This window comes from Pelecanus crispus, chromosome 1, assembly GCF_030463565.1.
Source record: "Pelecanus crispus isolate bPelCri1 chromosome 1, bPelCri1.pri, whole genome shotgun sequence".
NCBI lineage: Eukaryota > Metazoa > Chordata > Aves > Pelecaniformes > Pelecanidae > Pelecanus > Pelecanus crispus.
In genome coordinates this window covers 159,918,121-159,990,209 of record NC_134643.1, presented here as the reverse complement: position 1 = coordinate 159,990,209, position 72,089 = coordinate 159,918,121, and positions in this window count along the sequence as shown.

Below are 72,089 nucleotides of genomic sequence, written 5' to 3'. Positions count from 1 at the left end.
CCCTTTTTTTTCCCCTGGAAGGTGACGAGACAGTAGTACTTTCAAACAATCTCATCTTGTTCTATTACCTGCCTTGGGCTCTACCCCTTGTGAAAAGCACATCCTGTGCTTTTTTAATTGTTTCTATGTCAATAAGTAGTTTTAAAGCAGTAAGCCTCTTTTGTGCTCTTTCATATTCTTTTGTGCTCCAGGGTGCTCAAATGACCCTTATAATAAATACCCATGTTTGCCTATAACTAGGGGTTTGTGCCTCAGGCTTTCACATAGCAGCCTGGCCAAGGGAAGCCATGTACTCAGGAAATCCATGCTTTGCTATTGCATTTCATCAAATTTCGGCTTGAGTGCAAACACAACTGGAAATTCAATATTAGAAAAAAAAAATATGGCATAAGTGGCTCTGGGGCAGCTGTAGGTAGCAATGAAGCAGGGGAAGACATGCAGCCCTGTGGAGCCATTTGGTACCTCTGCCCATATTAAAATAGCAAGGTGTGGTCTGAGATGCTTTGTTTGAACACGAGGCCTGGTACAACTGCACTGGATCTACAGAAGTTATTTTTGCTTAGGGTACATCATCATCTTATCTCTAGTTCAGAAAGAACTAACTTCCCACTGATTGAAAAATACACTTCAAAGTATCTACCCTGATTATTTGAAGCTGTCCACGGGAACTGCCTAGAGTGGGCTATTCCTCCAGCCATTATCCCAAGACATCCTATTCTCAATACCTTTTAAGTGGGCAGAAGAAGGATGATTAAGCACGGATCACATTTTCATGAGTTGGGACTATGGTACTTCTCTCCCAAACAGTAACAAACATCTCACCACTTCTATCACTGACTGGCAAACTCACTGCTTTCAATGGATTTTGATCCTATTATTTCTGTGAAGAAGGGAATGTACAGATTATGACATTTCTGCTCGTGTATGTTAAAGAAGTGCTGAAATACTACAACAGTAAAACCATGCGTTGTACCTTGACAGGTATCAGTTTGGCTAAATAACAGATTGGAAGAAGGAGGTGATAAATATAAAAGGGGTGAATTTGACATGACTGGAAGAGGGGAGTCAGCAGAAAGTTTCCAAATGGGTGATGGCGTCACAGTTGCAGGCTAAAACCACCATTCTACCAAATGCCAGGAAAGGTAAGAAAGAGAGATTATTAAAGTGCAGTGAGAGACTTGGAAGAGAGCTCTGGAGTGGTGTCCATGACTGAGTTTTTGAATCTAAAATGACATGGGAAACAGAAGACAAGTGGGTGAGTCCAAAATGAAGACCTTCCACATGGCAGAAAGTCTAGTGATACTATGGACAGAGATGAGGTTTGAGATGATTTTGAGTGATAGTTTTGGAGTTAATTTGTTTATTTTGTGCAGTATTTACTGTTTGCACTGTTTTATGAGTTTCTGGCTCATCTTTGTGTGTTTTTCAGTGGTAGAAGTCTTGTTCTGATACTGTGCTGATGTAGCCTACATGCTGGGATAACTAGGACTGTTTGCTGATAACCCAAATTTACCGCCTAAATTCTTCACTGAATCCTAAAAGGACTAATTGAAACTCTTTCCAATTCCACTGTTTAACTGAGAAACAATTATTGTCACCAATAGCAAAGGTCATGTATGCAACTTCTAGCTATTTTCTTGCTAGGGCAGGTGGTCACCCGTTTTCTTTCCCTTAGAGCCGGTCCTGCTATGGTGAAACAGAAAGGGAAAAAGTGACGAGTCTTACTACTACCAAGGAAAGCACATTAAGAGCTAAATTTTCTCTTATCTCTGTCCTTCTGTAGTCTTCTAGAGCTCCACTGCTGGCTCAACTATCTTGTGGCTGTGCATGGTCCCATTACCATCAGAGCAGTACAGGGTCAGGTACAGACAGCCACGTGCTGGTGTACATGAACCAATTTCAAGTTCAAAGTGGTGCAGACATTTTAGTAGCTTTCCCTGGACCAGCATGGCTATGCTGCCTCTGGACTGGTGTGTGATCTTGTCTTGTGGGCACAGAGGAGTTGCATTTTAGTTTGGCTCAGGAGTGCGCATTTGAAACCATCACCCTTTTGACTCCATGTAAAGCACTGTGGTTCCCATCACAGACCAGTCTCCTAGCATGTGAATTTGATTCTTTTTGGATGAAATTAAACTGGAAGATGCATTCTAGGAGGACACCTAATGCACTTTGACCACTAATAGGCATGTTGCCTCTGGGAACAGAGCAGAGCCAGTCTGAAATGAAACCACCTGAAGAGTGCAGACTTCAGGTCCCCTGCACCAGCTGCTTTGCCTTATAAATCTTCACCCACTGGGCCACTGCTTGCTAAATAATCACAGCTTATATGATCAGAAGGGCAAGGGGAAACACATGGGTTACTTCTGTAAAGGTGTCACTCTCACAGTTTATTTAATAAAGTACTACCTTGGCTACACCAATACTGTTGCAGTTCAGCTGCCCATTGTGTTTTTATAGCTGTATTTGGTACACAATAGATGAGCATTTTATGGTTATATGCATGTACATGTATGTGTGTGTATATATGTATACAAACATACACAAACCTACTGTTTGGATGTTTTATAACATAAGGTAATATACTAGATTTTTAATCAGAGCATCCCTTTGTTATAACACAAAACTAATTGTGGTGGTGTGTGTTGGAGGTCAAAGTTGTTATAATAAAACATTCATCCTGGAGCTTTTTAGAGGAACCTGTTTAAAAAGGTTAAAGTGGGTAATTATCACAACCCTAATTTAGAACTACTTGGCAATAAAAGTTGCTTTTCAATGAACCATTTATTCATGATCTGCTGCTTCACACTGCAGGATTATTCTTGACTAGGTTAGAAAATGTAATTAATAAATGATAGGATTATTTATGGTTCACGGTGCCAGATTGGGAAATACAATGATATACAGAATGAGCTAAAAATTATTCTTAGAAGCAGCATCTTGGTTTTTAATCCATGGATTGGATTGTCACATTACTTGATATGGTGTGGTGAACTCCTGATGGTATTCATAGGACATTATTTTGTTTGTCATCCTAGCTCCTCTGTGTGCCAATAAAAATGGACATGCTCCTTTGAGAACAGAGTTAATGAACGCTGACATGTTAATCTTTCTCTAGCTGAGGTAGGGTGGCATTTGTGTTTGTGCTTAGTTTGACTATATTAGTGATTATCTCAAGCCCTCCTGAAAGACGGTTATATTTCACATATTTTTTTCATCACTTCATATATATTTCATCACTTCATAGTGATCTTCTTTGAGAATTTATTCTAGTAATACTAGTTAAGGAAACATGCCTGCTAAATACAGACAGGCTTTCTCAACTTCAAGTTATAAAAAATATGCTAAAATAGGATGATGTCAGCTCTGATGTGTTTATTCATGGACAAAGTGCCTGGTCATGTGTGACTGAAGTTGAAATTTTGCTCTGACCTTCAAAACCTGTGGGATCCAGGCCTAAGAGGAAAAGCATCCTGAGTGATAACATTTTTTATTATTGTTATTTTTAATTATTGTTTGGGTAAGAAGTTTTCACATTGATTTCTACAGTCCTGTAGAAAATCAGAAAAAAATCTAAATCTGAGGCACACTGGCTGTCTTCCGTGCTTTCTACTGATAACATACTGGAGCTAATCAATGAAAATCTAGCCTTTAGCACTAAGTTGAAATGTACTGTGGACCAATTCAGTTTCTAGTTTATTCTCAGCTCACATCCCTTTTAAAATGCTTTCTTATAGTGATTAGGATTTCCAACAGTGATTCTAAAATTTATCTGTGCATGTAGTTGATACTTCCAGAAGTGACCTACTAAGAGAATTAAAACATGCCTTTAAGTTTTGATGATGATATGAATCCCATGGCTTTAGAATTTCAAATGGCGAATAATACTGCACATGAGAATAATGGGTAAAACCCAGGGGATTTACAGCATCACAGAAGGGCTGAGGTTGGAGGGCACCTCTGGAGGTCATCCAGTCCAACCCCCCACTCAAGCAGGGTCAGCTACAACAGGTTGCCCAGGACCATGTCCAGATGGGTTTTGAATATCTCCAAAGATGGATATTCAGCAACCTCTCTGGGCAACCTCTTCCAGTGCAAATTTAATTATTGTAACAACATTTATTTTTAAGTATGAGTAAACTTACGCTGTGTGCATTTGCATACAGATGCATATGTAAAATAATACTGGGATTTGATTTTTGTTCTTAGACTGAGATTAATTTATTGCGGTGTTACTGGGTATAGTTCTAAACACTAATTTAGGATCAGGTACTGTTTCTCTGTTGGAAGCCATGGTGCCTGCGTTCACTCCTAAGTTTCCTCTGATTTTGTTTTAGATTAAACGTACAATTTGAAATGCAAAATGGGTGTTTGATTTTATGCACAAATACATATTAGAAAATGTCAAAAAAGTTGTAAACGTTTCAAAAATGAAGGTGAAATAATGAGACTTGATGAAATGGGGAAAATATCTTGCTTTTTTTCTTCCAGCCCTGAAAATTTTGCAAAATGGAAACACAGGATGCTTTGTTCAGTTTTCTCAGGAGGTTATTCCTCTTTATCTACTGTCTTTTCTATGTACCAAACATACAGATGAATGGGTAAAAATGCTCTAACATCTGCAAATATCACTCTTGAAGTCTGCAGGCTATTTGAACTTTGTCATGGCATGCTCTCCTTTGTCCTAAGGTTCTTGCATTTTTTGTAATCTGGGAGGATATCCACTTCTGCTTCTGTGGTATGGGCTGTTACATGGAGAACCACTTGTTTTCCAGTCTTCTCCAATATCTGCAAGGAATCTGTCTGACTGCAGGCATGGCTCAGGAGGGAAAAAGTGTTACTATGTTCCCCAGCCCACATACTTTTATACTGCCTTTTTCTGTGTGTGTATGAACAAGAATCTTTGAGATGTATAAATCCATTTAATTCAAAGCCCCAGGTAGTGCAAGTGATAAAAAGCCTGTTTATCATATTGCCCTAAACCTATGGCAGCCCTGCTGGTCTGCAGCTTCTATAGCAAGTCGTCTTCTTTATGAGAGGAATATACACATTAAAAGATTCTTGCTGGGGAAAACAAAGAGCTTCACCCTCTAAAACATCAAAAAGGGAACATTTGGCCAACCTGTGAAGAGACATACTAGACTGCTAGCCTTTTTATCACTTTGCTGTTAGTATTTCCTATGGTTTCTTTCCTTGCAAAATTGTAGTATTTGCAACATTCACCAAGACTCTCTCACGTGCTGCTGTTTGAGCTTTTTTGCTGTTTTTGTAATGCTTCAAGCATTCATTGTTATAAGGAAAACTTACATTTTCTTTCTTGCTTGTACCTGTTTTTCTTTTGGTCTTTCTTTTGCATTGACCCAGTTTATGAGAAATAGAGAACTAATCCAAAGGCCTTTGAACTAGCTTTTCTAGATACATACATAGTTCTCATTTTCCTGCTAGAAAGAACTAGAAAGACTATTGTTCTTCTAAACCTGTCTTCCCAGATTGTAAAGAGGAGAGATAAGGAAGATACCAAAGAGGAAAGTTGTGATTATTTCTTCCTTGTAACGATTTGGTATAGGAGAAGCCCCTATATTCCAAAAACTAGAGACAGCATATGAGGGAAAGTGTCTCCTCTACTTTTCCAAACAAAATGAGATTAAATGTTTTTCTGTCTTCAGATATCTTCTATTTCTTCCTACATTTCATAAAGAGGAAGGTGAAGATCCTATAGAAAGTGTGAAGATGTTTGTTACATTTTGCATAGGAATTGTCAAATTAATATTCCTGAGTTGAGCTTTGTTTGAATGTCGTTCAACCAATATCTGGTTTGTGAAGAACAGTGGTATTTTTCCTGTTTGGTTAAATGTATGATTCAATCCAACCTTTTTTTGTACTTTTTTTGCTATTTCTTGGTGATTGACAGTGGGTCAAAAACCGTGGACATTCAACAATTTCTGTCTCAATATTGTGTTCTCTTCTTATGTGTCCTTTTCCTCCAAGGTTTTAAATCATTCTGCTTCATTCACCCATAAAGTAAAATCCCTTTATGTGCAGTTACAGGAGGTCCCTTGCTATCTTTACCTTGCTTCCAGCATTTCTACATAAACACCTGAGGAACCTGTTTCTTTGTGACCTTATTTCTGTCAGGATATTTTTCTTTTTTAGCTCCATTTTCTTATTTCTAATTTAGTTTTCCTCAGCTCAGCTTGCCTAGTCCCCTAGGCTGCATGAGGAAGAGGTAGTCTAATGTTATTTTTAGTGGTGGATGAATAGTCTTCTATTTTTAATCAGACAGTTTTCATGTTCCATTTCAGGAGTGGACTAATGCATCCTCTCATAAATACATGAATTCCTCCTCCCTCAACCCTGTACACACACACCTGCATAAGTGTCAATTTAGGCAAGTCATGTGGCCTAAAATTTCAAAAGACTTTAGATTATTTAAACCCGCCTATTCTTTGGAAATTGCAGGGCATTCGTCCTTTGGTAGATCAGTGCAGTGATCAAAATCACTAGTAACCTCTGAAAATTAGGCCAGAAGATGCCATTTTTGAAGCAGAAGGGAGAACGGAAGTGCCTTGCTCCAGCTTGGGCTCTGGGAGGTGTTGAGGCTGTTGGGCTCAGATTGTTATTTCCACAGTTGCATGCATGTTTATACAGTAAAGGGCCATGAGGGGCCAAGAAGATGAGGGATTGCCAGCACACCTGCCTCCTGTACAGGAGGTGGTTGGAAAGGCACTTTAAATCACTTTCCACCATGCATGCCCAAACACCTGCTAAATTACCCTGGAAGTTACAACGTGTGCAGTGGTGACGCACAACTTTGCCTCCTATGGCTGCCCTGCAGCTGGGAGTAGCATTGCTTACAAGGTGGTGCAAACTTGAGGCATTCATGAGACAGCTCATGATGGGATTTTCAGTCTTCCTGGATGATTAAGCCTTTATTTCTCCTGTCCTCAGTAACCCAGCTCTTCTCTGCTTTCCTTTCCTTGACATTGTGCAGTTCAGATTCTTTTGATCTTGAATATAGTCATTTCTCAAACTATTCTATCAGCTGCTAGCCTTTTATTCTTCCTAGAAGTATGTTGTGGCACATCATCTGCAGAGGGCTCTATTTCTAGAGATACTCTGTAAACCCATTTTGGTATGCATATGCACAATCCCTGCCTGTGAGCAACGTGCCATCTCTTAGCTGCGTGGCACGGCAGATAATAGGACTTCGCTTCACAACCTGCGTGGGTGACAAAAGTTCAGCACAATGAACTGGCTGTGCCTCTTATGAGCAATCTGACCATCCCAAATAGACTTGCAGTACCATGACATCATATATTGTCTCCATCTCTCCCTCTCTTTCTCACCTAATCATCCGTAGAATGAGGATACACAATAGTGTGTTTGTGTATCATTTGGGATCAGCGACCAAGTCACCTGTGAATTGTACAGGTCAACAGAAATGGAGGTTAAGATCTGGTCCATGTGCATTTTTCCTGTGTCATCAGAGATTACAGACAAAACAAACACAGGGATACACCATAGGCATTTATTAAATATTAGAATTGCTTTATTGTGGGGAGAATGAGGAGGGATTATATCTCTGAATGCAAAGCTTATTTACTCTGATCCCAAGTCATCAGAGGGGCCATTTTAATTGACGTAAAATAACCTGTCTCAGTATAAAAATGCCACAGTATAAAACTGTCAGGTCCTGGTACTTTGCAGACATAGGAAATGTTTGGTATCAGTGGAAAAATGACAATTTCTCTTTAGTAATGCTCCTAAAGCTTTAGAGTGGACTTCTGGAGTCTACAAACATGGACACTGATTCTTTTCCGCCTTTGCTTGAAATTTATCCCTTTGCTGTCATTTTCCCCTGCATTTTCTTCTACTCTTCTGAGTAGACCATTAATCTGTAACCTGTGTTCCCCAGTTCCAGTCAGCAGGATCCCTGCTTCCAGGACTCTGTTTACAAGCTGCCAGTATGTTTGGGCATCCGTTTCCCACCAGCCACTTCCCTAGGTGCTGCCCATAGTCTACTTTCTGGAATATTTTCTTTTTTTCTAGGAGACTTCTTTCACTTGATGGTTAAGTTTCCAGCAAGCCATCAGCTATTTTATCATGGGTGGGAACTAAGGAAACACAGGGTTACAGCTTAGCTTAAAGTTTTCTGATTTTGTTCAGCATATAAAATAAGGCAGAAAGTATAGTTGTGGGAAGAAAAGAAATTATGAGTATTGATATGTCAAAATTACCTGAGAAATGGCTTATGGGCTTGGAAACATCTTATTTTTTTTCCCAACTGTGTCAGTTAGGCTAATAAATGATATTACCTTGCCCTACAAACCATGCCATTTGAAGTGCTAATAGATGAGTGAAAGGAGAGTTAGAAACAGGTAAGAAGCACCAAAGATATTATGAAGTAATAAAGGCATCCTGGCTGTAACTGCAACCTGCTGAGACAGATAATTAGTTTGAATGCTGCCAAGATATAAAGCAGCTTTGAAAAAATGTGGTGGTGAGGACAGAGGTAGTGAAGGCAGGGAAAAAAAGAATGTGATCACCCAAACACAACCACTAAGGCTGGAGAAGAGTAAGAACGGAAAAATGCTATTGGATATTTGAAATTGGGGAGGGGAATACGTGGAGTTAACAAATACAGCAAAATATCAATAACAGAAGAAAGTATTAAATTATGTAACTTTGCCACCTATACCCTAATCAAAGCAGAGATCACCTTGGATCTGCTTCTCGTGACATCAAATTCTGCTTTGTTAAGAAAATAAGTGAGGCAGTATGACAGGTTTTTTATTTTATTTTCTCATTTCTGTGATATGCTGAAGAAATTACCCATTGTATCCTGCAACAAATACGCTATTACACGTTTTCACTTCATTGTATTTTATATGATTTCACTATTTACAGTGTACTATGTTTGTTTTCAATGTGCTTGAGCATTTTCAGTACAGTTTTCGGGTGTGAAGAGAATAGACTCCATATAAGGAGCTGGTCTGCCCTTAGCCTTTTAGCTCCAATCTACCATTCTAGACCTGCAAAGATTCTGGAATCCATTTCCTTTATTAAAAGAAAGAAATAAACCAACCAAATCCTCAATTAAATTCTGACACAGACAGACATTGTTCCATTGCAGGAACCATTTACTGAAAGAGTCTCAGGGAAGTTTATTGAAGCCATCACACAGGGGTTTGCAAACTTACCTTTTATTTAGCTCAAAAATCTCTCATTTAAATTTCTACCCAAACACAAGGAAGGAGTCTAACTAGTTTGGAATTAATTTTATATACTACCTTTAACTCTCTTCCCTCTACCCACATCCTTTCAAAACAATTTTTAGACTCTCTTAATACAAACATATTGAGAGATTTGTCATAAATACTGTACTGATTATTATTACTATGAACAATCTGTTCATTGCATTACTGGTATTAGAAATGGAAAGACCAATTAGACCTGTTAACCCATCTTTTTGTCAGTAAGTTGATTGGGAATTACTGAAGCGTAACAATTCTAAGTGCCTTTTCATGTGAATGCCAAGCTAAAATGGATATTCAGAGATGCATTAAGCATTTTTACCTGGCACTGCATTCTTCATTTAAAGATCTACATGTTAATTTGCGGAAGTGCAACATAAACATGGCTTAGGCTTCTGTGCATGCTCTTTCCAATATTTGTACATATGTAAGTGCTGAACAGTAAAATTGTAGGCCAAATGTTGTGAGTAAGGACTAGGAGTACAGTTAACATGGATTACTTGGACATAATACTTAAAGACTGATACATCTGGCAGGTATTGTAAGACTGACTCAAGGATTTAACTGCAACAGTCACAGGCAAAAATTGTTAGAGGCTAATATCTGAATACATTTAATAGAGGGAATTTTTTAAAAGATCAAGACGTTTCTTATGCTGAAGCTTTATTTCAGAAAATGGCTTATTCAAGCAGACAGAAGTTCAGAAAATGGCAGTCAGTGAAAGATAACCACAAGAATTATTCATGGGAATGGTGCTAGAGATGAACAGCAAACAGGATATCTAGAAAACTGTATGTTTCTTTTACTTTATGACATAATCTAGTCAATAGGTAGTTGATACAGTTAGAAATTCTTTGGTAAAGAAACATACAGAGATGGCTGAAAAATTCTCACAGAATACTTCTTTCTTTGGAAGTTGCTATTCTCTTGAGATCAAATCGCTCCTTTGAGATGGCTGGAAACAGAGGGCAGGTTCCTGGAAAGACTGCAGTCGCAGAGCCCTGCCACATCCCCCGCTTGAGCATCCTTCCTGGATGTGAGGCTGGGAGACAACTTGCTAGAAGGTCTGTACCACAGCTTGTGGTATCGATTTACTTTCATTAAGAATCACTAAAGTGTATAATCTTATTCTGAATCAAAATAAAACCACATTTCCCTAACGAAATCTGTCAGTCAATTGGAAATATGTATTCCTGTGAAATTCTAGTTTTGTGGTTCTTTTTAAAATGAAATTATGCTGAAACATAAGTCTACTTGCATAACGTCCTCCAGTAACCCACTGATCATACTTCTCTGTGCCAGCCTGTGTCAGGTAATACGGTGGTACGAGATACACTGGTAGCAGCAGAAGACCAGTCTAGCAGCACATTTACTTGCTACTTTAAGAAAGTTCAGAGACAATTTGCCGTTGTCACTAGTGTGCTTTCCTTCTGTCCCTGAGGCACAAAATACATTCCCTTGAACCTTGAGTTATTCAGAGGTGATTTGCCAAAAGAGATATTCCCCTCTGTCTGAGAAGAGCCAGGTCCCCTTGTTGTAGTAGAGATGAATAAAAAGAACATCACATATTAAGCTAAGTGACTGAACCAGGAGATACAGAAATAAATGAACCTCCTTCTCTTGTACCCCTTAGGCACCTGGCTTTTTTCCTATGTAGGCATACAGAACATCCCAAAGGAAAAAAGTTTCTACACTGACCACTTAGCTATCACTAAGACTTTCTGCAGGTTTCAGGAAAGAATACTGTTTAGGAAAACACATTCTTCTCTTGGCATCATCCCTGGACAAAAGCCCTAGGGACCATTTAGGCTTCCAGGGCACCCTGAATGCTGAAAACCTCAGCCTCCATGAGGGCAACAAGAAAGTTGGGATGTCGGGTCTGAAAGCCTTACAGGGAGTACCTTGCCATGATGTCCAGGGAACCCTGGGGTTGGGCTGTGTTAAGTTAATTGCCTTAGCTGATTTTGGCAGCCTCAGACAGTGAGAAGAAGGGCAGCCTGAAGTTTACCCCAGACCTAGAACATTAAAGGTTTTAGGTTTAACCCTAAGTTAAAATGAAGACATTACGTTCCTCGCAAGTATTAACTGGAAGTTACCTCAGTGAAGTGTATGTGAAAAGGCATAGCTAACTGCTAATGCTTACACCCAAGAGGAAAGGATGTTTACTAATCTCAAAGGCAAAAACATCTTGTCTATCTCTTGACTGCAGTTTCATGTAGGCAAATATGAGTCACTGGGAACACAGTCTAGTGCTTGTGCCTGGGAAGAGCCCGCGAGCCTTTGTGCTCCTCTGCACTGGCATTCTCAGAGTATCTGCTCCTCCTTGCATATTCTGGGAGTGAAACTGGGGGAGACTTTCTAGCAAACTGTGCCGGAGCTGATTGCCGTCTGGGGCCGGGTTTGGTAAGGAGAGGGGTACACAGCTTGGGGCAGCAACCAACTCAGCCTCGTCAGTTAAATCTGCCTGCAGCCCTCAGCTGGACACCCCCAGCTCCTCACCTCTCAGATGAGCATATCTGCATTCCAGTCCGCCTGTGTTTTCTGGCTTTGTCTTCTGTGTGTTTTTTTTTCTTTGTTTTTTTTTTTCTTTTTCCTGACAGGAACATGTTCATAAACAAATTTCCTTTATATTTTTAATTCTTCCAGTTAGCCAGTCAAATTTTAAAAAGTTTTATGTGCAAAATCCTTAACAAAATCTTAGTACTTTTCACACATATGTGAAGATGGCACAAACAGTTTTTTAGATATATTTACATGTCTGTATATAACACAGAGCTATCATGACATGAAATACAATTTTCTGAGGTGGCAAAATCAGTCTGGCCTAGTGGTTCTTACAGAAATCTGTGATTCAGCTAAGTTTCTGAGATACGCCAAAAACAAATTTGCAAAGCACATGTTTGTAAGATACCCTTAAGGTCCGCTCATGAACAGAGAAGTTCTCAGATGTTGTAGGAGAGTTATCTTGGTGAAATTTTAGAGCAGTAGCTTTGCAATAATATACCGAAAGCAACAAATTCAGCCTTAATCTTAGCAGTAACAGACCTGTGCATGAACATATTTTATAATATGTTTCTTCATAAGCTACGCAGATCAGAATTTAGAATGCGACTCCATCTGCAAACTTTAGGAGAGAGAGAAAAATTCCCAAATGCAACAAATAAGGGCACCTAAAATATGTTGTAAATTAAGACTTTGTACTTCACCTAGAACCGAATTCCAACCTTACACTAAGTGCATAAAATATTTCTTTGGATCCAGGCCAACATTTCCATGTCTTTAGTGTAAATAAGACATCTGTATGGCAAGTTTGAAGTCAAATGGCTCTATACGAAATGGCAGCAGCACTAATTAAGCATATACTTTTCTAACCACTTGGGATTCTGTGTCTATTAATCACATGTCAAAATGGTTCCTATTTTGTTGTGGATTCATCAGAGCAGTCTTGTTTCCCACTTTTACTTTGGCTGTAAAGTCAAATATTTAAAAGGCATTAGTGGAGCTGAAGAGGAGCGCAAGAATTCACTGAATAAGATGATAATTTATTACCTGTTATCCGGCCCAGATCTTTGTCTCATCAGGTAAAAGCACAGTGAGTTTAGGTCATTCCTGGCATGTTGAAAATGTAGATGCCGCACTGATTACTTGCCATGACTCACCTGACTTTGGCATGACTTCTGCTCACATGCAAGTTTGCAAGTGTAAGTGTGGAACTGAACATACATTTAAAATAGATGTAGAGCTGCAATACTGATCCTCACTGGGTACAAGGTTGTTTTGCCTAGTCACATAATTTACAAGACTAGCGGCAGTGTTACTTTAATTAAAACACTTTAATTACTGTTGTTTCCCAGCTTGGATTTCCTTTCATGAATATTTGTGACATTTGTTTCTCTGAACATATTTAAAATTACAGTACAGTAATGAATTGTCTACCATTTTTAAACATGTTCTTTTGTAATGGTTAATTTAAAAAATCATGATTATTTCACCTCTTGAAAATTCTGGGTCTCTTCATTTATCATTTATCTGTGATTCTTAGACCTCTCAGCAGCACGTATATTATTTGGACTCAGATTTTGTATGTGGTAAGTTAGCATAAAAGCACTATGGCATATTCAGCCATCTTGGCATTGTCATTGAGGCTTTTTTTAATTAAAAGTCTGCCTTGGAGTATGTCAAGTGCTCCTGTATTTTTGCCATTCTTCTTATCTCTATGGCAACAAAAATATTTCAACATTTACATGGGCATCATATTCTTTGCTAATGTACTATCTGAACTGTTTGTATGCTGAGAAGGGGAACAGCAGAGATTGGCTTCTGCTGGCTGGGATGCAGGAGTTGTCAAGACAACCAAGAGGCCTAAGGATGTCCTTACTAGTAGCATTAAATTGAAGCTTTAAATTAATTCACCCTCATGTGTTTTTGTAGCTTATGCTGTTAATTGAAATAATAGGAATGACCTTCCCTGTACATTCAGAGCACCTGTCCTATTAAAATTGCATGTGCTATTTACTTAAGTACACTCATCTATCAGACAAATCTAGCGTGAAATAGGGGAAAATGGAAGACACTTATATTGTACTGCTATGTATTGACTTGTAGTAATAGGAGAAGCAGCTTTTCTTGTGTCAAGCTTGAGATAGTTGTGATGAACATTTTATTCTGAAACTTCATTTATTTCTGCTTCCCACTCAAGAGCCTTAAGTCTGCATAACTCCAGACACTACAATTTATTCGGCACTGTAGAATCTAATTGAAATGAATAGTTAAATTTTTTTTTTGTGGATGTAATATATTTGAAGAAGCCGAGTATCCTGTTTTTGTGTATGCGAGAGACTGCCTTTTCCTTCTCAGCAGAAAAAAACCCAAAACAGTAGGAACTGTTACTTTTTGGTTCAAATCGTAATCTTGCACTGACTTAATTTGTGAAGTTACTTTTAATCTCTTTTTTAAAATAATTTTATACAGGAGGTAATTGAGCTTTTTGTGCCTGATCTTTTAGATTCACACAGCCAAGTGCATAGCCACATGGGAGGGAAAAGGTTATATGATTATATGTACATTTGCTTTCCTTCTCAAAAGAAAACACAATCTGCCAACAGCTGTTTTGCTGAAATTCATGAGTTTAATTTTGATGCTCATGTATGTCAAATATTCAATCATTTTTAAACTGGGCAACAATGGGCAAGGGTGCACAAGTTCTTAAAGGATTGAAAGGATTTCATCCTTCTCCGCAACAACTTTAAAACACAAGTTTCCACCCTGTATCCTGCTGGAACACTTTTTATCTCATAAAGAAGGAAACACACTTCTAGTTACCATTGCTTTTATGCTTTTAGGTAGCTCATAAAGCTATAGAAAAATTGGGAATATTTTATTTTCCCAGTACTATATGCATTGATGCACAAACCCATGTAATTATACTGATATACACCAGCTGAGAGTCTGACCAGTAAGCTAAGCTAACCCTTGACGCATGTTTGTTGGGCATAAAAGTATTAATCTTTCTTCACAGTTTAGGAAACAGAGAGGAATGATTTATGTGTTACTTCAGGATTGCTAAGAGTGCTGATATTAAAATGGAGATCTGATCTCCCTGTATTTAAGAACACAAGTAAAGTTTATTGGGGACTCCTTGCTGCAATGACTAGAGCATGTCTCTGAGGAACCGTGACTCACCTGGCACAGTCGTACTTCAATGCATGCAGAAACTTGAATGTAAGCCACTAACAAACAGGAATACCACCACAGCATGGACTGGAAATGCTATAAATTTGTCTCTGTCTTTGTGAAGGGATGGATTATTGGGAGAGGGCAGGAGGCAGGCAGGTACCTTCTCTTATTCCCCTGGTTACTGTTAAATCTCTCCATGACTGGTACTACCTCTGTGACATGTGGCAGGGATGCAGCAAGTCTCCACATCAACACTGTGGCTGCAACTAGTAGTTTACTGTGTGCATGTTAATGCTCACTCCCGATGGTATTTGAAACATCTGCGAGTGCTCAGCACATCTGAAAATCAGGCCATTTAATTCTAGGTACTTTAAAAATAGATTAAGGGTCTTAAATTTAGGTATGCAGGTTTGAATGTTTTGGATCAAACCTCTCCATCAGCCTGCAATCAACAGTGCTATATAGAGATGATATTGCAGAATAAGATACAATCAGGTCAGAATTATTTGCAAAAATAAGCCCATAACATAATCTATCAGCATTAAGCTCACTTTAAACTACAGTTCTTAGAGTGTAGCTACATACAACACATTTTACTAAACTTAAACTGGCAAATACATGGCTAATGACAATGGTGTCTACAACTGAAAGAAAAACATTACCCTCTGCTACATACAGATTATTTTACTCGCACTCAGGCTTTGACAGTCTCCCTCTTGGTGTTTTTGCAAGGAGCCAGGAGGCTGCTCCCTTATTGCTGCATCATATACCTATGCTGAACAGGAATGATGCCAAAATAAGATTGTGGAGGATAGTTTGGTCAAACCAAAATCACCCACTTACTTTCTGGACAACCTAGAAAATGAGCAGGGCTCCGCTACACCTGTCTTAGGTGCATGCATATGATACCTGTATCAAAGGGCTGCAGGGATCAGCATGAATGACTCGAACATGTGATGTCACTTTTTGCTCTCTTTGGAAATGTAAAGGGATCTTAAATTAAGATAAAAGTGGGCTTTAAAATTGATGGAAAGGAAGGGCTATGCTACAGTGGCAGAGACAAGTACAAATTGGGCAATTATCACTTTCCTTCTCTGAAAGAAAATGTTAAAGGAATAGAGGCAGAACAGTCTCCATAGCATCTCTAGGGTTGGCATCAGACTGATGAGAGTCCCAGAATTTGTAGGAGCCCATACTTTTAGAGATGGATGCCATCCTACACTCTTCTCAATCTCTGGTTCAAGAGATGGAGACTGACAGCAGGAGAGGCTCACTTGAGGAGGTCCCTAACCACAGCCTTCTTAAAAGTAAAGAATATCTCACTGATTTCCATGAGAAACTATCTCAGTGTCTCTTCTAGGGGCATGAGACTTTCCAGCCATTGCAGTAGTACAGCTGAGACTGACAGGGGCCGAAAGTCAAGCACAGAAGAGAAAATGGTCTGTCATAGTAGGTCAGGTGTGTCAGGTGGCATTTGAATGATAGGATCTGCAAAGTCACGTGAAAGTTCCTTACAGCAAGCAGAAAAATCCACTGGGCTGAATCAAACTCTTCCAAGGCTCTGGGGCATGGGGATTCATTTTCCCATTGTGGACCTATATCCAGATTTCCTGCGGGTGGAACTTGCCTACGCAACAGTCAGCACATGCAAATCAGTATGGATTATAAATCCATATATATGGATCTAAACCAGCATAATCTGACTGTGTCTCAGTCATCTGTTAAAACAAAATATAATACTATTTTCATAATTTAGCCTCAGACATAATATGTCCTTAAAGAGCTCTCTGGCACCTCTTGTAACATCTTAATGACGAGTCTTGAACTGTTGGTTCAGTCCCAGCTCCAGAAAAACAGCTTACAGACCATTACATGATTCCCAAGTATTAATACCTAAATGTTGTAATCAGTATATATAATCTCCCTTTTTCCTCCTTTCTTCCCTCCCCATAGTTTTGCTCCCTCTTTTTAGGGCCTGGATATGGCACGGCAGAGTTCCCTTATTAAAGCAGCTTGCCAATGTTTTCTCTGTCTTCAGCACCGTGGGATATTTCATTGACACTCAGGATCTCCTTCAATATTCTCTCTCTGTCTCTCTTGACATTTTTGCAAGGAGGGAGAAAGAGGCTAGGGGAAGGTGCATATAATGCTTCCACTGCTGAGCAGTATGAATTATATCTGCTGGAGTAATAGTGTGAAGTGGCAGGGATCCATTTTGATGAATCTCATGCTGATTTGTAGCCCCAATTCTAGCTGTAGGTAACACTGAACACCTGTTTGGAGTACTAGAGAGACGGAATAAAGCTCTGTACAGTAAATATGCTGTGTACTGTAGCTGTTTGTTTATTGTCACATGGTAATTAATTTGCAATTATATTTCGAAACATACCAGAAGAGAAGTGCACTATAATTCTTACCACCCAGAAAGAGGCTCAGCAGTGACACTTGTTAGACTCCGTGCTGGCTGATTCTCTCTTTTCTCATCACTGATTGCTTTTTCCTTTTGTCTCAGCACAAAACAGAAGGTTAAAAAAGAGAATTCCGTAAAGATTTGTGCCTGGATACTAATGGGTCTGCGCTACTCTAGAACAGTACGTCTTAAAAACACACACACACACATATGAAGGCGGTGGTGTGAAGATCTTTATGATTTTATCTCCGACATCCCTTGCCGTACCACATCATTCATAGCGTTCCACCACAGAAGGAAAGTTTGTGAACCCCATTCTTCATCTCCCACCCATTAAATCCTTGTCTTTTCATCCAGACACCTCCTTTGCTTCTGTGTAGCCCATTCAGAAATGTCTGCTAAGAGATTTTTTTATCATTCTTCATTCTACCTGCCTCTGACTCTGATGATATCTCCTATGAAGACCAAGCTCCTGCCACCAGTCTTTAAAATCCTCATAAGCCCAACATTGTTTTAAAATTACTCTTACATTTTATTGCACCACTTTGTAATGACCTTAGCTCTCAATTAATTATTCCTTTCAGCAACCTCCCCATACTTTCTTCCAATATGTCTCATGTACCTGAAAGTCTGGCTTTTCAAAAGTAGACCCCAAAATTAGGTTTCTGCTAGCACATTTCAAATGGACAGAGGAGCCAGAAGCCCCTGTTTGCCTGCAGTGCCATGTTGATATTGCAAGACAACAGATGTTGCTATGTTAGATACTGCAGCAAGTGTTTTCAATGCAATTTTACAACTTGATGTTTGGGTCCTCTGATAGCTTTTAGAAATAGCTTCCAGCTAGACTGACAGCAAGTTGATTGTTTCTTCCTTGCCTTTTCCTAAGAGTGATCTGTTCTCAGGTCCATGCTTGATACCAATACAGCCAGAACCCTAGGATCTGTCTTTATTTCTTTCCTCCCATGTTTTCCAATTAGGCTTGCAATTTGTATCTTTCTTTTCTCTCACCAGTTTATTAGTGCATCCAGTTTTGATGAGTTGGTCTCAAAATACTTTAAAGAGATGTATATATTGCTAAATTCAAAATCTAAATTTGAAAATAGATCCTTATTATTTCACTAAAGCTTAAAGCTTAAATGTATGATCCCATTATTCTCTTTCTGTTGTGTCTGTCCCATGGTTGCACAAAAATAAGTGTTTTCCACTGGGCACATTGAGGTTTACTTTGTAGCTGAGAATATGGATCTTAAACCAGTAGGGACTGACTTGTTTTATGCAAATTTATGATCAACTGCAAATATGTAGAGTATATGAACAAAAATCCTTTGACAGTAAAATAAGAAATAAATCAATATGCCTCAAAGAGAGTGCTAACTTGATTTGTAATTATGTCAAGTAAGGAAGAAAAAGAGAAAAATATTTGCTTCCTGTGAAAATCTTCCCAAATACGACATTTCTTTGACATTTTCACATGTGCTGAAAAGTTACTCCAGAGGAATTCATTTCCATTGCTCTCACTTGGTGTCCAACAGTGACTCATATAAATATTTTATTAGGCAAACCTGCAGGTTTCTGAAGATTATATGTCTTATCAAGTTGACCCTTATAATTATGTTGTCTTCTGTAACTGTGGGATCTCTTTTAATTTTGCAGTCTTTTTGTAAATATTGAACCATAAAAAAATATACAATCACAAGCAAAAGCTGACTGTGAGTAAGAAAAGGTGTAAACAGGTCTCTCCTGCTTGCTCAGAAAGATTCCCATTCTGCTTGTTGCTGCAGAGATGATGCCTTAATTATAAGTTAGTAACTGGTCACAGTGCAGTGTGTCCTTAACCTATTAAAAATCTGTTTTCCCAGACTGTTTTCCTTTGTTTGTTTCTCTTTTAAAGTAATCACTGTGGATGCTTTCCCCTGCCCCCCGCCCCCCCCCCCCCCCCCCCCTTCTGTGCTGGAACATTGGATTTAATGGGGAGATGTTTCAGTTGCTCAGTTTTATGCACAGTGAGCTCAATGAGGGTTTGCAGTTCAGTCAGGCTGAGATGGAGGTTGTATGTGGAGAAGAAAACATTTGTGAGTTTTTGTTTGATACAGGAATCTTTTACATAGGTTTTTTGCAGAGATTAGCTTTCATTTATGTAATTCTGTGACCTTCTGCTGCAGTTATGAAACCATTGCCGCTGTTACTCTCTGCCTCTGTTTTCTGCAATTATTTACTTAGGGAAGACTTTGACTGTTCTTTTCTGGGCAGCAGCAGAAACCATGCAGACCTTCTAAGAAAGAAGAGGCTGGGAGGCCCTGTACAGATACATACATGCCTTTGTACCATTAATTTGATGTCTCAGTGTGTCCCAGTGCATCAGTTTATAAAAAAGGAGATGAGCTAAAATATTGGCCCAGCTACTTAATGCAGATGGGGGTTTTGGCCCACATTCATCCCATTTAAATTTAGTACTTAGCTGACATACCTTATTGAGGGCAATGTTCCTTCTTAGGCAGTGGAGATAAATGTGCAATTCCAGAAAGTGTTTCAGATCTTAAATGAACTGAATCATCCTCTTAAAGCATCTTTTTTAATTTCCATAGACTATAGGAACAACTACAGCCCTAATTAAGACACCTTGACTCGATGTCTACATTTAGTGGGATAGACCTCTAACCCATGTATCAGTGGGTGTTGTGTGGTGGCTGCCATGTTGTGGTGGGTCTTGTGCCAGGCAATGCAAGAGGAAGCAGAATATTTCTAGACTGCTGCCTTTTCTGCTCTTGCAGGCTGTCTCCTGTTTGCTCAGAGTTCTCTGGCAAGGTGGGATCTACTATTCCAGAAATAACCACTAGGATAGAGGGCATCTATTTCTAAGTTATTTCTTGCTTGTTTTTAAATATAAAACAAGAGGAAGTCTGATTACATGACAGAGAAGATAGTCCCAGGACTTAAAATTAATGATATGAGCTACAAAATTACTACAACTCCCTCTTTTTATTTAAGACTTATTTAAGAATTTTGAGAGGATGTTTTATAAGAATTATTGATGAAATAGCAATGGGTAAAAGATTAATAAGTCTTGGATGGAAGGTAATGAAATAGGGGCTCAAAAGAAAGGGATGCTACTGCTACATCTCTAGGTCTCTCTAGAGAAGAACTGAGATGCCTTTTGGATTCCTCCTTCGATGACCTGCAAATGGTAGAAAGACATGTGGCAGCAGAACTGGCTCCAGTTGCTAGGCAGACTTGGAAATACTTGCACAAATGTGTTACGATCATGCACTGACAGAAAATCCCACTGGCTTGTGTGAAGTCTATGAGTGAACTATCTTCATAAACACCTGGGGCTTCTCACATTTCTTCTTGTGCATTACTTCTGGTTTTGCAGTGCAACACATACAGTGCAATAAAAAGCAGTGGCCTGCTCAGTTTCTTCTGTTAGCAGCTCAACATCTTCACTGTCTGATGCAACTACTCAGTTGGTCTCTTCATTACACTCTAGTACTCAGGTACTCCAAAATCCTCAGCATTTGGGAACCCCTGTTTTTCTTTTGTCCCTTCTAATACTTCTAGATATTCTGTAATCCACAAAAAGAACTAGATGAATGAGACGTGCTTTTATGCTGGTGGTTTTTTTCAGCTCGAAATATCTGAAATGCTGTGGGTTCAGTGTGACCGCCAAATTGTTCTTGCAGTATGAAACATGGTGCATGCTTTTTATGCCCTGGGATATGAGGTGGGGTGAGGGAGCTAAAATAATATTGGGGGATAGAACAGACTGATAGAAGCCAAATCTAGTGCACTTTTATTGGCAGTAGTTTCTAGAGTAAATTAACCCCAGAGCACATTCAGATTTGTCTTGGCAAAAATTTACTGAAATGGTTCAAAAAAAGAGACTATGGTGTGAGCTAACAATTGAGCGGTGAAGAAAACTAGGGTTCTGTTTCTGAGCTGGCTCTTTGCTCTTCTTTTATTTAATTGTAAGCATCCGTAAGGAACTGTGTACTAGCTGGAATTTCTTATTGACTCCCACCCAGCAGCTTTTCTATTTTGACCTTATGCAATGGCATATGATTCCCTCTGCACAGCCCTCTACAATTAAATATCTTTGCTGGAGACCAGGGTTTCCAAATGTCAGTGCAGGTAAGTGCAGCACTGCCAGAAGAACCAAAGGCAGCCTGAGAAGCCAAGAGATTCCCTTGCAAATCTATGCTGTGGCCAAGTGCGGTGGTTTGACTCTGGCTCAATGCCAAGTGCCCACCAAAGCTGCTCCATTACTTCTGAACTGGACAGGCAAGAGAAAATGTAACAAAAAAGCTCATGGGTTGAGATAAGGACAGGGAGATCACTCAGCAATTACCGTCACAGGCAAAACAGACTCGACTTGGGGAAAATCAGTTTAATTTATTACCAATTGAAACTGAGTAGGAGAGAGGAGTGAGAACATGTGTAGGGTAATGAGAAATAAAACCAAATCTTAAAACACCTTCCCCTCACCCCTCCCTTCTTCCCAGGCTCAACTTCACTCCCGATTTTCTCTACCTTCTCCCCCCGAGCAGTGCGGGGGAACAGGGAATGAGGGTTGCAGTCAGTTCATCACACGTTGCCTTTGCTGCTCCTTCCTCCTCAGGGGAGGACTCCTCACACTCTTCCCCTGCTCCAGCGTGGGGTCCCTCCCACAGCAGACAGTCCTCCGCGAACTTCTCCAACATGGGTCCTTCCCATGAGCTACAGTTCTTCATGAACTGCTCCAGCGAGGGTCCCTTCCATGGGGTGCAGTCCTTCAGGAGCAGACTGCTCCAGCGTGGGTCCCCTGCAGGGTCACAAGCCCTGCCAGCAAACCTGCTCCAGCGTGGGCTCCTCTCTCTCCAAGGGTCCACAGGTCCTGCCAGGAGCCTGCTTCAGCATGGGCTTCCCACAGGGTCACAGCCTCCTTCGGGCGCATCCCCCTGCTCCGGCATGGGGTCCTCCCCGGGCTGCAGGTGGATATCTGCTCCACCATGGACCTTCCTGGGCTGCAGGGGCACAGCTGCCTCACCATGGGCTTCACCACAGGCTGCAGGGGAATCTCTGCTCCGGTGCCTGGAGCACCTCCTGCCCTCCTTCTGCACTGACCTTGGTGTCTGCAGGGTTGTTCCTCTCACATATTCTCACTCCTCACTCCAGCTGCAGTTTGTGTCCCAGTGTTTTGTTTGGGTTTGTTTTTTTTTTTCCTTCTTAACCTTATCCCAGAGGTGCTACCACTGTTGCTGATGGGCTCATCCATCTTGGAGCCAGCTGGCATTGGCTCTATTGGGCATAGGGGAAGCTTCTAGCAGCTTCTCACAGAAGCCACCCCTGTAGCCCCTCCGCTACCAAAACCTCACCACGCAAAACCAGTACACCAAGAGTCAGGAGATACTGACACTTTTGCTAGTAATGGTACCTCTGTACTTTTATATTCAAACAAGATCTGTTCACTTCAGTAAGATTATATGAGCTACTATAATTTAATTTCTACAGAGCTTTGATTGCTAGTGGCAAGTTGTAAGGTGATAAAACAGTATTATATTTAGTGTTCTGAGAAGTGTCAGTTATACACTTGAAACTGATTTAAAAACAACAAATACTGAAGTGGTTCATTTCAATAAAGGCCTCTAAAAGTTCTTGAAAAGAGAGAGCCGCCTGCCTGCATACAATGCAGTGAGAGTGTGGAAGCAGGGAGTGTGCACCGCATGTCTTACTGACAAGAGGAACTCCTAAGAAATCGAGGGAATAAGGCAGAAACGAGGGATAAAGACACAGACAGGAGCTGCTGCTTTATGGGTTCAGTTTGTCACTCTCCCTGCGATCCTAAAATTGCAACAGCATCAATGAAAGAGCTGCTCTGAGGCACCTTTTGAAAGATTGTGACCCTTAACTTCCTAAGCATCCTCACTACATAGCTCATTGCACAGGCTAGGAGGACTTGCTAATAAGCATTATAACTTGTGTTGATGGAAAGAGGTTTAGTAGCATGAATGTGGTAAAACTTGACAGTACCAATTGAAATCTGTGGTGCTTTTTCCAAATACTGTAAAGCTCTCTCACTTTCTAGAAGACCCCATGAAGTTGTGTGCATAAGAACTGACAAGCTGTTTCTGTGATAGCAGTGGCTGTGATTACAGTGGGCTTTGTAGTTTCTTGAGGTTACAGAAAACTGTCCTCTTTTTTAACTTGGATAGCACTTTCTTGTAATATCCTGTAAGACACAATGGAGAAAAACCCTACCAAAATTTATAATCTTATACAGCAAACTAAATCTATACCATCAAAAAATGACCTAAGCAAATGCTCTGTTTTCACTGTTCTCATTTTGTGTACTGAAAAAGATGGGGATCATGTAGGCTGTATCCTAATGCTGCCCATGTTACAGTGAAAAGAGGCCCATTTTAAATAAACACTGAATCCAATTTCAGTCAGCTCTATATCTCTCAATTGCAATTTATTTTTCTTTAAATATGCAGAATGAGACTCAGGGCTTTTCATTTCTTAAGAGATGAACAACTAGAGCACTATGACACATTTATATAATGCTTAATTTCAGAAGCAAGGAAATTAGACAAATGGATATATTGAGCCCAGAATTTAGATCAGGGTTCAGCTTCTGAGCTTAATGCAGTATATTAGCCTTTTAAATGATGTTCCTTTTTTTGATGCAGTCTCTATCACCATTACACTCCCTTCCTATTGATGATGTTCATCATTTCTCTGTTACAAGTTCTTACTTAGCTGTGGGGGGAGGGTGAAACTAATTAGAATGATGTTGATGATACATACCCGTCACAACTTTTTTCTGTGTGCCTGTGAAAAGGCAGATTGGTAACTTAACTCCCTTTCCTCATGGGAAAACTCCCAAAAGGTAAATGTTAGTTGCAGGAATCCATAGTGTGGTGAAGACAGGAAGAAATGGGAAAACTAGAGCCCCATGTTACCAACCTTCCATTGAGGTGTGGTAAGGAGTATTATAGAGTATTCTGTGACATTGAACAAGATTCATATGGTTACACAGAGCCAAAATTTGCACTGCAGTGTATAAAGAGGTTTTTTTGTAACTTCTCCCTCAACTCCTAAAAATGTCCTTTTTCTCCCAGATTTTTTTGTGTGTACAGAACCATTTCATTTTGATAGTTGCCAAACCTGAATTTTATGAGACTTAAAAACTTTAAAAGTTAAATGTTTTACTTCAAGTTCAACACAATACTTTCTTCAGGCTGATTTCTTTTTTCTTTTTTTCTTCCTTTAATTAAGCAGAACTAAAGTGAACTATGAGTTATTACTATGTCATTATTCTTTTTCCATTATGACATGTTCTAACTGTACGTGAATAGCTTTCCACCAACTCTTCTGTGTCTTTACAAAGAGTCTAGAACAGCTCTTGATCCCAGTGCAGGCCAGTTTCATCCACAAAGGTCTCAGGAAAGTCCCTAAGCAGGTAATTAACTTCAAACAGAGGAGCAGACCCTTAGAGGAGAGCAGACATCCACATCACCTAGTCTGAATCACCTAATTAAGGTGGGATTCGGAATTGTTGCTTTTAGGAACCTAAGTTCCCTTAGATGCTAGAAAGAGCCAGGAGTCTTCAGAGGGTAATCAGAGCAGCTGCACTGACTGCTTAAAGTGAAAATATGTGCATGTCTCAGGGAAGAAAGCAGGTCTGTATGCTGAAAGGTGAATAAAAGTTTGCATGTGTTGCTGACACAAGGGCACATAGCTCAGTATCCTGCAGCATCAAACAGCTCTTTGTGGTCAGGAAGACATACAACACCCTTTTGCTAGAGGTATTTTGTCCTTGCAGTATATTGCAGTAATGAAATCTAGATACACTTACAGTGACATATTTTCTTTTTGCAGTCTTTTATGAGTTGAAAAATACTAAGTTTATAAAAGCTGATTTGGTATGCAACAAAATCTATCTATTCCTCCAAGAAATTTCTGTTTCTTCATCAGCTGTGCTTTCATAAGAGTTTCTCCTACTGGCTAATGTTTGCAAAGTGCTTTGAAGATGAAAGCATTAAGTGCCTGGTGTTATTACTACTATTATAGAGCATACTGTAGGTATGCAGAATGAAAGTATTCATGGAAAGTAGTTATTTCACATACTCACACTGAAATAACCTGGGCCATGTTTATCCCTGGTGTAAATTCAATGAGGCCCGTAGAAATCTGTCAGGGTTGAACCCGGTCCTTTTTGGTTTTATTTGTAACACAATTTGTATCAAATCAAGTTAAGGTCACACTAGGACGTATTTCCATAAAAACATGTTTTTCTGCAAAACCACTGAAACACCCTAAGAGTCAGTTTTCGATGTCATCCATATCCCCCCAAGTGCTTTCATCATTCAAAAGCTTACCATTAAAGAAAACCTCCTTTATTTTCAATTTGTTGCATTGGAGGAAATGTTTGAAAGCTGTCATCTCCCATGGAAAGGCACTACAACGTTGACTTTCAAAGAGCATAAGTCATTTTTAAAAGTGGGCCTTAGACTTGTAAGTTACTTAACTGCTCTTGAAGATTGTATCCTTTCCAGTAATATGAAATAGCTGTGCACCTTTGGATATCATAATGAAAGCTTTATACATCACTACCTGGTAGTTTACTTGAAGGGTGAATAAAATGATGAAATAAGAGATTAGGGAAAGCAAGAAGGAAGGCTAGAGGAGCAGAAAAAATATGGATTTTTATACAGATTTCACCACTTGACATAGAATCATAGAATAATTTAAGTTGGAAGTCATCTGGTTCAACCTGCCACGCAAAGCAGGGCAGACAGAATATGGTGCATTCCTTTTTAAACAAAAATTATATCCTAAAGCTCTAGGAATATTAATTGTGCAAAACCAGCTAGGTTTCTTGCCCAAACTCCAACAGCACCACCACCCCACACCCCCCCACACACCCATGCCCTCATGGGGCTTAAGAAATTAATCAGGTAAAATATCTTGCTTGTAGTTGTGCAGAACACTGGTGGGTACTTTGTACTGGGAAAAGATTCTGTGCTTCAGGATGCTGCCTGCACCTCACTAATATATTAGAAGTTTGTATTTTCTAGTAAGACCACAACCAAAATCCCACCTGAGTGTGAGGCAGACACAGTGCTCAGAATGAGTCAAATCTTTAAAAATCTTCTGAGCTTTTAGGAAGGGTGAGGAATTAATTCGCAACTCAATGACACTAGCAATTCCAGTTACTTGTACACCAAAGATAAGGGAAAGTCTGCATCCATTTCCCTGTGTTAAATCTTGTTCAACAAAGCCTTCCAAGCACAATAACAAGTAGCATAAAAAAAAAAAAAAAAAAAAAAAAAGCCTAGTTCTGGGCTTTTGAAGTTGTACTTTTCTTAGCCAGGAGTGCTTAAAAATGGGTACCAGCCTCATCCATAGTGTGATGCATATTACTACTTATGTTTGTTCTACAGGCCTGAAACTTTCTCATGTTTACAGCTAAGCTATCACGAGGTTTCCCAGCTTTCAGGCAAAATTACATTTTGCCACCTTGAGGATGATACTCCACCTTCCCCTGAGCAGGAGCAGCCATCCCTACATCCTTAAAACTGCAGCATGTGTCATCCAGTGCTGGTGATATTAAAGAGTTAAACAGACCCACCGATTGCCAGAATTAACAGAGAGCTGGAGTTACTCTCTGGCACCATGCCAGAGAAGATTAAAATAATGGTATACATTTAAAACAAAACCTTGCTTAGACTCAAAGAAGAATTAGAAACTTAGACACAAATGACCTGGAGGCATCTAAACGAGTTTCTAGAGTGTTTGCTAAAGCAGTGAGTTGCACGTAGAAAGTTTGCAAAATTTGGAGGTGAAGGGGTTAAAGTGAGTGATCTAATCTAATTATGAAAAAAATTGGCCCATTTAAAACAATAGCTTTGCAGTTACTGAATTCATGGTAATTAAATCACAGGGTTGCTTCCTTAGGCTTTAAGGATTGGCAATGGAGTTCTTGTAATCCTCTCCTGATCTTCTCAGGGCATCAGGACTGTGGTTTATTGACATGTAATTAGATCAGGATGTCACTACATCAATGTCAGTGTAAACATCACTAAGTAAGTAGCTGATCCTTACAAGATCAGCAACCTAATCTCCTCTGGGATGCCAAAAGGCTTTGTTAACACTTAGGCTTAGGATTGTATCTGTTCTTTTAATGCCAGACTCCCAACAACTGTGGGAGCTTAGACATCCTGAGTCAACCAGCATGTGAAGTTAAACTAGTTGTATTGATGTTCTGGCAATTGCAATACCTTGTCTGCTAATAGATTTTATTGATTAGAAAACAAACAAATAATGAAATCTTGCTGGCAACACTTTTTGCTGGGTGGGAAGGGACAGGGTTGGACTTTCTTGTTTATGTTTTTAAGCTGACTGTGAGTCAGCCGCTGCATAGGTGACTGAAATTACTAGCTTTTAATGACACTTGTATAGTAGCTGATTTCTTACAGACCTTATTCACAGCTTTAAAAATCTGCAACTGCAGTTGAAAGAAATCTTATAAATAACATGTTAAAAGATTAATCGTAAATTGTATTTTAAATTGCCAGCAATACAATCAAAGGACATTGTTTCACGGGGTGGAGGTTTGAAATAACGGTTCCATTTCTAAAAAAAATTCTTAACGGAGAAAAGTATCTTTACATATATTTTATTTTGAGGGACCAGAAAAGATATCTTAATTGGGATCACTTCAGCTCATCTGATTTGTCCGCAAACAGTAAATCTAGTTCTACAGTCAAAAGATTGTCAACCTTTCTTTGACTGAGGACCTCATAATACTTTTCAGCAGACCCATGTACAATTAATTTCTATGGTAATAGTTTGGCTTTTCTTAGTTAGCTTTCAGACACTCTTCAGAAATACAGTGTAGACCACTGGCTTTCAGGGGTACAGTTTGACTGTACTTACATTGAATGTACTTCCATTGACTTTAATGGAAGTTAAGAAGTCAGGTTTTTCTAAAAGGTTACAGTGTAGCTGTGAAGCAAAGGAATAAAGGTGTTGATGTTAAAGTCTAAACCCCTGCCTATATTGAATCCTGAACAAAACTCCTGTTAGCTTCCACAGGTAAATTGTCAGGCTTATGGGACTATTTTCTTAGCGGGGATGTGTCGTGCCAAACATTGTAATTGTGTGAAATTCACAACCCTAAACATGTGTAGGTGCTTAAACACAATTATATAAAATGAGGAAGAGCATAAGCATCTAAAGAACAGTAACTACAAAAAAATCAGTGTGCTGAACTGATATCCATTTTAGGTAGCCAATAGGAAAGCTGATTTGGTTTTAGGTGCTTACCTGGAAGGTTAACGAACGGATACTTCCAAAGCTTTAGGAATATTTAGGGCTTATAAATAACCCAGAAAGATACAAGCAGTATTTGGAAACTAAACAAATTTTAGCACTTGCCTGTGGATTTATTTGTTACGTCTGAGCACCTGGTAGTTTGTGAGCAATGAATATGAATGGGCCCTGTTATGTCATTTCTCCAAGCTAGCACACACCTTTAAAAAAGAGAAAAAAGAAAAGGGAAAAAAAAAAAAAAAAAAAAAAGCCCAAACCTTGCAAGCTTTTGTGCTGGGATGTATGCCCCTGTAGGGAACTGAAGTGCTGAGAATCACCAGTCTACTGCTATTATGCCTGCAAGGGTTGAAGCTGGCCAGCTGCTCTTTGTGTCCTTTGTGCTCAAGGGCTTGGACTGGTAGTTTTTCATGGGTTTGTTTACTCTGACCTGCATACATATCAGGAAAACTTAGAAAAAGAAAGTTACCTAAAATAAATCCAGGAGATGTGCATGGTAGAATGCTCATTGATGAATCCAGTCAAAATGACTTGAGAATTTCATGCATAAAGACTATTTTTAAACTCTTTTCCCTGGGGGCTAAAAGGTTTAATAGATTAAAAAAAAATATTTCCCACTTTTTAAACCAGACATCTGAATTAAAATTGATATAAATTTGTTTTAAGCTAACAAAGCTGTTAAGCGTTTAAAAGCTGCCATCACTGGGAATCAGGAAAAAAAAAAAAAAACCAACCTGAATACAAAGTTAGAAATAATTGTCTTTTCCTGCCTTTGGTCTGAGTCAGATTGAATCTTTCTTGCAAGCTGGGATGTAGGGAAGTGTGAATGGTCTTGATGAAAGGTGAAAAGTTGATACTCTGTAAGACCTGCAAGGATATACTAATGTAGAACGTAGGGGCCTTCTCTAACTGCCTAAAAGAGGAATTCCAGGGTAATTTATTCATGCTTGCTCTCTGCACCTGAGTGATTGACATATAAACAGACCAGTAATCATGTTAAAAAACAGATTGATAGACAAGGGAAACCCATTTCAGACATGTAAAGAACATGTATTTCAAGCATGACTTTTAAATTTTATCCAGGTTTAGAAATTATTTATTGACATGAGTCAAATACACTGTTTAACCTCTGTTTAAGTGCATGTTTAAAAAACTGTTTCCTTTTGCAGGTAACACTCAAGTTTAATGGGGTCTTTCAGAGAGAGACCATATTGTATTGGAGGTTAGGTGGAGGTTTGGGTCGTTTGGTGGAACAAAGCGAAGGTTTTCATGGTTTCCACAGCTGCTAATCCTTTAAACATTACTTCAGAAAAAAAAAGTTCATTAAAAAATGTAGAAATGAACACAATACTGCAGACATATCAGTCCCTTTTCTATTTGTCTAAGTAAACCAGCTTATGTGAATAAGGGAAACTGAACAAGATCTCTTCCAAAAACACTCCACCAGTCAAAGCTGGAAAGGTCAAATTGTTTGAAAATGACTAATGATTAGTTTATAGTTCCTTTAATACACAGGTTCCATAACAATGGAATTAATCTTTAGAGGAAAAACATTAGAAGGTAGTTTACTCCCAAGGGAGACATGCTGGGGTTTTGTGCTAATAGTTATGATGAGCACTCATCAGGACAGACAGCAAAACCCCAGGACGTCTCATTGTTTAATCAGTTCGGGTAATATCAAGTTGATTAATCAGCTGCGCTTCCTTCTGACAGAAGCTGTTCGTGTTTGCAGCAGTGGTAGCACTCCTCACTCTGCACATCACTGATCGCAATGAACTCTCGGGAACGCCGGCCTCCGGCACTGGGTGGAAAGAGTGATGCTTCATTAAGCTTTTCCTATCTTATCCTTCTTTTTGAGGTTTTGGGGAATTTTTTTCTTGTTTTTTTTGGTTTTGTTTTGGGGTGTGTTTCTTTTGAACAGGAAAATGCTTCGAAGTGAAATCCTAGAAGGATTTTGTCTGTCTTTTGTGACTAATGCTAGTGTCTTGAACATGGATTGGGTGATTTCGTGATCTCAGGAGAGCCGGATCTTCCCTTTGACTTCCTCAGGAACAAGATTTCACTCTTTAAGTGAAGTCTGTCTTAGTTTCTCTGACAAAGATATTTATTGAATAATACTATAGGTGTGAGCTAAAATTAAGAAGGACATGCCAGCCTGCTGCATTTCGCAGCCACAGCAATTCCTGCTGAGCCAACACAGGGCCGTCTGGGTGCACACCAAACAAGGGGTCTGTACTGCTTTCACTCATGGATGGTAATCACAGCAGATTCCCATCTCCATGGTTCTCCTCCTTTCTGAGGGTAAGCCTTGTTGGCACCCCGAAGCACATGTTTGCACATGCACAAACGATGCAGTGTACTTAGATTTATGTGCTTTTTTATTACGACTTACTTAAGGACAGGCATATATGAATGAGAGGTAGGTACACAGGCCGCCATGCGGTTTAGTCATTGTGAATGTGAGAACCTGTTCCAAAACTGCACTTCAAGGGCTGAACTCAGTGCAAAGGAAAGGTGTTCTATGAAATGTATTTTTCAAGCATTACAATGGTTGTGCTTCAGTCATAAGAAAAGTGTTTTACATGAGTATCATTTGAAGCCTATACAGTTCATGAATGCGTAAGTTAGAGATGGAGATGGAACCTGGTGGGCTGTGACAAATTCCTACATGGTACAACCATCCACAAGGCAAATTCCTGAGCTTACTAGCATGCAATGAGCCTGAAACTGTGAAGAAGAGAATTCCATTTTTAATTTGCAGTGAGCTAAATTCAATAAAATACAAGAAGATATGCTGTGGTTACATATAGCTGGAGTGTTGCAGTGGATCAAAACAATACTTTTTTTTAAGTGAAAACTATTTAAAACTATTTTATCAATTTTTATTTATACCATTTGTTCTGAGAGCATGAAAATGCCTATTTATCCATTTTGCAAACAGTAAAGAAAATTATTAAATGGCAATAATGATCCGTGAGATTCTATACAGCCATTTACTATTGCTATCCAATAATGCACTCTAATGTCTAAAGTGTCCTTTGGTGACAGCTCTGAAGCAGATCACTGGTGCTTGCTAGCATTAAAGTGCTTCCTTTTAAAAATAATTTATTGTACATTTTACATGGCTATACTAGGACATCATGCTTTCTTTTTTGCTGGTTATCTGGTGAAAGGTTTAAGGAGGGGGCAAATGAGCAATATAAGTACTGCCAGATTTTAGGCATTTGTTTTTGGAGTTCTTTGAGAGGGTGAATTTGAGAAATATGAAAACTATAAATGGAACTTTGTGTAATCTAGAAAAAAGAAGCTTATATTATTGGGTGTCATCATCTTCTGTCCTCTCCATTTTCCTGTCTCTATATGTGTCTTCTTTTGTCTAATTGCACAATAATCATAAAGCGATAATGTTTGCAACTTGCAATTCTTGTGAAATTGTGACTAAAAGAACAAATGCATGTGCATTAGTATGTGCTATTATCCCATTAGGGGTGGGAAGAGAAACATACCTTTGAATTTCAAAGACCTTCAACATCAATGTATTAAATTGGAATCAGTCATTTAATGGACAGAGATGGGAGAAGAAAGGATATCTCTTTTTTGTGTGTTCTCTTCTTTTTCTTTCTTTAAAAATTACTGAAATAGAATACTGTGAGAAAAGTCAAATCATCAGTAAGCGTTTAAGACCATCTCTGGGCAAAACTTGAAAGCATCAGTTGTTGCAGAGGTGGAATTTCCACAGACTTCACATTCTGGCTCCTTGTTAAATTTCCCAGATAATTAACTAGTTTAGCTAGCTACTTCAAGTCCTGAAAAACATGAAGACCATTTAATCCTTCTGAGAAAGACAAATTAATTTATTTGCTTCGTGTGCTTGTTTCAAGTGATCGATAAATACTGAAGCTACAGTAGGCAGAACTTAAGGGTAGATGGGGGAGTTTCACTTTTCCCAGGGTTACTTTGGGTCAATTTTCTCTTGCTTTGCTCTTTTTTGCCAACTGATATTTGGTTTCTATCTTCTGTCAGATTTTCATAGATAAGCCTTTAGTGTGCAGTCATTTCTGCATAGATTCAGATGCGGTGAGGACAAGAATGTGCACTGAAACCAGCTGGGCCTTCCAGTCTCATGAGATCATCATTTTGCCTCCAGAGCTGTGGATGCAATTGCACAACTGGGACTTCAGCTTACAAAATGCTCTGAAATCCTCCAGATAAGATGTATGTGGGAAGTACCTGTGAAACAGAAGGATGAGAAGAAACTGAGGCTTACATACAAATTGCATTTGCGTTCGCATCCAGTCTGATTCATCCTCTTCTGATCAAAAAAGCAAAATAGGTAACTTTGGACTTCAGCCTACCATTTTCCAGTTTATCCTGCCAGAGGACATTTAAACTGGATGTTTTACTTCAGATACATCTCTATTATAACCCTACACTTCTTTTGCTATTGAGAAACAAGTATTAGGCCCTGTTGTTGTATTCACATTGTATGAACCGGTGGGGAATGACTGTGTATTATTCAGATATGCTTAAAAACCCACCTTCAGCATAGCTGTTTATTTCCACCCAGAATAATGGGAGGTCCTATACATAAAGCTTGCCCCGTGGAGACATAGTATGTGTAAAGTAAGACAAATGCAAAAAAGTAGTGATGATGCAGAGAGTTGTTATTTATTTATGTTCCATAAGCAATACGCACATCCCCTGCAAGGGGAAAATTCATAAAGAGAAAATGCTACCAATTGAGCTGTACAAATCTTGAATAGCCAATTCATAACAAGTTCTCCCTGTGCTTTAGAGGGATTTGATATAAACATTTTTACTTCCCCTCTGTGTATGAAGATGTACCCTGACAACCCCAGAGGCATGGTACAAAGGCCATCCAGGTCAATGTATGCCTTTGCACTGGCTTCAGTAGGCTTTCAGTTGGGCAACACTGCAAGTTGTTCAAGGGATCAACATTTTTTCAGAAATGCATTTCCATTAAAAATTTCATTTTTGAAGAGTCATTAGTCAGATGGTTTTGCTCAGATGGAGCTGTGACTTGTTATCTGTGTTCTTAATATAGATGCAATTTTAAAGCATATTTTTAGGTAGGTTTCTGGGAACTGAGCCGACATACAGCATTACAAAAGGGAGGCAGGTAATGTACATTTGAAAGCCAACAAATGGGTATGTTAAGTAGTCACTTTGTCTTAATATTTAATAATAAACCTATGTTCTACAGAACCCTTTTAGGACCTTGATCTTATATGTGGTTAATTCTGGTGTTTTCAAACTTTTAAACTGCAGTTTTCCATTCCTGGGCTGAACTAAATCTTTTTGAGTTTTATTGATTAAAATTTGAAGACTGGCCTGCTATGCTATCTGAATTATGGGAAAGAAAACATAGGTTAGAAATACTGAATATGCACTGGAATGACTAATTATGCACATCCAGTCAGCATGGGGGTAAAAATGGAAAAAGCTGCAAAAAGCTGCATATTTCTCACACCTAACAGACGAAAACATTTCCATTACTGTGTATAGGCATGTTTCTAATTTTACTTCCCAATAATGCAAACCCAGAACAAGGACAATCAGAAATTTTGCACATTAATAATAATTCCTAAGGAACAGTACTTTTGCAAGAGTTGGAGGCTAGAAACAAACTTCTGGGAACATGAAACAGTCTCAGGAAAGATTTTAGGGCAGCCTGAGGAAGCCTGTCCTGTCTCAGGCTCTGTACTTTGCTGGACTGGTCTTGGCACTCAGATTAAATCACGCTACTAATCAAGATACTAAAACCAATAATGAACAAATCCCAAGTTTTTGTTTTGTGATTTGACATATTTTGCACCATTGAGGGAAATGTGAGTTAAGTTTTAAACTCTGCTTTGCATTCAAGACTATGTTATTACTTTTTTTTCTTTTTTAAACTAAGCTGAGATAGTCATACAATCACTTCAGATGGGAGCTTTAAGAAAGAAAACAGCACTAAACATCACAAGATTCAGAGTGAGATCATGAAAGTGGACAACATTGCAATTTACGTGAGAGATCATATGTCTCATTGAAGGACATGTATTACACAATCTTCTATAAATACCATTTCCTCTCCTAACTTCTTCTGTTGCTGCTGCTGTCAGTTTTTGCTTTTTAGATATTCTCCTGCTGTACTATTCTGCCTTTGAAGGACAGGGTGGAGAATTGTCCTCATGTAAGTCACACATGGCTGGAGTGATCCCATATTTCAGACTTAGGGAAGCTAGGTACCTGAAGTGCAAAACTGGGATAGCTCTTCCACCTTGCTGGAGAGGACTAAGTAACCAGTGTAATGGAGCGCGGGGAAGAGAGACAACTCTTTCTTTTCTTTCCTTTGCTTCATCGTTTTAGTATTCTCCTGTCCAGTTACCCATTAGACATACTGCTTTCCAGATTCACTAACAGCTAACCCTAGAAGATTGCTGGCGTATCACTGGTAACTGTGACAGGCATTAGGCAGGTCAACAGTAAAGAAGCACAAACAAGTCTGTACAGCTACATCCAGACCAGCAAATGAAACATGCTGGGACAGTCCTTTGGTGTAGAGGCCATGAGCTGCAGAGCCCACCCACGTCCATGGCGTTAGGTCCAAGTCAGGGTGGCCATGTGCAAACCAGCACTTGGAACTGGTGCCGGGCCCAAGCCGCTACTGGGAATGGTCCCCAGGCATGGCTGGGAGCAAACCAGGTGGAAAGCATGGGCCAACGCCATGCCAGAAACCTGTCACACCACCCAGCAGTGCAGAGAGTCGAGCTCCACTGCCCATTCACTGGTACAGAGGCAGCCCACACCATCAGCCTGGCTAATTGCTTGTCAGCTCTAACTTGTCTATAGGCACATCTTCTCGTTGCTTCCCTCAATCCATCTAGCAGACAGACAGAAATGAAAAGTGATGAGAGAAGGGGCATATATCTTCTCTGCCCCTGAAGACTGCATGCTGCATGTCTCCCACCCAGGCCTAGAGAGAATATTGCCTTTTTCAGCTGTCCCTTATGCCTGGATACCGGCTTTGCTTTTAAAGCATTTGCTTTATTTCATTAATTGTGCATGTAATTAATATATGTGCATTGATTTGAGGAATGGATTTAATGACAAGGAAGGGGAGCTCTGCGTTCCTTTTAGGCAGAGAAATGTTTGATGTGCTGGATATGTCAGGCCAGAGAAGTGTGCATTTACCACGGGGGGTTATTGATTCTCCTGGGGTGCTCCTGCCTGACAATGGTGTCTTTAAAAGATGAAAATGATTTGGGTTTAAGATGGGACATAAGCCAGGAAAAAAGATTCATGCAAGGCATTTTCAAAGAAGCAGAAACGTAAGGTGAGTAATTTTCTCATATAGAACATGTACCACATAGCAGAAGCAAGCCAGTTCACCTTAAACTTCTCATGCATGTGTGCGTTCCTGCCAGAGAAGGGGTGATGGCATGTTACCCTAGGTCACATGGCAAGAGGAATCCTTACAACATAGGCTAGTGAGTGAGTCAGCAACCAGGGAAGAAGACCCATAGTGTTTTGGGTGAATCTTAATCATGTCTTGATTTGAGTATCCTGATTTCCATTTTTTCATGAACTCCCACAAAGGATAGCCCCTTTCTGGGGCAAAGTAAAATGAGGGACTGCTAAAGAATTTAATTGGATGGAGAAATCATTTTCTTTATAAGAAATAATGATTGATTTTAACAGGCATGGCAGGAGTGTGTGTGTGTGGCTATGTGCATGTACAAGTGCATATACGTGTATGTGTGTCTGTGTATGTATGTAGGTATATGTAAATGTAAGTGCATATATAAGTATAGATGTATATATAGACAGATGAGTGTACTTGTAAGTGCATATATGTGTGTGTGTGCACGCGCACTTCTTGGATCATTGAAGAAGGGAACAGAAATAACACGATATGGTTTAGGTATTCATCTATATAGCTTAACCGGATAAATGTCCAAAAAAGTGCTGGTAAGAATATCCTACAACCTCCAATAACCATAAAATGCTAATTAACAAGGAATCTAATTTACATTAATTAAAGTGGAATAAATAACACACTGGCATTTTTCATCACAAACTTAGCAAACTATTTGTAAAGTTGTAAATTTGCAATGAAGTCCGTTTATGGTTTGTACCAAATCATATGGAAACAAAAAGACAGGCTTAACTAACCAGCTCCAGAACAGGTCCTAAAATGAATGTTTATGTGTCAAAAAGCATAATCAGGAATGATTTAGCCAAAAAACAGAGAAATGTAATTAAAGATGAGAAAATATGAAAGAGTCCACTTAATTTTACTGAAGTAATTATGAACTTTTGGCCCTTGACATGTCACCATCCTAACTTCATAAATTTGCCTCAACTATGAGATTATCTTTGGATCAAGACTTTTCTAAGACGTTCAGAATTTGTGAGGATAAATTGCCTGCATTTCCCATTCAGTATGACAATAATTGTGAAGAAAATTTCAAGCCTGAATGCTGATTTAATATCTGATATCATAAATTATAAAATATTTCTGAAAATAATTATGATACTTTATCTCTACACTATCTTTGGATCTCTCCATATTAGTGACATCATTTAGAATATTCACTCTGAAAAATGTACATTTATTCCAAGCAAATGTACCACATTTGCTATATTATGCATGGTGTTCCACTTCACCACTCTAAATAACCTCTGGAAGTGACATCTTTGCTGGAAAAGCCTTTCTCTGTGATGTACAAAACTGCATCAGTTTGTGCTTGGTCTGTGCAAGGGAGATGAAGCCATATTTTTAGTTTTCTTGAATAATTTTACTGCTTGCCGGATCCTAGACTTTCAGAAAGAGTTTTTTATTGTCCCTGTCTGGTAGAATACTGAAGGAGATGCTATACCTTTAGGCTAGATTCTGTAAAACTGCAGAAAAATACCTTCTTTTTGCGTTTTGGGGATATGAATCATAAAAAGCCCATTTTATAGATAAAAACGTTACGCTTGCATCTCTAGTTGGTTTCAGGAATCATGGCAGGAATGGACTTTAAGGCTGTGTAATGATCATGACTGCATTTCAGTGCTTCCCAAGGAATTTTTTTTTTCCTTCTACATGTTTTGGATTTTCAGTATTAATTTTCACTAGTCTACTTGTATGAGTTCTTCCCCTTAGTTACAGGTCCATATTAGACTTCTAGCTGATGAATAGATTTTGCTTTCTTGTGGAATGGTAGAGAGCGAAATATGCTGCAACTTTCCCAGTTGCCTTATTTTACACCCAAGTTGAATTCAATATTAGTCAGCAGTTAGCATCATTAGAAGCAATTGGCTGAGGTAGTGCTCTCACTCTGCCCAAGAAAAAAAAAAGAAGAAAAAAACCTCCTTTATTTTGTCAATAACATGCCATACTTGGCCTTCTTGAAAAAGAAGCTACAGTTTCAAATAGCTGGAAATTGAAGTGCCATTTCAGTAAAGGCTGGTGTAAGTAGACAACTTCATTTTGTAGACCTGTCACTCAGATTGCTTCTAGCAAGAGTAAACTGGCTCTAACGAAACACCTGCTAGCACAGCAGTATTTTAACTACAAATTTAATACAGTGAGGCTTCTTCCTTAGTCCTGAGGCAGGAGTGCCACAGTGTGCCATGTTGTTCTGGAAAAGGTCCGTGGCTCATGTCTAGGTTCCTCCCCCTCAAAGGTTAGGTTGAGGAGCTAATGCTCAAAAGGTGCTTGTCCCAGGGTCCACGACTGCCCATGGAGAGAAAGGTTCACCTTCAGAAGATGACTCAGATTGCTGTCAGGCAGAAGGCTTTCTTCCCCCCTGACTATGGAGGGAGATGAGTTTGGCAAGCTCCTAAGTCAGCTCTTCAACTAGGTGTCTTAGGTTGGAATTATCAGAAGGCAGCTAAACCTTTTGCACTTTAGCTGGTTGATACAGGAATTTTGCTGTTGATGTAACCCAGCATATGATCCTTTAATGCTCCTGATATTGCTCTGAAGTCATACTGTAGAAAAGCAGCTAAACATCTTTCCACTTCTCCTCAAGTCCTCAGCAGAGCACAGCTCAGATCACAGAAATTTGTCACCCTGGCTTTGCATTGAGACTATGCCCACTGAGCTGCACGGCAACACCAGAAAGTAAAATGTATTGAACTTGGCAAAGTGCTAATGATGTAACATCAAGGAAAAAATTACAGTGTGCTATATTGAAGTGATCCTCACATCTTTAAGTGAAAATATAGTAAAGTTATGCTGACTGAAGTCCATTTTATCCTATGCCTGTGAAGACTGACAATTACATCCCTTCCTTTCTTTACTGAAATAACCCCTGATCCCAAATTGACCTCTTCTGAATTCAAAGGTTTCTATGCAAGGATAATAAACAGCAAGGTAAAGCAGCAGGTTTTACCCTCTTGTTCAAAAGTATTTCATTAAATTCCCTGAAAAACAAAAATGGTCTGTGAATTTGCCTTAAGCAAAGAAAAAGTGTGAAATAAATCTGGGGGGGGGGGGGGGGGAAGTTTATGTGATATAAGGATTTAAATGTTGTTCCTGGCAGGAACTAAGGACATATTTGAAAAAGCATACTAGAAACACATGTTCATAGCCCAAAAGCCAACTCTATATGAGGACTACCATATTTCATTACACAGCAATGACAGGTACCACATAAGTAAGACAGAGCTGCTAAGTTACAAAAATGATTGTGAAATTCCAGGGACTCTGAACCTTAGAGTAGTTTTATCTCCTGTGTAAATGTCCATCCTCTGTAACTAGTTTGTATTTGGCCATGATAGAAAAAAAAAGTTTCAGTTTTGCATCAAATTTCTACAGTTCTTATTTAGCAAAATGCTTAATTTTAAGATGCTTAAGTCTCTGTAAAATAATAATAAAAATCCCATGGGTATAAAATTATTTTTCTCATTCTTACTCTCTGTTTCTTACAAATCACTTACAGTGTATTTTCAGTCATTGTTTTTGAGACTAAAATGCATATAAATAATGACCGCATCCTAAAAAAAAAAAAAAAAAGGAAGCTTATTTAAAAAGTGTTCCTTACCCTATTCACTGAACACAGAATTGGTCCCTTATTGTAACATTACCCTTCTAGGGCTATAGGGTATAAATACAGCAAGCATACCAGACCTTATTTTGCAGGCTGAGAAATGCAATGGATTTCTCATCTGAAACAGAAGCAGGTGAAATGTTTAAGTTATTTTCTATCTTTCTTTTTCTCTTGAACTGATAAAGGAAAAAGCTCACATCAGGTACGTCAGCTTTTACTGAAAAATATGAAATACATTGTTCTACCTATAAAATAAAATCTCCAAAGAAATTATCTGTATCTCTGCTTGTAGCAACCCATAAATAGCTGAATGGCAGGTTGGTAATAACCCTGACCAGACTGGCCAAAATTCTGCTGGCCCATTTCAATCTGATTGCTAGTCCTCTCTGTTTTCCTAAAAGTGTATTTAACATCTGAATGAACAGCTCCCTCACAAGTCTCTACTAACTCTTTCTCCATTGTTCTCAAGGGTCACAACTAATAATAATTACTTCTGGAGAAGAAGTTTTTCCTGTGATGAGTTAAACCTAAAAACAAAACCCAAAGAGTAGTACAATCCCCTCAGGACAGCATTATTCAGTTTTAAATTGCTCCCACTAGAAGACTTAGAATTTTACACATATCCAGAATTGCTTTTATAATAAAAAATAAATGTTCTATAAGTGACAGTGTCATGGGAATATCAACAGCACTGACATAAGTCTAGTCAATTCTGCGAGAGAAGCCGGCATTCCTTGAGCTCCTCTTTCTTCCTTTTTCTTTTCACGCAGCTTCTTGAGCCACCACCAGTTCTCAGCTTGGCTTTATTTTTCAACATCCATTGTTTGATAGATGCTATTTTAATTGCATTCAGCTTCTTTACATGTTTGTTCATTTGGAATATGAGTTCACCTCTCCTGACGTGCCACTGCCCATATCAAGCACATTCATTGCATTTAATCTGGAGTATTCTCAAAGTCTGTACTCACTCAGACCTGTATGCTTTCAAAAGGCGATTTCCATTTTTCCTTTTGACATTTATGACCTGTTCTATTTTTCTATCAATATTCGATGCATCTATGAGGTGTTCCATTGCTAAGTACAAATTAAGTATCACTATAAAGATGACATTCTTTCCTAGAAAATGTACTGCTGCCTGAAGGACATGGAGTACAGCTATTCCACACAGTATTATTTGCTATCTATTGTACAAAATGAAGAAGCAATACTGTAGAACAAACCGAATGGGAGTGGTACATTGTAGGTGAGAAACATGGGCTGTAAACAGCTAAAAAGCCGCTTCTCTTACCTCGAAGAGTCTGTATTTTGTTTATGTATATGGTATGTGTACTATCATAACTGCAGCTCTTGATGCAACTATGGCACGTCTATTGGTACCCATTCTCTTACGTTAAACTGCAGACAAAACCTGTAAAGGCTAAAATCAGTACCACGGCAATCTTGTCCCAATCCTTTCTGTTGCTGTTTTTGAACAAAGAGAAACGTAAAAATGAGAGTAAAGCCTTAAATGGCAAAAAGGCATAAAAACAAGCACAGAAGGAATGAATCAGGTGCATTTGTTTATTCCCAGAAACCACCTTCTTTAGTCAGGCAAACGTGAATAAAAATATTCGTTAATCTCAGGGTAAAAATTTAGCTTTTTTAAAATATCCTAGGGACATGGGGGAAAAATACACGTAAGGCTGCTACGTGGGGGAAAGTAGTGTAAAGCATTCTCCTGGACAAAGCTGGTGGCACAGCATCTTTATGAGATTTTAAAGACTGTACCTATTGTAATAGGGAAGTTGGCTTCGAGTTATTTACACAAGCTTCCTCAGATGTAGACCTGGAAAATTACATGTGGATTTTGTCTTCGCTACAGTTAAAGTTACAATTCTCGCCGCCTTATCTGCGGCCAGGAGTGCTGACTGTGCAGGTTCGTACGTTGCAAAGGCGCACTTGCTCAGAAACGCGCGGGGCACTTTGCTCGTTCCCTTTCTTTAATTTCTTTACTTCGCGTTGTTGAGAGGGTTCGAGCAGATTTTTGGTTCACATAAAAGTGTAGAGTGTTAACTAGGTGACATATGGGTGGATGAAACATTACTGATTGTCCACTGCAGCCAGGGAGGCCGAGTTTCCATAGAGATAAGAAGGAAAAGTGCTCCACGCAACCTAATTGGTATGCATCTCCAGATCAGGTTCATTGTGCTTTTGCTAATGACAGGGTTGTCTCAGTAATAAGGATGGTGCACTGGAGAAATTTGCTGCCTTGGTATATTTTTCCCTGGCAGAAAACTACTTAGAGACTGTAGTCAGTAAGAAGAGTGACTGGCAGGCTGAAGGGGCTGCTTAGCAGCATATGGGGGAAGGCTGGCGCTCTGTGCCACATGCATATGGCTGCCATTAAACTCCAGCTTTGCGCTTTGTGTATTTCTGGTCCCATGCCAGTAAGCCCACCTGCTGCAAGAATACTTGTAAAGCACAACTCAAAAGTGATTGAAAAGCTACTAGAATAAACTGTAATAACACAGTGCTTCACAGATGGGACATAATTGCAAGCTAAAGTGTACAGCCTCTGCAGTAATGAAAACACGAGCCATTAAATTAAAATCATAAGGGAAAAAACTATAAAAGTCTGTTGAATTTTTTTTTTTTTAGTTTTATTGCAAAACTTCAATTTTCTTGCCCTCATTAATCAAACACCATAAAACTACAGTGCTACTTTGTCTGAGTGAAGATTCAGGCAATTAAAATTATGAATGTAGATTAAAATGATGTAACTTTTGTTATTTACTTGCTAGGATAACTTGAGCTTTGGGCAGTGTTAGGAATGGAAAGCTGACATGAATCTATCAATTTGCAGATTAAGGTACGGTTGGGACTTTGCGCTTAGAATTCACTTGTAAAAAAGTTGGTTTGCAGGAGAAAAGTGCCACTATGGATTTTGCTTCCTTAATATGTTATTTTCACCCTTTGAATAATAGTAATTTGATTTTTCTAAAAAAAAAAAAATTTCAAAAAAACAGACTTTAAAACTGTGTAAACACACAAAACTACTTGAGCAATATCAAAGTAGTTTTAATTAGTGGTAGTGTGGTAATAATGAAATCACTAATCTGACATGTAATTAGTTGTACGGTGTGTATGAGTGTTATGTGAAGCTGAATGGGCTCAGCAGGGCCCTAATACATTCTGGCCTCTCAAGGCGTTCTCTAGTGGAGAGAGGCCTGACAGAGCCATCTTTGTTCTGTTCCCTTTCTGTGGGTGGGCGATGCAAGGAGAAAGAAACATTTGTTTCACAGTAGTCACCGAAGTAAACAGGCTCTAAAAGCCTTTTTCATTTTTAATTATGCATTTCTCCAGCGCCCATCATAGCAAGGTCCATTGGACAGGTTTTAAGCAAGCCGAATAATGCCTGACTGGTTCAAAACATATAAAAATGTCTATTGAAGGGAATATTTACAAATCTAACAGTTTAGTTCATCTTTACAAGAGGGTCTTTCCTCCCTTTAAAAGGATGAGCGCTTTCCGAAATGTGGCGTTTATACACAATTTATGCAGGAGTTGCATTAGATCTGGCAAAGACTTTGGCAAACACTAGAGGTGCTAATGAGCTACCCGTAAACGTTTGATCCCATCTCTTTTCTCCTCTGGAACTGGCCTCAAAAAAAAAAAGAAAAAGAACCAACCTTCTGAAAAGATAGCATCCATTCATTAGCTGCCTGAGAACTCATAGCAATATCAGATGACTGGCATTTCTTAATATACTACTGTTCAAAAGAAATTTATTTTTCTAAGAGACTTGCCAAGAGTAAGGTATATTAGCAGCCTCTACACTGTAGATTACTACCAGGCTTCCTAAAAGTGTAGTAAAGTATACCTGTACCCCAGAGAATGTGGACAATAAGTCAAGTTAAGTACAATATGGACAACTAAAAGAAAATAGCCAGCTTTATTTGCTTTTGCAGAGTTGATTATTTTCCTTAGTCAGGCAAGGCAACCAGGCATCTTTTCTCTGAATGAGATCAGTTCGTTCTTGAGTAAACAGAACATAGCGTGTTTTGCTCACACTTGGTAAATTTAAAGCTTGCTTGAGTGATTAGAGTCCAATTATTGCCAAGCAGCAATATCCAGGTGCAGACAAATAAACACTGAAGGCAAAGTGCTTATAATCAGTTGCTGGTTATTATTACTACAAGTCAGGCTCTAATGCTAGTGTTTATTACACAATACAGGTATCTTCTCTGAATCAGATAATTTAATCATTACTCTCCCACTGGTGCTCCAATGCTTGTATTTTATCAATATTTTTAGTAATAAATATTCTTATTAACCTTTTATTATGGTTATAAGACCACCTAGGTCCTTTCTCTTCACTTAGGACTGCTCCTCTGATGTGGTGTCTGCACATCATGACAGAGAGCTATGCCAGGTAGTGAGAAATTATTTGGAAAACTTGTCAAACTGCACTGTCTCCGAGTTATTTATTCATTTACTGCAAGCACCACATGAGATCATCAGAGGCATTTGAATGGGTAGTTTTCTATATAGACTTTTTTTTTTCTATATAGACTAAATTTTCTATATTTCTTTTATCTTCTTTAGTGAAGCTCATTACCAATGGAATTGCACGATGTCTAACGTTATATTGTTACTTCTGCAAACTCCATCCATTTTTCAAGCATTGGCCCCAATATTGTGGGCTGGGAGTCAATAGGGATATCTACTGATAAATCTCTACATTTTCAAAAACGGGGTCATGCTCCCTCCTTTTTATGCTTGTCCTCATTCATGCCAGGTTTTACTTGTATATAGGAGGGAGCAGCAGTAGCAGCCTCTGGGTTGCAAAAAGGCTAGCTGGTTTTGCTTTTCTGCCTCAAATTAAAGCCAGGTAAAGTGGAATGACACCAACATAGTGCATCGATAGTGCTGGCCCTGGGTAGCTGCCACATTGAAGCAGAAAAAAGCCAAAATCTGAATAATTGTGTTGTCCATTGAAGATATGAAGGTATTAATTAAATTTTTCATGTGATAAATGTGACCTTCTCATTTTAGGCTTTAGTTGTTGAGCTGTTGAATACCTACTCGTGTTTTGAAGTCAGTGAAACACAGGTGGGCTCAACATTTTTCAGACCTTTTCAAACACAGTTACTTTAGCACCTCAGAAAGCTGAGTCCCACATCTTTGCTACAAAATGTTCTGTCTGGACAGTGAAAAGCACTCACCACCAGGTGTTACACAGCCTTTTTTGTTGAGATCATGCCAATCCTGGCATGGCACGCTGTTCGGTATGGCTAAGGCTAACAGAATCTGGCACTTTGTAAGGTCTTGTATCTGAAAAAGATTGTAAAGAGCAGGGCTGGTGGAAAATAACAGCTTCTTTACAATGAAACGGTGAGCAAATACATAGGAACCAGCAAGTTCTACTATAAATAATGTGATATAATGTCCATAAGACTTTGTTCAGCTTTTATTGAATGAACCTGGAGGGTAATGCTTAAACCTCGTAGGATGTTTAAGATGTGCTTTCTACCCTGAATGGAATGGGAAGTGAGAAGATCCAATAGCACTTCACAGTGTAGCAATCAGCAGTTACTAGACCAAGCTCATAATGTCTAATTTCTGAGGACCCAGTTAGGCAGGGGAGATGTCCAAGACACAAGTCCTTGGTTATTGGCCCTGTATCCCCATACTGACAAACAGCTTGGTTGGCTTAGGGAAGTTAATGGGATGCCTCCCCACTAAAAAATTACTATTCCCAGTCAGCAAGGAAAAGACATATTTCTGCTCTTCATCTATTTTTGTATGAGCTGACAGAGCTGGACAAAAATAATTTTTCCATCCTATGAAAATTTTCAAAACTAAAAAAAAAAAAAAAAAAATCTGATTCCTTGATTCCTTTCTCAACTTAAAACAGTTGAGCTTTCAGTTTTGACTGAAAGACATTATTTTGTCATCAAGACATTATTTTTAATTCAGTGAATTAAAAGTTTTGGCTGCAATAATTTCATAAAGTTTGACCTCCATCTTTTGGTCTTGTTATCTTTTAATACATGTATATTAAAAACAAGATATAATTGTGTCATATAGTACTGTACATATGCTACATATTAAATTGCATACACTACTAGATATTTTGCATGGTGACATTTCAAGCAGGAAACTAATTTCCTCCTTGGAAAATATCAAAAATTTTGTCTGGCAATTTCAAAATATTTTTCATACTTTTCTTGAATTGGATAATGCTTCTGAATTTATCTGTTTTGTCAAAACAAAGACAGTTTTGACTTTTCTGGAGAATTCCCAACTACCTCTAGCATGCATGTGGAAGGGACTCTCTGGTACAGGGGTGTACAGTCTGAGCATGATAATCTGGGAGAAGAAAAAGCACAGAATGATGAATTGACTTGACCCTAGTCTCAACAGCAAGATTTTAGCAGAGCTCAGCATACTATTGAGGGAAGTAACACAAACTTTAATCAAGCCCCTGAGAGTTTTGGCTCTGAAATCCATGGGATCACGATTTTCTCACTACTCCTGGAATCTTTGCCACAGACCCTGATAAAACAATCAAACTGTAAAGGAATCAGATACACAATTTAAAAGAGCTTGGACCCTAAAAGAGCTTAAAAGGTGAAACTACAATGAATGTATTTTAAAATTAAGAAATAAGACAGATAAAATGCACAACGGGGTTTGGCTAATGTAAGACTGACTTTATGACCATACATAATATGGTAAGCCAGTGGAAGGCAACCCTTATCTCTTGTGAGTCCCCTGAACGCACAGGTTCAAAGGAATCCTTCACCCAGTCAGTGCACCCCTGCCAGCTATGTCACACTCTCTCCCTGTGTGGATGCTCCCGTCTTTCTGTCTTATTTGGAATTTTTAAGTAGCTCCCCGCCTAGAAAGTTTAGGCACTGTGGTGCTAAAGGCCGAGGAGGGGTTGTGCTTTGTACTAGAACATGGCTCATGTGTTACTTGATCCAGAGTACAGTAGTATCTCTTCTTAATGCTGGTTAAAATATTTGTTAATTCTTGAACAAATTTAGCACATTTGTGCCTATCAGTTCCAAACTGCAGGTTTTGCCCAACCCTTGTTGACTGTAGGTCTGTAAACAATAGCGTACTGCTAGAACATGGAGTTCAAGCTGACTCGAGGACTGAATTGATTCAATGTCAGCACCCATTCCTGTCCAACTTTATCTCTGCACGTGCCTCACGTGCCTCCATGGGTCTCAGTAGCAGGCTTTCAAAAATAAACTTTTAGGGCCTGAGCTTGAAAGATAAAGAGCTGGAATGAATGTTCATTGCCATAAGCAAGGACCACTGTGAAAGCAGAGGAAGGAATTTGTTAGGATTTCACAGAGAACAAATTTTGTCAAAATTCTGCAAATTGCAGAAATACACTTTGAAGCATTTAAATTGTGTCTTTTAACATATTTGCAAGTTTTCATTAATTTGGAGAATTTTTATGATTGGAGATAGCTATATTTTCTATTTGCGTTTTTTCTGTTTGTGCTTTGCAAAAACAGTATTCATGGGAAAAATAAATAAGGAAGTAAAAATATGCTTTTTGCATTTGACAAATGTGGGAGCTACAAATTACTGGTGGAAAATGAATATTTCCATCTTTGTGTGAACTTGGGGAAAAGCCAACATCTTCCACACAGCTGCAGAGGTGCAGGGCCAAATTAATTCATGGTGCAATTCAATGGACTTCTATGAAATGACAACAGTAAGAGTTTAGTCCCCTTGCAATAAAAAACAGTATATAAAATGCTTATAGTGGTAAGTAGTTTATTAAGTATGGTATGAATAGAAACTGATATAACACTATTTCATTGGAGTTGAAAGGGTACAGAAGCAGGTAAAGAAACCAATAAGCTTGTTTTACTTACAGCTCTTTAATTGCTGGTAGTCCTTCTGTAATGGTGCATACTTGCTCTTCTATCCCCTCCATGCATAGCTAAGTCTTCATTTCCCTATTTTCTTATATAGATAGCAAAACTAAGATGATGTACTACTGCAGAGTTTGTCTGAAGACTTGTAACTGCGGTGTTTTAGACTGTAAAGGGCCTACCAACTCATTCCCTGGTCCATTGCGTCTCATCTTCATTCACCAACCAGCCAGTGGGTGTTTGTAACCCTTGAGCCCAGAAGTACCACAGGTGATCAGAGATGCACCTGGAGTTACATGGAAGAGGCTGCTGTCACACCCCATCTGGGACATATAACCATGCTTCCCCTTTGAAGGAACATGTGGGAGAGGAGACTAGCACATGCCTATGTCAGGTCTCACTCTGTTATAGGGGTCTTTACAAACTGGCAAAGCATTGTTGGATTTACCTTTAATTCTGTTCTAATTTAAGATTGTATGGTTCTTTACTATCTCTAGAGTGTAGAAGTGATAAATAAAGCAGTTAAAATCCATCACTTCGGCTTTCCAGGCTAGGTAAGAACAAGGGGAAGAGCTCTATGGTACACAAGTAAGGCATGATGGAACTGAGGGAACTGGGCTTGTTTAGTCTGTAAAAAAGGAGGCTGAGGGGAGACCTTATCACTCTCTACAACTACCTGAAAGGAGGTTGTAGTGAGGTGGGTGTCAGTCCCTTTTCCCAAGTGTCCTGGTTTCGGCTGAGATAGAGTTAATTTTCTTCCTAGTAGCAGGCATAGTGCTGTGTTTTGGATTTAGAATCAGAAGAATGTTGATAACACGCTGATGTTAGTTGTTGCTGAGTACTGCTTATGCTAGTCAAGGATTTTCAGCTTCCCATGCTCTGTCAGGTGCACAAGAAACTGGGAGGGGGCACATCCAGAATAGTTGATCCAAACTGACCAAAGGGCTATTCCATACCATATGATGTCATGCTCAGTGTATAAACTGGGGGGGGTGGGGTTGGCTGAGGAGCTGCAATCGCTGCTTGGGAACTGTCTGGGTATCGGTCGGCAGGTGGTGAGCAATTGCATTGTGCATCACTAGCTTTGTATATTATTATTATTGTTATCATTACTATTTTACTTTATTTCAATTATTAAACTGTTCTTATCTCAACCCAGGAGTGTTTCTCACTCTTACTCCTCCAATTCCCTCCCCCATCCCATCGGGGCAGGGGGAGTGAGCGAGCGGCTGCGTGGTGCTTAGCTGCTGGCTGGGGCTAAACCACGACACCAAGTAACAAGTGATAGGATGGGAGGAAATGGCCTCAAGTTGCACCAGGGGAGGTTTAGATTGGATATTAGGAAAGATTTCTTCACTGAAAGGGTTATCAAGCATTGGAACAGCCTGCCCATGGAAGTAGTCGAGTGCCCATCCCTGGGGATATTGAAAAGACATATAGATGTGGTGCTTAGGGACATGGTTTAGTGGTGGACCTGGCAGTATTAGGTTTACAGTTGGACTCAATGATCTTAAAGGTCTTTTCCAACCTAAACAATTCTATGATTCTGTGATTCCATCAGCATGCATTTACCCTTTTGCAGACCCTGTAGGACAACCTGCAAGTGTTTATGGGAATCGATCACAGCTGGATCCTACTGAGATGCTGCAATTGCCTCTGAACAAGAGGCACATCTATTGGCATACTAGGCATGTATGAATTCATAAGCCACAGTGTTCCCAGGAATGTTTTGAAGTGGAGCTGGTAGCAAGTGTTTCATTTATACAACCCCCACCTTTTTCTGTGCTCAGCTTTTGCCTAGCCATATTATATTATCACTTCTAAGAAAGTGGCATATAATGGTGTGCATCTTTCTTATGTAGATGCTACCCCACCAGGTTTCAGCAAGCTAGTGTGGTCCATGCAGAATCATAGTGTTTGTTTTATCTCAGCCAGTCTATTTGGAGTAAGTTAGTTTTACTCTATCTTGTGGAGTTTATAAGACATGGTAAAGGCAACTGCCAAGAACAACCAACTCTCCTGTCTCACAGTTCTCAGGATTTCTCTCTGGTCTTTTATGTTTTCTTCCATACAATACAGGATAACTGAAATCAAGACTTCCACTTCATATATACCCTTCCAAAAATACCACATTTCTTGAACTCCAGACTTTGTTCTCTTTGAGAGTTCCAGTGTTTCTAATTAGAACTGAGTTTATTACTCTAATAGCTTTTATTCATATTAGAATACCAGTAAGACACAGAAAATTAGTTTTACAGTTTTTCTTTTTCAGCATACTTGGAGACTGTGGATCCACTTTAGGCAGCACTATGGATTTAATTAAATTCCAACATTAACTCACAAAGGCTTTTTAGAGCTTTACTTTGTCCCTTGGAAGTGAGTTTACGTGTGGAAAATTCATTTCACAAGTAACAATTTTTAAACCAAACCAAAAAGTATTAATAATTATGGTTATTTTATATTGGACCTTAGTGATATGGCACAGATGGCTTTGATGTTTAATCAGTAGCTGTGCTTCACAGCTTATTTTCATTAGTGATTAACCTTGACTTATATAACAGAAGAACATAAGACAGAGTCTGAGAGACAGTTGCCTTTGCTATAGCTGTGTTTGCTGTGAAATTAGGCCTCATTTTCAAAGAAATGTATATCCACAGCTGATCACTTCTTATGAATGTTCACACATGGATTTTCATTCACTATACCAGTTCATAAATAAAAATGTGACATTTGTGTATCCAAATTAGGTGCTGCTGAGGCGTCAGCCAGTGCGTATTTAAAACATTTAATGGGAATACATTTTATTTTAGAATGGTAAAGTCTTGTCATTTTTTTTTTTAATAGCATAGAGATTCATTCTTTTTTGAAAAAACACTAGCATGCTAAACTGTGCAAGTTAACAAGGCCTGTGCTATATCTAGTATCTAATTACAACAGTAGACACCTGTCAATGGACTTTTTTCTCTGCAGCTGTGGGATTACCTGTGAGAGAAAGTCAGGGCAAAAATACTTAAAGAATGAAGAGCAGAAGTCAGAGAAAAAAAGAGATAAAGATACATTTTTCAGACTAATATTAAATGTGGTGGAAGAAAAGGCAAACCTGTCTAGCAAGTATGATATGCCTCAGAGTGTAAAATGTTTGTTTAACTCAGAATTCAAAGCTTTAGCCCTGAAACTGCATTTCCTGTGTTTCAAGGACTGTTTTTTCTCAATATCGTTGTCCTATTCAAGATGGACTCCTGGATCACGAGGTAGAACTGTCTGATTTCAGTATCAGAAGATGTAATACCTTTTCTTCTAAAAGTTTAGTGTACTGTTCCCCCTCATCCCCCAGTAGCAGAATGATGCCATGAAAGAAATTGCTACCTGTGACCAAAGCAGTTTCTACATCCAAAAGTAAAAGTAGAGACACCTAGAATAGGCTATATAGCCACCATAATTCTCAAAAGCCATTACAGTAACTCAAGCTATAGGGCTTTTAAGATACCACCTAGTCTGACATCACTTTTCTCAGTAATGTGGTTGAAGACCAACATAAACGTAATTTATAGTCATTTGCCAGCTGTCAGTAACATCAATGAAACTTAAATCCAAGACATGGTACAGAAACCTCACATCCATCCTTATTCTTTACAGATAAGGGCAACCATAACCTTTCACTTTCTTTGGCAACTGAATAAAAGCATCCCAGTCCCCAGGTGGCACAAGAGGTTGGACAAAAGTATCTTGTCTTCCTTGTTTTCATAAAAAAACAGGTGGGTTGATTTGCTCCCATATTTATTCACATCCACTGATTAACATAAAATTCCTAATTCTCCCAGAGTGTTCAAAATCCACATAGTGATGACAAACATATAAGAAAAACATAGGTCAAGACAAAAGCAATAGGCATCTATCTCTCCATGACCCTCTTCTGAGGTCTATTTTGTATCTTGCTTAACAAAGGCATCTTGCAGTTCCTCACTGCATAGCCAAAACTGGTACTAAGATTAAAACCAGAAAGTTACAGATTAATTCAGGAATAGCTTTCACAAGAAATTGCTTACTTCAGTATTTCCCCCTCTGTCCAGAGTATCTTCCTTCAGGTTCCTAAATTGCTTCCCCATTTAGTAGGTTCTTTTGGACTTTTAGAGGCTGCTCAAAGTACTAACACCTTGACCAACAAACATTTCTGACCTTCCATCTGCATTTTTCCTTCGTGTGACTGAACTTAGGTTTGGCCCTACTGACTTACATAGCTCTGACTTCAAGGCTCGATTGTTTCGGTTCAGTATATTTGGAATGAAACAAAAAGCCTTGGAAAGAGCTTCAACTAATCAAAGAAGCAGCAGACTGCCTGCTTGACAATGCAGGTCAATTGTGAACACATCTTAGTGTTTCTTCACTTTTTCGCCCCATTGAATTCTGATCCCCAGTTCAAGGTCTCTTTCTGACTTTTACGGTTCTCCATGAGATTGATTCTACTTCTTTCAGCAATTATATTTTCCTCTGCAGACATGACCTTCATGACAGATCTGGTCTACTAGAATCAAAAGAACTGTAACAGGAATGGAAAGTAACAAAAATGAGAGCTTGAACTAGACAATGTAAATATTTATCATGAAATATAAAAAACCATAGGCTTGAACATCTTGAGAATAAAATGCAAAACTCTAATTTTTCTGATTGGCTTGCATTTAGTTTGCCATCAACATATGTAGTCAATGCCTTTTTTTTTCCCCCTTAGTCTTCTTTATATACTTGATCTTTCGTGTGTGAGGTCATCATTCCCCAAGATGTGACTGGGAGAGTTTCAAACAGAAAACTGAGAAGACTGGTAAATGTTCTAGCTTTAGAAGGAGTTTAGATTAGATGTGAGTAAATACTTCAATCTGTGCTCGTACACTGTCTCTCTATACTCTGTAATTACCTAGACAATCCATCATTTATCTGCAGAACTCATACAGGTGAGGCAGCCTTGAAAGAAGAGTATCTTTACTTGATTTGATTATGAAGCCAAACACTCAATCCAGGCACAGTAACACAATCTTACAATATAGCCATTTAAATGTTTGGGCTAAATAAGATTGGATTTCAAGCCCTAGGTGCTTCAAAAATTCAAATGTTAAAGACAAGTTGCCACATCCTACAGTGTCACTGTTTTCCTAATGCACTGAATACTGTCATAAATATGTAACCTTTCCTGGTGAAGATGTTACTTTCCCACCCAAAAACCTTCCAGCAATGGTGTGTAGCAATTCTGCCGTTTCATTTCAGATCTATTTTTCATTGTAAAGAGAGCGGCATTTTTTATTAGGATGCAATCTTACATCTAAAGAGACAATCATAAGTTAAAACAAGTGAAACACACATATGGACTAACCATATGGATGACAGTACCAATTAGTAGAGATTTTGTATTTATTTTTTATATTTTGAGCACAGGGTGAGACCTGCCTTTTTCCAGCAAGTGGCAAATTTGAATGTGAAATGTCATTAGTGCTGTTTTTCACTAATACAATTTCTTTTCTGAATAACAAAAAACACATCAGTGTTATTTTTAATAAAAAACCCACCCTTTAATTTACATACATTTAGGGTGAAGTAAATGAAAATGCATTATGTTACCACTGTGCTATTGAATAATGAGCCTATAGGGTTCTAAATGGGAAGGAAAGTTGTTTTTCAAGCCCTGTACCCACTGTTCCCTTTACAAAGGCGCCATTGTGATCAGGATACATGAACTGGGTTTCTAACAGTAAAGATCCACCTTCTGGCAGAGAGACTGGGAAATAAAGCACCCCAGTAAGCCACCACTTCAGCAGGAGAAGCTGAGCTAACGAAGGAAGGACAGGTGGAACTGGTCCCTTGGCCTTTTAGTGACATTTACAGCCTCTGTGCAAGGACATGCTCTTTTCTTTCTGTTTCTATTTTCTCCAGTTAATCAGGTGACTTGAAAAGAAGCTAGATAAGGGTATTGTTTGCACTGACAACATCCTGATGATACTGTCAGAGGAGATCACAGGGAAATGTTCCCTTTTTGAACCAATAGAGTCATTAGGGAGAGTACTCATCACTTGAGTGCATCTAGGTTAATTACCACAGAAAATCTGGAACTGGCAGCTATAATTTTTCTGAAGAAAGTACTGCTATTTTTACTCCTGATGTTACAGAATGTCTCTTAAAGTACCTCACAGGACCCCATTTTACAGTTCAATGGTAAAATAATTTTAGAAATGTAGCTTTCTGGCTGAAATTAGTGGGACGCTATCCATGGAAATTTAATGAAAGTACGAACTGTGAGTTACGCACTGTATGAATGAAATTCATCTCTGTTTGCCAGGACTGATTACTCTCCCTCCCATAAATGAGCAAGCATATTTCTCTATTGCAGTGTCACTTTGGAAAAGAGAGAAGTGTCAGGTTGAGATGAATGACTTATCCCTGCACAGATGTAGCAAACTGTCACATGCCTGATTCTGTTTGCTATGGTACATTATGGCATAGAGTAGCCAAAAACCCTCCAGCATGAGACAAACACAGAATGCTGTTTTTGGATCAGCATCAAAGCACATGCAGTGGATGCCTTTTTAGGAAAACAGAGACATGGTGTAGTTTTAACCCACCCAGTATTCAATGAGTGCTTACAAATCCTACCAGTGTTCATGATTTTTAAAAAGCCTCAAACAATAAAAGGAAGTCGCTTGAGTGTGCTGAATACTTATTCAACTAATAATTTTTAGAGTACTTCTACTGTGGTGCCTGTTCTCTAAGGATCTGTGAAAAAGAAGGACTAAGTGCATTTTTCAGCCTAATTATCTTTTTTCCAAAATTATCTGAGGCCAGGAATGCTTTGTGGTGTTTGCCTATCCCTGATGCAATAGGCATTCTATCACATCTATCATGTCTAACGGGTACCATCAAGCCAGAGCAGTCAGTGGAACTTGGAAAGTTGCTCACATCCAGTAGCATAAACAGCATCCAAATGGAAAATAGTTATCATGGGTTCAGAGTGTGGATAGAGTTAAATGGTTAATGCAATGACTCTCATTTACTACTCTCCCCTTCCAAATTCACCTTTTTGCCGTGGTAAAATTGTAAAAATAATCACTGTAAAATATTCTTGAGAACTGTTTTGATTCCATGACAGGTACTTGGGAACTTGGTTACAGATTTCCAGTTTGATGTTAGTCATATCCTATAGAAATGTCGATCATTTGACTGCACTGTCTTCTGTAAGCAGTTCCCACATAAAAATTATGAAAGCTTTGACCCCTTCCACTTAAGTCTGACTGAGGAGCTGAAGTCTCCAACAGATGAAATTCTGTCAAGTTTCTTGAAAATGACAGCCACGTTAAGGAGATATATGCTATAAAGCCAGCTAAACCATACTATGAGACATTATAGAGTCTCCATCAGACAGACAAAGATGAATCTAGGCTTTGCAACACACACACACAGAGTCATGAAACAACTTATTTTATAGAAGATTTTGGTTTAGACCCATTTCTAAATCCATGAGAGAATGAGGTGCCAATAACTGTTTCAGCGGGGAAAAAATATTTCTGGTTTCCAAAGCAAACATTTTAGTAATTGCCCCTCATTTATTTGTATTTTCTAATTTGCTTTACATACTACAGGGAATCCTGCAATTACCCATAGAATGTACTGTCTGTACCTTCCTGATTGAACTGCCACCTCCCCTACACTTTGTTAGAGCTGCCATTCAATGCAGCTCTGATTCAGACTCAAGGGAATAGCCTTGACACAATGCACTGAAGGCAATATTTGCAGAGAAAAGGGATAATCGCTGAACAGCAGCCTAGCTCCACGTTTCCATGTCCCATGACCTCTTTTCTCTCCAGCCTTGGCATTAGAACTTAGTATAAGTCCCTAGGACTCTGCTGTCCCCTTTCATGATCCCTTACCCTCAGGTGCAGTTTGGAGGTACTTCTGACAGGTTAATAAACTTCACGTGATGAGAGAAGTGAAATATCACAGTCTGTTTCCACTAAGGTTTCAGAGAAAGCTAAAGCAACGTCTTTATCTGCTGATATTTGCCAAGATCATCACCTCTAACTGCGCACAATTTACAAAAACTGTACCCAGTAAAACAGGCTTAAAAAATGAAGCTCGATACCTCTTTTTTTTCTTTTTCACTCCATTCGGGATTATTATTCATTCCTAAAGATATTTCTTTCATCTTAGGCTATGTTAGGTTTCCTAAAATCCCAGTTTCACATCATTTTAGGAAAAATCTTTAATACAAACCTAGCCTTAGACTGAACTGTCCTTAAAAAATCAGTTTCCTTTGTGATGTCCAGCTGCAGCATCTTTCTTCAATTAGACACCAGTATGCAAGAAAAAAAAAAAAATTGTCAAAGCACTGATATGAAAACATAAATTGCATAGAATACTGGTGAGAGAATACCAAAGTCACAACTTGACATCTACAATCTGGGGTTTTTTTAGCATTATGCTAATAGGACTGTGTTTTATTTATGCAGTACTATAGATTTGCATGATGTTTTATAAAGAAAATATCTGACAAGTTCCTGCTAGTGCAGTATCTTACATCAGGCTTAGTATAGCACTGCACAAGGGAATGTGGATGAGAAGGGGAACACTTTAACAGAAAAAACTATATACTCCCAAATCCCTACCTAAAACCTGGTATTTTCATTTAACGTGTTTAAAATGTCTGGAATGCAGCTTGGCCACATCTCTATCTAGTGAATTTGCTGTGTGTTATCCTGATTTTCAGGAGGATGAGACTCCATCTTTCAGCCTCCTCACTACCTCTACTCTTAGTGGGAATAATGAATTAGCAGAAGTGTGTGTGCACTTTTGCGTACTCCTCAGCACGGAATGTCCAGCCTGGGAGGGGGAATTCATCTGGTTTCCAAAGAGTCATTATTTGTAAGTGATCACTACAGCCACTTCTGCTTGACATGTGCTTGACATGTCTTCTAACTTTCAGAAAATTTTAGCTGATGTGTACCTGTTGTTACAGCCATGTCATGGTAAGGATGCAACAAAATTGGAGGTTCATGAAGTTGTTATGTTTATAACATAATTACCTACAAGTCAACTCAACATATCTTGTGTGTCAGCTCTTTGCTGGTGCTCTGCTTGTATATATGCACTAGACATGTGTCCCTTTCCCTGTGTCAAGACTGTAACTAAGCTAAAGGAGTACCTGAAGGCAAACTTTGCAGAGTTTTGCTTACTGTGCATTGTTCATGCTGTGAAACTACATATTCAAATCTTACCTACTTTGTGCTTCTACACTTTGTCAAAAGATAAAAAAAGCAAGTCTCATAAGTAGAATTTGCTGAGAAATCTGTCAGCGTATGAGAGAACTTTAGGGGAGCGGGAGAAGGGAAGCATTATTATTGTCTTGTTTTTTTCCTTAAAAAGAAAAAAAAGAGGCTGGATAGAAAAAAGAAGTAAACTAAAAAACAGCCAAAAACAAACCCCAGAAAATTTCTGGCTAAACCTCAGAAATTCACAGTGGAAATTCTTCAGAATGCTGCAGCTGGGCTTCTTGGACAGGCAATATATCTCCCAAGATGCGCAGCAGCCTCCTCAGTCAGAGAATCGCTCCTGTGCGTCACAGGAAGCCACTGACCATAGCGCATCAAGGACCAGTGCATCAACAGCCCATCTGGTGAGACCCGTCTACAGAGATGGTGCATCTTGCACGCCATAACTTCCATAAAGCATCGCACAGGTGTATTTTAATGCTAAATACAGCAATATTATGTTATATAAATGTAAATACAAATACAAATGTAAATGTAAATATAAGTATATTGTGTGTGTTTTCTTGTGGATTTTTAGAAAAATTTAGTTCAGGTTAGGTGCCATACATTGGTCAAAAGTTGGTCACACTTAAAAAACTTTTCCTGGCCAACATTACATTCCTTTTATTTCCAAAATAACTTGCGCAAAGTACAAATTTGTTTTGACAATGCACTATTTCTTTCTGTGTATCCTCCAGCCTGCCAGAAATCAGCATTGCAAAGAGAGGTGAGACAGATCAAAAAGCTTATCATATCTAGTAACATAAATGTTCCCCTGAACAAGGAATCTAACAAGCCTATGGGCCATTGTTGCAACTTCTGTTCTAACGGCTGTCATGGGACTGCTGTACACAATACAATTTGTTTATTTTACTTACTTTTAGGTATTTCAGTAAAAGTAGCAATTAGTTTTCCCTGTCTTTGCAGCACAGATATCTCATTTTCATAATTTTTAGAAAAATGGCAGTCATTAAAGCATTTTAATTTTTTAATTATTTCTTATGAACATCTAGGTCCTTTTTAAGGAAGTGAAAAATACAACAGATTTGAGGCAATCACTACCCTATTGCCCCATCCCCCTGCCTTCATTTAATATGCTAATGGTTAGACAATAACATGCTTCTGGACTTCCGAAAAACCTTCTGAGAATGATCCAATAAATCTCTGATATGATGTAATATTGCTCTCAACTACTTCCTCACTTTAAATTTATGTATTTATTTATGGTGTTAGGAGATGCTAAAAATAAATGCTTATAAATATATAGTTAAGTCTATGTATGTGTTTTATTTTAAGATGTTTTTATAATACGACTTATTTGTGGCCTTGCTGACATTTGGCACATGAAAGCCAGGCCCTACAATACTGCTTCTAATATTTTTTTCAGCTGAAGTTATTGGAAATTTTTGCCACTGAAGCCCGGTCAGAGCCCTTATAATTGGATAACTGAAAGAGGCGTACATGTCCTACATACCAGCATGTTACCTAGGAGAGATGGTAGCAAAACATAATAATTATACCTATCAGATACTGAGTTATGTTATTGAGAGTCATTGGTAGAAACAATATGTACAGGATATTCCTAATTATCTCTTCAGTTTGGTAGCCTACTTAATGCACTGGCAGAAATCTGCACTTCCCTCTCTTTACTCTCTCTGTCAGAGCCAACCTCAGCCAACACGTTCTTGATTAGTACTGCTATAATTCAGTGTATTTGGCCCATGGTGTTCTTATGCCTTCTAAGGTGACTAGGGATGTTTTCTGTTTAACAGTAGCTGAGAATATATTGGTTTTTTCTTCTAAAATTTTATAACAGATTGAATTGTTACATGTTTTCAAGTTAATGAGACAATCAGCATTTTCATTCTGTCCTGAAAGTATGGACACTTCAAAGCAAAGGTAACATTTATTATGCCTGCTTCATTGCTTGATTGTGTTGAAAAGTAGGAACTCACCTCTAACAAAGGCTAATTTGCTGTAAAGTTCATGCTTTCTCTGATATGCATCTTCTGGGTACTTCAGATAAAACTCTTTCCTACAATAAGATCTGAGAGGACTATTCTCTACATCACCACCAGTACTGTTGACTGGAGGGCAATTCCCTTTGACTTGTACTGAGGTTGGTTGTATGTTGTCTGTTATTCTCTATTTCTCTTTGAGTTGTCAGAAATTATTGCATAATCGATTTTCCAGTTGCTCAAGAGACCTTGAAACAGCTTTTCTCGAGCTTTTCTATTTCAAAGTTCTCAGAAACAAAAAAGTGAAAAAGAAAATGTATAGTAGAGATTATTTTCCTAAAACCTCTTCAACAGGTGGAGCTGTATGCTGCAAAATAGAGTTCAGAAATGAAATCCGTATGATGAGATGTTTGTTGAATCGTTTTCAAAGTTATAGAGAATACTATACCTGTACCAAACACAGTTTTTTTCAGTTTTTAGGAAGAATCCTTCTGCAGTTGTCCTAGATTGGGATAAGAAAAATAAGTCTCAAAAAGGGCTGTTGTGATTGTCAGTGTTTTGTTAGTAGGCAGAAGTCCAGTAAGCTTTGCTCTGCTCTTCCTTAGAAACTTAAGAAGTAATAAATGGAGCTGGGAGATGTTGGATGTCACACAGCTGGTGTTCAGCACTGTATTACTGGTAAAGCGTAATGCTGCATCAAATATTTATTAATCAGCACTCCTTATGACATTTCTTCTTGCTATTAGTGAAAGAAGTTTGGGTGACAGAAAACTCACAAAAGACAGTTTAATGAAAGAAATTGATAGATATAGAATGTATTATAAAGCATCCTTCTGTCTCTGTCTCTCTCTCCTTCATTGCCAGTTTTGACCAGTGCCCCTTTGAGGGAGAAGAGCAAGATTTCTGACTGTTCACCTGTAGGTGCCAATCTCTTCTTCCCCTCCCCAGAAAAGAGGACTATTTGCCTGAATTTTCTGATTCCTTTAAAATACACTGAAAATACAGCTTTGGAAAATGAATGAGCTGTATTAATATCACTCATTAATTCATATCTACTATTACTGGTACATCAGGTGTTTGATTTGCTCATGTCAGAGGACAGAGTATGTTTAATCTACTGCAGTCCTCAGTTTCTACCCCACTTTTACAGAAATAAAGGTATTATTTCAGTAACAGTAGGTAACATATTATATGCACCTACTGTGACATATAAATGTACCTAGAAAGGAAAAGGGAGGAGATGATATTCACAGCTGACATGTCAGTTATTTATTACCCGACCTTTCACAGTGTTGTACCAGTTTCATACTACATCTGTTTACAAAAATACACATAAGCATTATCAAGCAGTAAAATGGTGGTCACTAGAGGAGTATTTTTTTCACAACAGGAATAATTTTTTCTCAAGAGTTGGTTGTCATTCTCTAATCTTTTAGGAGTTTTTCTTCACCTCATCAGTAATTTTTTCCCTTCCTTAGTGTCGACTGTGCCAGATTTGCTCACCTTTCCTCAGGCTAATGGAACTTGTGAGATTTCTTGGAAATATATCCTACTCAATGTGACGAAGGCACAGAACCGTGTCTTATCATTTAATCCTCTTAATTACCTACCTTTATTAGATTAGGTACTTACCTAATCTTCAGAACTGTATTAATTGAACATGCCACAGTTGGAAGGCTTTAGTCACGCTGGGCAAGGAAAGAATATTTCAAGCTTTTCCGTTGTATTAAGATGACCAGCGCTCCTCTTTCCCCAATAAGTTTGGATTTTTAGACTCGCACAGTTTTGGGGTTTTACGTTCTTTTCGAGTTTTATATTATGATGCCAAACAATACTACCTATGAGAAGGTCCTCTGTAAGAGCTGCATAACCAAAAGAGCATGCAGAAACCAAAAGTCCACTTGTAAATCACCCAAGGCTCAGGCAGGCAGTGACAATGACCAGATAGCCGGACGGAGCGCTGCAGTTGAGTAACAAGAGTTCTTGCAGGCATGAGGGTGGTTTTTTGCACTAGAGAGGAACAGTTTCTAGATGTTTCCTTTGAGCTTGCTAAGAAAAGTATTGCTATGGGCTCCATTAACCTGTAACAACTGCCAAGAGTGAGCATTTAGCAACCAGTCTGCCTTTAAGCTGAACATAAACCAGGACAAAACCACATGTCCCTGTCCAACAGACCATTTGAATATTTGAATATAGGGCTTCATGAAATATCATTTGAATAGGTGTGAAGAGGCGGGAGAGAGAGAAGTAGAAGACATGGCATAAACCAGGAAGGGAAATCCTAGACATAAGACAGGTAGACCTAGAGAAACATTGAGGGAAGTCTTTTTAGTCTGGGAAGTCATTAAAATGGTACTGAGTCTGGGAGAGAGAAAGCTGCCTTCAAATCTCCCACCTCTCCTGACTTGGGGAAAGCAGATTTAGAGCAGTCTGTGTGCCAAGTAAAAGGCTGCATCAAAGAAATGCTTGAATCACTCTAATGCACTTAATTTCTGAAGCTGTTATAATAAGTTGTTGCACTCGTAAGAAAGCTGCCCTCCGCTCCCATGGAATGACACATCATGACAGTGTTGTCCAACATTAGAGGGGAGTAACTGTGTTGTCCAGCAATGAAATGAGCCACTCCTCTGATTCACAGATGTCTTCCTACTCAATTGGGATATCTGCTAATGCGATTTCTCATCATGAATACATGTTTAAACTGGTTACCACTGGGTAAAATAGCTGTATGTCTTTGCTAGCAAGTCACTACTGAAGTTTGGTTCACTTTTTGGCTTTGATTAAAATAATAAGCTTCCAGGACATTATTTTAAGTTGATGAGAATGACTAAGGATGCTAAGTTATAGTTAAAAGGAGATTAATCTCAACTGTAGAGAATCAGTAATATTCCTTTTTTGTCTTCTTTTTCTTTGTCAGGTTTTTGCCCAATTTTTCCTTCAAAATAAAGGTCCTTGGAAGTGTACTTCTCTTTTGACCAACAATTTCATATAGTTACCTGGAGCAAAACTGTAGAATTTACTCAGCTGATTTTTTTCTCATTTTTCCTGGGTAATTTATAAGTAAATTACATTTGCTATCATGATGTCTGGCCTTTGCTTTCTATGATTCCAAATTCTTTGAAATGAAATGGTCACCTAAAAGAAGCTTAAAAAATCACAATGAAATTATAGACTGGGTCACAATAATGGAGTATATGGTTTAAACCCGATTTTTAAAAACATCATTTTTAGCCAGCTTCTCTTGGCATCTCTCAGTGTAAATAGAAAAGACCCACTGGGCTGTGCAGCCTGAGATTGCCTTTTGCAAACTGAAGCTATACTGGCATAAAAATTAACTGGTACCAGCTTTTGCAGGAGTGGCACTTATATGAATGAAACTATAAAATCACTCATGAAACTGATCTGAATAAGCAAAATATTTCAGAAATGCTGTAGCAAATCATTTAGAAATTTCTGAATTTTGTTTTTTTGCTGGGGGGCTGAAACTCAACTGAATTCAAGTTGCAAATACACTTGACTTGTCAGAAACTGTTCAGAGTCATTGCTATTTTTTGGTCATGAAAGTGACTTGTTCCTTCAAAAATGGTTAACCTTAATTTTTATCCATTGCTCTTATTGAGAATGTCATAATTATTTATTTGGAATTTGTTCCATTTTCAGACAAGAACTTGGATTTTCATATAGGAATTTGGATTGGGAATGAAATAAAATCTAAATGAAAGATGATTTCTCTTTTAATTTTTATTGAATCATCAGTCTGTTTTTCCAGAATTAAGAACTTTTCTTATTACTAGATTCCATTGTGGATAGTCATCACTTATAATGATAGGGGGTTTTTTAATTATCATTTCAGAGTGAAATGAGCATTCATTATAGTACAAAACAGGATAAAAAAATCACTAAGCAACATCATCATCTTTTTTTTTTTTTTTTTTTTTTTTACTGATTAGCTTAAAAGGTACAGCCATCATAATAAGAAAAAGTAGCATGGAGAACACAGTTGAGTTCAAACACATATGGTATTAATCTCACATAATGAGCACTGCTTCAATTGGCAGGAGAGACTACACTAAATAGATGGTAAGCTACAATTGGCTTCCTAAAAAATCATGGCCCTTGAATTTAATTCATCCTCTGCATCAGTTTCTTATATTTAAGAATGCTTATTATTAGGTCTTCTTGCTGTGCTCTCCTCAGTTCCATACTACTAATTGGTTGTGAGTGAGTCTGCTGTTCTCTAGTACATCCTCCTCTGCTGCTGCTAAGTCTGCTGGAATTGCCACCACCCACTGTCCTCCCAGTGCTGTAACGACTGCACTTATTACACCATATAATATCTCTTTTGTATTTTCCAGTAATCTCTCCCAATCCAAAAGATATTCTTGATAAGATTTTGGCATTGGTATTCATCTTATATGCCTGATATTTTTATGGTAAAATGAAACTTCTCTGTTTACCAGTTTTTAATTTTGTTGATGCTAGAATATAAGGGGTTTTTGCTGCATTCACTGATGTTCATATATCTGGACATAAGTATTGTGTCCATTCTACATGCATATAGGGACATGCACGTTTCTCTGTGTGTGTGTAGTGAATAGAATCTTTCCTGTAGGCAATGAATGGATCTTTAAATACATATTGGAGTGGCCAGATGCAGACAGATATATGCTCACCTGTCTGTTTTGCAAGCTGGCCATGTTCCCAGAGGGGTTTATGAGCTTGGGCATGGTGCCATGCTTGCACAGCTATACAAGTCATGGGCTAGAGCTTGTTCATATCCAGCCAGCTGAGAGCAAGAGCAAGACAAGGCAAATTTGTACATCCAGGTGGACCCCAAAATCTTCTCAAAGCACTGGTTATGGGATCCTTCCTTTCCTTCTGATTGTATCATATGCCAGGCTGACAAAAATTCCTGCTAAACTAAATTGTGACATCTGACAGTCGACACAGGGGGAAAAAAAAAAAGTAATTTTTTGATGTGAAGGTAGGATAAATTTCTTCCTACATCTTTAACTTGAGCCTGTTTTTCTTGCTGGCAAATTTTGGGAAGAATCAGTGTTGTCTACTCTGAGCTGTTGTGTCTCCTTGCCACTTTCCCCTTCAGCCTGTTGCCTGCAGGACACATTCTCTTAGATGACTGCAAGAGATTAAATTAATGCACTGGGAAGCCATGGCTCCCAGTTAATACTTAGTTTGTTTCAGCTGGTCTGGGAAGCAGTTGTGATCAAACCTACTAGTTTTGTAAGACAGTGACCATTGCCATCAGCATGGAAATCAGGAAGGGATGCCCTGTGGCCCATATGTGCCACAGAACATGGGCATTTCTTCTCCACCATGGTGTCAATGAAGTCGAGGGACTGAGCTTTAGTAAGAATCGTAAAAGTGCCATTCTAAAATTGTGTGTTTCATAAGAAGATGAGGAAGAAAATGGTCGGCTTAGGCAGTATGAAAAAATTTTGATTTAGCATCTGAAGAGAAGGTGCTTAGAACTAATATTGCAGTATTGACTTGCATGCCGTGTTGTTCTGTGTCACTTCCAAGGCATTTTTAGAACTGGCCAGAACTTCTCATTTGTTTTTCATTGAAATGTTTCCTCTTGCTAAGACTTCCTTTTAGCATGGATTAGAAAAATGCCAAAATTTCCTTCTGAAAATGAGATATTTAAGGCATTTCTTGAAATATTTTGCTTGGATAAGAATGAAGCATTGAATCCTTAATAAAATAAAACATTTTGATGACTTTCTATCAAAGCATGTGATTAAATAATATGTTCCCATGAAACACTTCTGTCCTGTTTGTCATATTTCTTGGAGTGTTGACCAGCTCTAGCCATTGCTAAAAAGGTAATGTTACTGTAATCACTTCTGGTTCCTCAGGCTTACATGTATCCCCACCACATAGAAATAAACGAGGTACCTCCTGGTGTCTATTGAAATCTGATGTTTCGCTAGGTCTAGTGACTGCAAAAAAAAAAAAAAAAAATTCTTCTAAGCTGTATCGTTTCATATTTCTTTTACAATATAACTTCTTTTTCAGTATATAAGTTTCCTCACAGCTTTTCAATACAGGGTTTTTTTTTTTACATCAGTTAACACATGTAGTCTATCATGGCAGAGCACATGCAAAGTATGACACCAAGAACAATTAAGGCATTTTTAGTTTCTCACTGAAGGGTATTTTTTAATGTGACATTTTTGTGTGCTAAGTACTCCACATAGGTAGAGTCTATTGTGTTCTCTTAAAATAGTTCTTCTTCTGATATGTTGACATTTTCACTGTGGAACACATTCCTGAATTTCCCTCATTTAGCTCACAAGGTTACAAGAACCTTTCAGCCAACAGCTGGAATCTCTGAAAGAAAAGTTGTTTCAATCTTCAGTTCATCTTTCACAATTTGGTCTACAGAAAATTGTAGGAATGACTCTTAGCACCTTCGCATCTTACAGGATGCTGATATAAACATGCACTTAACATGGAGTACACTAGCAACGGTCTGCAACTCAGTAGGACTATTCACATGCTTAGTCAGGCAAGTGCTAGAGCCCTTCATTGGACCAAGGATTAGGAAATTGCCACTCTGCAGTAGAGCAGCGTACAAACCCTTTTCACTGGGTCATTTATAATCGTTTGTGTACAACCTTTAAATATTTTACTTCTGTGGATGACATTTGGTATCCTTGTTCACAATCCAGGAGACAAATTTTTTGTCAGATTTGTACCTTCTTATGAATGAAAGAAATAGGAAGAAAAAGTCTTTTTCCGTTCTGAAATCATCTCTGATATTGTCTTTTGAACTGCTGTAGCATACATGTGATAAATTACAGAAATCAGCAGTGCTGTCCTTTCTTGGTGGCTACCTCATACTGTAGCTGGCTGTGACCAAGTTCTGGTCAAGGAGTACCTTGGAACAACCCAGAGCTCTGAGCTTCTGTGCTGGCCCTGTCCTTCTACTCCCGCACTAAGAACACATTTCCCACTGTCTTACTCCTGCAGACTGATTGACAAGAGTATTTCCTTCTTTCTATCCACAGAAGCAGTAGAAGCCTTCTCAGATTCAAAAAGAGTCTGAATCATCAGCATTCAATGTATTAATTCATGCATTGATGGGTTGACTGCTTCCAATGTTCATCTTCTTCCCCCTGCAGACCTTACCTTGTGGATATACTGTGAGGTCACCAAAAAGCAGGGACTGTCAATAACACTGTTCAGGCCACTCACAGTTATGCACTGAATTTTACTGGCCAAGTTAGCACCTTGATCATCCTGGTGTCATTACATAGTCCCTGCAGAAAGACTGAGACTGACCCATGTCAGTTTGCCATCACCATAGGTATCACTCTAGGCATAGGCAAGGTAAGGAAACTAGCCAGCTACCTTACCTCTTTAAAGCTCAGCTAAGTGTCTAAATCTGGGTGCTGCAAAAACTGACATCCTTATTAATACTGAATTAGTCTGTGAATATTTCTCAGAGATGTTTGTGGCTCTCAGCGGATTCAGCCAGTACTGGTTACACACAGGTTATACTTTCTAAATTTCTTTGCAAGCAGGGTGGCTATAAATTTTCTTTTGCTGTGGAAATTTAAATTCTGAGATATTATGAAAATTTAAATTCAACAAGGACAGATTCACCTACCCAGTATGGACGTCTAATGTTATGTATTTCAGGTGCCTTAGCTTGGCCAAGATATTTGCAGTAGGCTGTCAGATATAACTTGGCTCCTGCAGGTGATCTGGGCCCTTGTGGAACGGCATTTGGAGGCTAAGGTGGATCTCACAGGAGGTCTACATTTGTCAGCCGTATCTCATCCCCAGTGACTCCAGGAGGAGAAGCTCTGGTTGTAATTCCATTCTGTAATATGCCCATGTCAGTGCAGGATACTCTGGGACTAGAAGTGTTCAAGCCTGCATATTGTGTTGCTCTGTGCTCTCCTCCACACCCATTTTGGAACTGGCAAATGAAAAGTTCAACCTGATGCTTCATGAAGGTAGAGGGGATACCGTGAAGGCTGCTGTGTTTGTACCTTAGTATGTGGAGCATATTCAGTGGGAATGGAACGTGAATTACATCACTAACAAAAAAAGCCAGTACAACAGCAGTTAAATGAATATTGCTACTGTCTGTTAATGAATGCTAAAAAAATTGTCACAGAACTCTCCGTAGCATTTTTTAGGTTTTATTTGCGGTAGGAGTAGTTTGAAGGAGGCATTGCTGCTTTACATGCACAGTCATGGAGAGAGACCATAAGTAAACAACTTTGGACTGATTCACTTGTACACTTATCTGTTACAATACAAGTTTGGGTGGTTTTTTTCTGTATTTATTTGGAAATAGGCAAAATTTGCCACCTTGCAGGGTCTTGGATTTGCTATAATTAACGTCCATTTATATTGCCTCTCCATCATGCTCACAGTTTACCTCTTAAAAGTATGAGGTATCATGGAAAAGAGTCAGACTGGGGTTTTTTTCAGTTAATGGAAGAGTCTTTTAAACCTGAAGTCTATCTGTGATCTCATGCCTGTGAATTAGCATGCAGAGCTACACAAGCTTTGTGGTGGAGGCAGCAGAAGAAGCCAGCATTGGGAAAGAGCAGCAGCCGGCGAGGGAGAGGGCTACCTGCAGGAGGAGGGGTACACAAAAAAAGAGAATGGAAAGCAGCTTCCAAAAGGGAGAGAAATGGGAAAGAGAAGGGCAGCAGTGACAGTGGAAGGGTGAAGGTGAAGAGGGGAGAACAGCTGCTTTTCCCCCTTGTATCCTGACTGAGTTTTGCTCTGAAATGCCCATGTTTTTTGAGCATATTGATTCTGTGACCCTCTTTAGCTGTTTGAACTCTATTGGAAAGAATCAAATTCAATCCAAATCTGTTCCTGGGATCTGTATTATTTTGCATTCCCTTGAGGTCTGAAGGAAACAGAAAAGACAAATGGTGTGATAATCACAGACCACACCAGGAAAAAAAAAAAAAAAAAAATAGGGGTGAAACAGCCTGGAAGAGAGGTCTGATTTTCAGGGACTCCCAACAGGATGGTCAAATTTCTTTACATGTAATTTAATATGTTTTTCTGAGCTCTGCATGATAAAAATGCACTTCTTTGGGATATGGAATTGGTTGATTTGTTTCAATTATTGTTTTCAGCACACCTCTCACAGCATCAGAAAAACATTTTTCATTCTTAAAAAAACATACAAAGGTAGAGTCTAAAACTGAAAAGAAGGTGTTGAAAAGACAAGAACAGGGTCAATAGTTTAAAAAAAACCCTGCAAACATATACAGTACCATTAACAAATTTTAGTTCTTCAACTTTTCCCAGGCAAGGCACTTTTCCCATGCATTTTGTTGAAAATTTGTTTTGGTCACCTTTAGGTGATGATTCTTGAAGGTACACTCACAACAACTTATTACTTTGCTCTTGTTTGCCTATAGCACAGGTGATGCAATTTGTATATGTGAAGGGCTTTCACCACCTGAAGTCTGAGTCCTTAGATGCCACACTTATATTCTAGAATCAGTCTGTGCAAAACAGCTACTTGGGAATGCCACCTGAGCTTGGGTACCTCAGTACTGCTGTGAACTGTAACTGATCCAGAGAGGAGGAGTGAACTCCTGTGGAACTAAAATACATTAGCACAGCAAAACTATTTAAATGTGAGAGCAGTGTAAATAACATAACGTTTCTTGGAGAGACGGACAGTCGAAAGAAACTATACCAACTTGGAAAGGGAAATTAATGTTGCTTTAATTGGCTATTTAATGATTATCTGTTTTCTTCTTCTTCTTTTTCTTCTTCTTCCCTTTTTTAATCCAAACAGAAAGGTTAATCTAACTATACATTTAAGGCTTTTAAAGGCTCCATTACAAGACTTATTATGCTAAAAGAAACATAGCTGGCATGCTGCAGTTTTCTAAATGTATCAGCGATGCATGTAATGATTCACTTAAACCATCATGGTCAGAATTCTTTTACATTATTTCTATGTAAATTGGATGCTTCACAATTACTATAATATGTGTGAAATTCCACTTATTATTTCTTTTAACATGGAAACTTTTATCACTTAACTTCAACTCACTGGACAGAATATTTGAACCATTTGCAGTCATTAGAGCATTTTTGTTTGGTCAAAACCCTTGTGGGATTATACTTTGGAAAAATAGCATGAATTACATTCAATGCAACTGAATGGCAATTTTAAATATATAAGGGGCATCAGGAGTGCTCGTCATTATACTTAGAATTCAACATTATATTTTATCTGTTATGGACTTGTTTTTACATTTACATCTTTTATCTTCAAGAGACTTATTTCAGCATGCAACATAAAAAAGCCATAATCCATATAGAAAAGGCTATCTGGTGAAGTACATCTACTTTTTCATGTTCTGGAGGACCAATTTAAAACACTGTCTTGGGTCACAAGTTTTTTATTTTCACCTTACTAGTCAGAAGACATTTTACTATATCCTAGGAATCACTGGGTGAATTGATGCAGCTCTAGTAAAACTGAAGGTGATGTTCTTCTTCGTTAGTCTTGAGACTTGGCACAGGGTCTCTCAAAACTTTCTGAGACTCCCAAAAGTCCCAGTCCACATCAGGATGAAAAAGGCAGAAGAGAAAAGAAAGACTCCAGAGCAGCCAATAGCCTCATAATCCAGGCAATTAGTTGAACTGTAGGAAACTCTGTTTTGAATGTCTGCTTTGCCATTCTCCCACAGACAAACTAGCCTACCTTGTTGGCTGTTAGCTCTTCTGGGTGGATCTCGCTGGCTACAGCTATTCATTGGAACAGGGCCTTGAAGTTCAGATGTCTCGAGATTGCTCTAACAGCCTGCCTCAGGGAGTATTATTTACGGACTTTAGAAGAGCTCTAAGAAGAGTTTTGGCACTAGAGAGAGGTAGCAATCTAGAATAGCCAGAAGGTTTTGCAGGAGGTAGTGCAGGTGCATGTCTTCCATGGTCCAGAGTGGCAGGATCCTGATTTTTGCCTATTCTGGGGACCTTTCCTTAACGCTCTTTCTTCCATCAACTTCCAACCCAAGTACATGGACCTGTCATTTTAGAAGACCTAACATTTTTCTGTCTCTGCTTCTTCTGGCTTTAAGCCTTCTCAATCTGTTCCTATTTTAACCACACTAGATAACATTTTTCCAGAAAAGAGTTAACTGAAATTAGTAGATTTTAATAAGACAATGGGATTTGTTTGTTAGTTTGTTTCTCTATCATGTGAAGATGCCATTTTTAAGACAAACTGATGAAACAGATTATGATCTCACTGCTCTAGTTTTTACTCCAGTAAACTCTGCCACTCATTCCTCAGTGAATCTCTCTTGTTTTGAGTGAAAATGCCTCCGATTAAAAATATACATCCTGATTCCAAGGAGAAGTGCTCCAACCCTTCCACCACTAATCTTCCACCACTCATTTCTAGAAATTAATCTACTTGAGCTCACAGAGTTGTGTGCCTTTAATTTCAGCATTAAAACATAGAAGATACTTTAAAAACATGGCTTTTTACAGGAAAGGTGAAGAATCATATCCTGGGCCCTCGCTTGGGGGTCATGGTGTGCTGAGTTATTTCCTTAGATTTGACACTCAAGCCTCTGTGGCTTTAGGCAAAAAATCTTTCCCTCAGTTTCCTTTAAAGCAAAGGCATTGTACAAGGTTATAAAAGCTTTCTTTCCTTTTGATATGACAGGTATCTGGCAATAATGTTCATTCTATTATTTAGAAAATTCTTTGCTTCTCTACAACACAGATACAGACAGTGAAAAATAAGCTTAACATTATCAACATAGTTCTTTTTCCTTATTTCAAATAAAAGCATCATTTTGATTTGAATTTGTATTTGCAATACAATTTTTGGCTAATTTTATTAAGTGGTTTGAAGAAGATATATTTAATTTTCTAGTTTGTTGTTTTGTATGTTCTGTATATTTCAATTTAACTTAATGAGTACCTGTAATATGTAAACAAATATCTATAGCTACCTATGTTGCACATACTGCATATTTTAACTACAATTTCTAGAATATGTATTAAAGTTTACATTGCTAGTAAAATCCAGAATAGGTTAGGTCATATATTTTTTTAAGAATGACCCCTACCACACCTACACCTTAGCTGCTGTGCATGTTTATGGCACTATTTTAGATATGCACATACACATTTTAAAATGAACTACTCTTCTAAATATGTGCTTTTTCTATTCATTATGTTTTTACCTCACTCGTTAAAATGCAGAATGAGTGCTCACTTAAAATTTTTCTTTTGAAACTAAGCTACCTGGGAAACACAGTGTAGTATATGTCTCCACAATGCAATTGTCAGCTATTTAAATAGATATAGTTAAAAACAGTAAAGACTTAAGTTTCATCATAACTCATATTGGAATTAATGACTCTGCTCACAGATGTTGGTTTGGAGGACAGAGACTGAACAGTGCTGTTACAGAGAATAAGCCACTGGCAAGTCAGGCAATTCGCTGAGGACAGAATGATTAGCCACGAGGAGCACTTACAATGTGTACTGGTAATTTAGGTAATTGTATTGCAGGGTTTGTAGACCCATGAATTACAGAGATCTTTTTAAAAATGTATATTGTGCAATTTGAACATACCTTGAAGCAGACACCAGGAAGAATCAGCTATCAAGTAATTCAGATAAGATAAATCATCACTAATGTATAGTATTTGGAAAAACATATAGAAGGCAGCATGCAATAAAACTGTAGTATATACTTTTATCATAAGAACTTCTTCACTAGGATGTTAGGTATTTAAACACCCCAAAAGACACAGATTTCCTGCAGAAAATTAAAAGCAAAACAAAAAGGGGGGGAACCTTAAGAAGGAGGTGGTTTCATTGTAATACAATGTTAGATTGATTTATGTTATCATTTCTAAATGTATGATACAGTCACACTTAACCTAGCAAAAAAATCCTTATATTTATTTCCTTTTTTGCACTGCATATTTTCAAAGACCTCCTGTAGTTAACATTATAATATAGTTAGTTGCTACAAATAATCTGCACTGATTATAGGAAAACTGTCAGTGTCTGTTCAAGGTCTGAAAAGGCTGCAGCAAATAGCTTTTCTCTTTGCCATGGAGACTGGGGTCTGTTTTTACGGTTACTCTGGTAACCAAAGCCTTTCTGGTGCTAGTCCTTTTCAGTTACTTTAGCTATTAAACCCTCTGGTTGAGACAAAAGGAAGGCAGTATGCAGACACTTCCCTATAAAGCAAATCTCAGGGTTAAAATTGAGCAAAACTTGTAATAA